This window comes from Bombyx mandarina, chromosome 28 (genome assembly GCF_030267445.1).
Source record: "Bombyx mandarina strain Sakado chromosome 28, ASM3026744v2".
Taxonomy (NCBI): domain Eukaryota; kingdom Metazoa; phylum Arthropoda; class Insecta; order Lepidoptera; family Bombycidae; genus Bombyx; species Bombyx mandarina.
The window spans coordinates 6,566,619-6,627,566 of NC_143233.1; the positions used below are offsets into that span (position 1 = coordinate 6,566,619).

At 43.1% G+C, this 60,948-nt stretch overlaps 2 protein-coding genes across 2 annotated transcripts; one reads left to right on the forward strand and one right to left on the reverse strand.

Moving 5' to 3' along the window:
• Positions 1–11,572: 11,572 nt before the first annotated feature.
• LOC114243815 (uncharacterized) lies at positions 11,573–60,216 on the reverse strand. Its single transcript, XM_028175433.2, has 6 exons — positions 60,146–60,216; positions 46,299–46,473; positions 33,603–33,762; positions 19,096–19,269; positions 12,682–12,848; positions 11,573–11,753 (listed from the first exon to the last, which is right to left on the reverse strand). Exons 2-6 carry the CDS (start codon positions 46,467–46,469, stop codon positions 11,598–11,600), a joined length of 828 nt encoding a protein of 275 aa, XP_028031234.2. The 5' UTR covers positions 46,470–46,473; positions 60,146–60,216; the 3' UTR covers positions 11,573–11,597.
• Positions 27,943–30,853, forward strand: LOC149499714 (uncharacterized). The gene has a single exon (XM_089739090.1). It carries the CDS (start codon positions 27,943–27,945, stop codon positions 30,781–30,783), a length of 2,841 nt encoding a protein of 946 aa, XP_089595216.1. The 3' UTR covers positions 30,784–30,853.
• Positions 60,217–60,948: the final 732 nt, after the last annotated feature.

Genomic DNA, 60,948 nt, shown 5'->3' on the forward strand with positions numbered 1-60,948 from the left:
GTTACATAGCCCATTTATCGAGGAAGGCTATAGGCTATATAACAAGAATGGTTCTAAATCAGTGCTATTTTTACCTTTTGAAGGCTTCCGCTGCGTGCGCTGCAGAAACGATTAAAGTTTCGCTAAAATAAGGGACGACAGAATTGTTCCCCTTTAAATATATAAATAAAAGTCCGCGACAGCATATGTCGATATGTTAAGGTTGGCTCACTATAACGTTTTTTATGCTAACCAAATTTGTTCTAAAATAAAGCATTATTTTTGAACTACTCCACGCGGACGAAGACGCGGACCAAAACTAGTATGCAATATGTGGGGCTCTCAAACTCATTTTGTCTACTGCCCACTTTGAGAATAAATTATTCTTTAGCGGCCCCATTTTTTCACCTAGATAAAACCACTATAGCGAAAGCTGAGTCGGTGTCTAAGAGTCCTCCTAGATAGAATTACAAATCGCCTTACAAGCCTCTACACAACGCCCCCATCTTTTTTCTGTGTCTCTTGCCGTGTCCCTTTTAACCTATGACATGTCCTTCTTCAAACGAGGCTTGCGGAGAGTACTTTATGGTAGGCAGCGGCTTGGCTCTGCCCCTGGCATTGCTGACGTCCATGAGCGACGGTGACCACTTACCATCAGGTGGGCCGAATGCTCGTCTGCCTACAAAGGCAATAAAAAAAAAAAAAGACCTGCAGCGCCCTTCAAAATTACTAAATTATCAATCTTCAATGCAAATAAACAAAACCATGAAAAATGGCCTAGACGTAAACTAGGCCTGATTATCTTGTAACGGCCCAAGAGAAACTTCTTGAATTATAATGTCACTTTATATCGTAGCTAGCTTCCGGATTCCGTAGATATTAATGCAATTACTCTCATCCACATAAACTGGCTAGTTAAATACAACTCAGCCCACTGGTTCCATTGTGTGCCATGCCGCGCACATGCAAAACTAAACTTGGCTTTGATTGTCACTTTAGTTTGCATAGAGGTTCGTCTTCATTCAAACAATGCATAACCGATATTTCTATGCTATGAATTGTTTTAAAATTCACGTATTTTTCAATTCTTTTTTTTTTTTTTTTTTAATTGCTTAGATGGATGGACGAGCTCACAGCCCACCTGGTGTTAAGTAGTTACTGGAGCCCATAGACATCTGCAATGTAAATGCGCCACCCACCCCGAGATATAAGTTCTAAGATCTCAGTATAGTTACAACGGCTACCCCACCCTTCGAACCGAAACGCATTACTGCTTCACGGCAGAAATAGGCGGGGTGGTGGTACCTACCCGTGCGGACTCCCAAGAGGTCCTACCACCAGTGAAATTCAGGGTTAAGGCGCTATCGCAGCATTTAAGCTGTGCTGTGGCATTCTGTCGTTGACCTTGGTTACGTCTGCTTTTCGTACGACCATCCTACCCACCTAATACCATACACGTTATAAAACACATAGTTTTCAATAAACTCAGAGTATAAGCTCAGAAGCAGCAACTTCAAAAAGACTCTTCCGAACTGCGATACGTGATTGAAACATTTTCCGGCAGAGAGAAAGAGTTAGCTCTCCATTCCAGTGTTATCGTTATCCGTTGCATTCAACTTTATCAAACCCATCGTCTTGCTAAAAATAAATATTATCCTTTCATTGAAGAACAATAAAGACGTCGGTCTGCAACGACCCCGTCGATATTGGCGTGCACAATTCCGTGACGAGTTCCTTCTCTTTGTATCATTAAACGTTTTCTTCTCTTGTTCTGTTTTCATATATGTTTATTTAAGGACTCATTACACTTTAGCGGTACAAATAAATCTATCCTGGATCAACTTGGCATCCGAGTCGGGCTCTCAACAATCTGTCACCAGAGGATCCTCAGCTACTTCGGTCACATTGCCCGCCGACAGTCAGGTAACTTGGATAAAGTGATTGTGACGGGCAAAGTAGAAGAAAAGAGACCCCGCGGCCGATTACCTAGCCGTTGGTGTGATCAAATAACCGCCCTAACTGGGCTGCCGGTTGCAACCGCCATTCGAGAAGCTGAGGGCCGGATGAGATGGAAACAGCTCACGAGACAGGCCACGGTCAAGTTTCAGGGACACGACCTTCAGCAGTAAAGAAAGCGACGAAAAGAAGAACACTTAAGCGGTAGGCAGTGGCTTGACTCTGCCCCTAGCATTGCTGCCTACCATGAGCGACGGTAACCACTTACCATCAGGTGGTATTGCCTGCTAGGGCAATAAAAAAAAGGGTCACTGAACTCGCAGGACTCATTTTCTTCTTCGTCAGTAGTTTCATTGCTGAAGGTCGTGTCTAGCTTGAAGTGTTGACCGCGCGATGCACTATGCTTCTCCACGACCGTCTCCTTATTTACTTTAATCAGGACCACCACCACTATTTCCTATTTCTGCCGTGAAGCAGTAATGCGTTTCGGTTTGAAGGGTGGGGCAGCCGTTGTAACTATACTGCGAACTTAGAACTTATATCTCAAGGTGTGTGGCGCATTTAAGTCATAGGTGTCAATGGTCTCCAGTAACCACTTAACACCAGGTGGGCTGTGAGCTCGTCCAACCATCTAAGCAATAAAAAATAAATTATCTAAATACATCATAGTAATATTCTATTGTATTAATGATGGACATTTTGAGCTGTGTGTGTTAAGTGACAAGAATACTTGTTTTTTTTTAAATAATTTAAATTGCTTAAACTATAATACATTTTATTACTGGTGGTAGGACCTCTTGTGAGTCCGCGCGGGTGGGTACCACCACCCTGCCTATTTCTGCCGTGAAGCAGTAATGCGTTTCGGTTTGAAGGGTGGGGCAGCCGTTGTAACTATACGTGAGACCTTAGAACTTATATCTCAAGGTGGGTGGCGCATTACGTTGTGGATGTCTATGGGCTCCAGTAACCACTTTACACCAGGTGGGCTGTGAGCTCGTCCACCCATATAAGCAATAAAAAAAAATTAAAAAACATTTACCGTTTACGTTACTAAATCTTATTTTGGTGACCACGAAAATTGTACAGTATTCGAAAAGTTGAAAATAATTGAACGGTACCAAAAAAAAACCAAAAATGTAAGCTTCAATTTAAGTCCACGTCTCGTGAAAACCGAAGGAAATATTAATTTAAATTTCTTGTAGACGAGAAGTCAAAAGATCATAAGTCAACTTGTCTCTAACAGCGTTATAAAAATTTGAAATTAATTTTAATTTAACTCTTCTGTTCTGATTTATTTTATTGCTATTTAATTATTTCTTTATTACACTTCATGTAAAATTTACATTGGGGGACTTAATGCCTAAGGCATTATCTACCGGTCAACCAAAGGTAGTGCAGAGTAAATAGTGATGGGTGCAATGAAATTTATATTAAGTTACAAATACATGCATACATACATACATACATACATACATACATACATATGATAGTTTATATAGTATCTATATATTAATACGTGAAGCAAAAACTTTATATCTCTTTTTACGAAAATTGCGCGGACAGAGGAGTATGAAATTTTCCACACTTATAGAGAATATAGAGAAGAAGTGCACCATGCTAATATTTTTTTAAAATAATGTATAAAAGATACATTAAATAAATAAAGAAAACATTACACACTCTACATTACATACCATGTATTTGACGCACACACGCATGCATACTATTTATTGTCAAACTTTTGTTCTTGACGTCTGTTGTCAAATTGAGATTAAATATTGATTGTCTTTGTTAATATTTTTATAGTGTAGTCTTGGCGGAATTTGTGATTATAGAAGTATAAAGTACAATCATAATAGTGTACAAACTTACAATTCCAATTAATTATAGTCGAATTTCGACTACTGCGGGACCTCTAGTATTAATAAATTTCCTGATTTAAACGGGCAGAGCGGATTTTCTTTCATGGATTGAAGGTAATGATAAAGATTTGCGCATGCCACAGTAACAATGTCATTGCCTAAATAAGTCAAAATTAAACACTCTAGAATACACTGCATACTCATTAGTAGATGTCATCAGAAAATAAAAACACACACACACCCACACAACATTAAAATTTTCTACTGTGTGAATTACTAAAAATGAAGTTACTTAAAACTAGAGAGAGAGAGGGAGAGAGGGAGAGGGGAGGAGAGGCAGAGAGGGAGAGAAGGAGAGAGGGAGGGAGAGAGAGAGAGAGAGAGAGAGAGAGAGAGAGAGAGTATGCTTTATTGTATACAAAATAAAATTTATGCGAAAACAAATAAATACAAAAATATACAATTATTATCTCTAAGAGCAATCTCGTCCAGACAAACATCAGGTGTACAAGAATCATTACAAAACAAATTACACGCGGTGTACCTATCAATTGAAATATACACATACACACACATATATAGTATATACACACATATATATATATACTTACATACATACATACATACATACATAATAGCTTAGTGTCATATTAAAGACATAGAACGGCTAATGGCTCGAAGCTCTAATATTAGTCGTAAACACAAATCGTCACCTAAATCCCATACTTATTAAAAAAAAAATCTAGCACTTTGCCCATGTTAAAAAACCTATTAAGTCTAGACAAAGAGCACTTCACTTTATGAGCGCACCAAGCATTACGAAAAGTTAATGCAACGTAAAATCGTTGTTTACTTTCAAAAGTAAATGCATATTTTACTAGCCTACGAAGATACTGTCTAATCCTGATCGATACATTCAGGACTTATTGCGCCGACATCGCTGGGCCCAAGATCGACGAACTATAAAACTCCAAAATACTTTAGGGATCCGTGAATCACTATATTGAGGTTCCATCTAAGTTTCACCATCGAACTACCCACTAAATTTCGCTCGCAAAATTAATCCCAGTTGCTTGGAACCACAGCGTTCATCTAAAACATGATTTCGGATATAATTTTCACGACATCTGGCTTCAGAGCCGGATTTCAAGATTTTCAAGTTTATCTTCCCTCCTTGGTGCTTCCCAAGCGGTATGAGAAGTTCTTCAAACGAGGATTAAAAATATTCCATCTTGGCAGGAATCGATCTGGCTATGTCGTCGACATGTAAAACATCCATGGCTAATGGCAACCATTTAGCGCTGGGTGGGGCATTAACCTGCCTTCGACGGCATTAAGAGTTAATCCATCATCATCATCGTCATTTTCCTGCCCTTCTCCCACTTGCCTGGGGTCGGCGCAACATGTTTTCTCCTTCCATACTCCTCTATCATATACAATTTCTTCGCCAACTCCCCTTTTACCCATATGGTCTTTCACGCAATCCATCCATTTCTTCTTAGGTCTACCTCTTCCTCTATATCCTTCCACATTCATAGTTAACACTCTCTTACCAACCTCATTTTCATTTCGTCTCATCACATGTCTATACCATCCCAAACGCGCACTTCTCAGCTTCTCTGTCACAGGTGCCACTTTCAGACTTCCTCTAACATATAGCATTAAGAGCTCATCTATGTAATAAAAACAATTAACCTCCTCGAAAATGGATCGACTCCAAAAACTGATACGTAAATCTTAAACTTATTAAACAGTACGAAAACAACAAGAAATATTTATAGACATTTACAAACTAAACTCTTATAATAATTTACGAAACTCTATTAATTTTAATAAAACGAACCGAAATCTATTGATTTGCGTCTTTGAGTATCGAAAAATGGACGTGGCATTTTTTTGTTGATTGCTCGATTTGTGGTCGAGCTTACAGCCTACCTGGTGTTAAATAGTTACCGAAACCCATAGACATCTACAACGTAAATGCCGCTACATACCTTTTTACAGTAGAACGGCTGTCCCACCCTTCAAACCGAAACGCGTTACTGCTTCACGGCAGAAATAGGCAGGGCGGTGGTACCTACCCGTTCGGACTCAAAAGACGTCCTACCACCAGTAATTACGCAGATTATAATTTTGCGTGTTTGATTTTTATTACAAAATATTATTCCTTCACCGTGGAAGTCAATCGTGAACATTTGTTGAGTACGTATTTCATTAGAAAAATTGGTATTTGCCTGCGGGATTCGAACACCGGTGTATCGCTACATACGAATGCACCGGACGTCTTATCCTTTAGGCCACGACGACTTTAGATCAATGTATGGTGAAGGAAAATAAAGGATTTTAATAATTTTTACAAGAAGAAGGTAGTCACATCAGATAAGATACTGCTACTAAAAACCAGGAGTGACAGTTAAATGTATAAATGTATAAATATTTACTAACAATCACGCCACGTTAACTGGTCCCGTGATGAGTTCGTAAAGAACTTGTGTTACAAGTACCAGATAACGGAAATAAATGTAATTTTTTTTTTATACACATACATATATTTAATATACACCCATAACCCTGGAAAAAACATTTATATTTGTCATACAAATATCTTCCCTTGGCGGGATTCGAACCCGCGACCCCCTTGTGTAGTGAACATGTCACTTACCACTACACCAGACGGCCGTTATTGTAGTTGCAGCGTCTATGTCGCTTAATTTCAATCATTCACTAAAACCACATTAACATCAAGATCATTTAATTTTATCCCTCAAAGCGAACGTTTCACGATTCGCAAATTAAGAACATCGCGGATACAGCTGCTACCTTCGTCTCTTTCACACGTACACAAAACTCTATTCGTATCTCTCACGCAACAAAACATTTTGATTGTCCCTTCTGAGAACACGACACGAGTGCTTAGTTTACGTCACATTAATTCGCGTTTCGGTCACCTTCTCCGGTTCCGCTACGTTCAAGTCAGCGTCACTCAAATATTAACTTTCCTAAAACACATTCATTCGGGCAGCGGCTTTCAAACTTTCGTAGCGCAATTTCGTTGTCGTATTTCTTTGTTTTTCTTGAATAATGGAATGACACGTTTTTCGTTTATAATATTTTGACCTTTGATTCGCCCAACCATTAATGTTTTTTTACAATATCTATACTAATGTATAAATCTACAGTGGTTTTTACGGATGTTCCGTTATAACTACTGAACCATGTATCCGATTGACTTGAAACTTGGTATCCATCTAGAAAATACATGTACTTAATGAATAGGTTAATATATATATGAGTGTTGGACTCCCTAATAATAATGACAATAAATAATAATCTTAATTTTAAATGCCCAGCAAAGCGGGCGGGTACGGCTATAATTAATAATACGGCTATAATTAATATCGAAAACAGCTTAACACTGATTTCTCCTTATGTAAGTTTTTTTTTTGTTTGTATTAACAACAGCTTTTTATTTTATAGTTTATTTATTTATTTATTTCATATGTGTTGATTAACCGATTCCACAAACATCACTTCATCAAAGCCCACCTTGAAACATTTCTCAAATTCATTATTTAATTCTTATTTTTTTTTCGTTTTCAAGAAACCACTTGAGTAATGATTCAGAAAAGCTAAATCGTATCCATATACAAGAAATAGTGAACAATCGACTTACAAAAAAACAACAAGAACAACTTCAACAACTTTAAAGCAAAATGCTTAACTTCGATATTAAAAGTTTCATCTAAATTTCATAAAACAAAATATCAATTTCAATTAGGCATTGTACAGCGTTCGGAAACTTTCGACGATTAATAACGAATTTCTAAACTAAAACAATAATGTTAACTTGAATAAATATGTACTGAGTCGAACAGTTTATCTTTGTAGCGATAATGAAATAAGCGGAGCGTAAATTCGGATCTATCATATAAATTGTCGTGGCGTGCAACCTCTTTGACAGGACATAAGACCTACGACTAGACATAGACTAAGACAGATACTTGATAAGAATTGGAAAAAAACAAAAGATAGAAATGGAACGAAGGCAGACGTGACTATCAGCAGGCAGTACCTTTAATGCCTTCCTAAAAGACTGACACGAACCAGACGACAAAGAATGAATTGACGTTCTCATAATTGTACATAAGATAGACGACAAATAAACGAACCGACCCCTCATAAATAATAGTAATGTTTGTCATCTATGAATTCGTAAACTGTACATAATACATCTGATTGCGATAAAGCTTGTTACAACTATAGCTGATACTCCAGAAAATCTTTCTGTTATAATATAGTACCACTATTTTCTTGTCGCTTTCGTAACAAAAGGTTTTTTTACATGAAAAGGTTGTCAGCCCCTTGCATAGCCCCCGAGATGCAGGAGAATCACACCCTACTTTGGTCAGCGTGCCCATTGAACTTAGCTGGCAGCTAGTTAGGCTGTACCACGACAATCACCGCATCCGCCACACGGGGGGCCGCTTCCTATACGCCGCGAGGGCCAAGATGCGAAGTATGGACGCTTACACCAAAAGAAGAGACAAAACTTCTCGTAATTTTTATTTAATTTTTTATTGTCCTTGTAGGCAAACGAGCATACGGCCCACCTGATGGTGAGTGGTTACCGTCGCCCATGGACTTCAGCAATGCCAGGGGCAGAGACAAGCCGCTACCTACCGTAAACGTAACTGAGCGTAAGGTACTGCGAAAAATACTAGAACCAGTTCAGAGAGATAACGTTGCTTGGCGCCTCAAGAAAAACTAAGATGTAGAGAGGCTTTTCGGTGAGCTAAATCTTCTGATGAAGGTGCGAAGGCTCAAATGGGCATTTTGTGGAGATGGAGCAGAATCGGACTGCCAAACGGGTGTACGCGGGTGTACCGGAGGGACGCTGCCCCGTAGGAAGACCCAAGTGTCGCTGGTCTGACGCTGTAAAAGCTGTGTGACGCTGTGTGGGTTGTGTCTATGGGAATGAAACACGGTGCCATTTCGCCATCAAATTATCTTCGAAGTGAACAAAATCAGAATTATAACCACTTCTATCTGGATATAGCTTATCAAAATTATGTAGGTACTCCATTGCCTAATAAATGAAAAACTATGCTAAAAAATAAACCTGCTGAGCGGTTATACAATTATAATCGGGTATTAAAAGACTGCAACTGTTTAATTTGTTAATACGTTTAAAAAAACAAACGATAAGACTCCTCAATCACGGGCAGTTCTTTGTTTAAAAACTTCCCTTAATATTGTTTCGAGGGAGATTCGTTAAAAGAAAAATAACTTATTTAATCTAACTTTCGAGAATTTTCGAGATAAGTATCTCTATCTCATTAAAATTATTAGATCAGAGAGGGAGGACGATACTTCAGTTGAGGTACTCAATTAAAGTTTCATTGCCTTTCAGATACACTTGTTTCCAGGAAATATTTGCAAACAATAATAGAAACATTCAGAGGATGATATCGTTTATGGCGGAGCGAAAATTTTATGGAACCATTTTCCTCGTTTAAATAATGATCTTTATTCGTCTAGTGGTTTCAGACGCGTCTTATCGAAAACTATACAAAATGTGGCATCAAAAACGGCCTAAGCGTGAAGCTGCTGGTTCTGACCCAGTGGGGTATTCCGTAGGCTAACCCACTCTAACCGGCGCCATCTAGGCGGGCTTCGGATAGCCTGTCGACCGAGATGACTGGTGGTCCAGCGTCCCGATTCGAATGCCGACGCATCGCTAGATACGAATGCGACGGACGTCTTATCCTTTAGGCCACGACTACTTTAAATTTGACGATTCCCATTGTTATGGGTACCTCCTCCTCCTACTCGCGTCATTTTCCTCATTACTGAGGATCGTGACTCCCCCGCTGCATCAGTTTCTCCCGTACGATTTCTCTCCATCTGCTGCGATCCTTAGCTTCATGAAGAGCATTGTGGGCCACTCGTGGGACTGCGTCCTCTGGGACGTTTCCTATCTACCTTGCTTGTCACCATCAGCTGTTCAAAATTGTGACCCTCTTTACGAGCAATATGTCCGAAGAATTCCAGCACACTCCATGACACGAAGTCATATAGTGGAAATAGGTATGGGTACCAGAGACTGATAAACATACTTAAATATGTTTACCTATATACATATTATATAGATAATCAGACGAAGAACAAACAGACCCGTTCATCACACTATCGAACCCGCGACCCTCGGCGCAACAGTCAGGGCCGCTAACTACTGCACAACCAAGTCAATCGGTGTTTTTTTAGCAATGCCTCCAAAGTTTATCATGTCATCCTCATGTCCTTTTGGCTCTGCCCCTGGCATTGCTGAAGTCCATGGGCGACGATAACCACTCACCATCAGGTGGGCCGTGTGCTCGTCTGCCTACAAGGGCAATAAAAAAAAAGTTTAATGAAAAGTCCAAAACATTAAAACTCATTTATAGATTATAAATTAAAATTAACAAACATAAATAAAAAAATATGAAAACAATAATTAAAATAAAATAAAAAATTCGACAATATTCGATAACGCTAAAATATTGTTTCGAAAAACTTCCAATAATAGTCAATAATAGTCCTATAGACTAATCGGATAAGCCTCAGTTCAATAGTGGTCATTGAAAGATTGTTACCTATTAGCCTCATCGTCTTCACCTCATCTTCCGAAGTTCTATACTATTTTTTATCATAAAAAGTGCACGAAATTGAAATATAACCTCAACACAACAACGGAAACAATGAATGTATATTGTAAAACAAACAACACGAGCGTTTTATAGTATGCAGTGACGTCATTAAATATTACTTCCATCACAAATACAAAACTGTGAACACACAATTTTATAACACAATTAAAATATAATTTTTTCACTAAATCACCATTTAGGTCCTTGATGCGCGTGTAAATTTTCTACCTAATCAGACGTCATGAAATCAGCGAAAATTACGTTCAAAGATTTACATATATCCATGTGACCAAAAATACCTTGGATATGAAAGTAGATGATAATATGAGATGGGTCTTCCCAAAAAGGCCTGGATGAACTGTGCGAAACAGGGTTCTTTTTATTGCTTAGATGGGATGGGATTGGATTATCGTTACTGGAGCCCATTAACATCTATAACGTAAATGCGCTACCCACCTTTAGAAATAAGCTCTAAGGTCTCAGTACAGTTACAACGGCTCTCCTATCCTTTAAACCGAAACGCTTACTGCTTCACGGCAGAAATAGGCAGGACGGTGGTACCTACCCGTGCGGACCCAAGAGGTCCTACCACCAATAAAGAGGTCCTACCACCAGTATGCGAGCGAATGGATATGTGAGTGCTGAGATGGTCCGAATTGACAAATACGACATGCTGCGTCAATTCCACACAGTAAGATAAGGTAAGGACCAGACAACAAACATACATTTATACCAAATCGCAATATTCAAACACAAAGTAGTTTTAATATTATTTTTTTTTTTTATTGCCTTTGTAGGCATTCGGGCATACGGCCCACCTGATGGTGAGTGGTTACCGTCGCCCATGGACTTCAGCAATGCCAGGGGCAGAGCCAAGCCGCTGCCTACCGCAATTTAGAACATTTCTGCCTACTTTTACGTTTGTACGCGTCTTCGTAATAGCTGTTAGATCTGTAACTTTCTGCCAGCAACCTTTATGACCTTAGGCAAGTAGGAAGTGATTCTCCCAATCAACATGTACAATAAATTAAAAATAAATCATCATGAACACATCCTAATTCTCATCATATTACGTAAAGCATTTTATCGAAACATCATCACCCTGAAACACCATTTAATCATCTTGCTCGTCATCATCATCGCCAATAGGCTGGATATTAAATCGGGATGAATGCTGAGTGTGTAACTCTTGGGGTTCTTCAACGTCCGGTATCCTGTATACCATTAGGGCAGCACCATAATTCCCTTCGCCGGTATCGCAGAAAACCATCTATGGCAAAAAATAGTATTTGTTTAATTTTAAAATTAAGTTTCGTGAAAACATTATTTCTATGAACAAATTTTGTTTACTCTTTGTCGAAGCATTTAACGTATATTTAAACGTAAGCAAATAGTATTATACTTACTGGTGGTAGAACCTCTTGTGAGTCCGCACGGTTAGGTACCACCACCCTGCCTATTTCTGCCGTGAAGCAGTAATGCGTTTCGGTTTGAAGGTTGGGGCAGTCGTAACTATACTGAGACTTTTAAACTCATATCTCAAGGTGGGTGGCGGCATTTACGTCGTAGATGTCTGTGGGCTTCGGTGACCACTTAACGCCCATTGGGCTGTGAGCTCGTCCACCCATCTATCCAATAAAAAAATGTATATCAGTTTCCCATAGTACAGCGAATCGAAGCTTAGGGCCAGATATGACTTATCCCCTGTTAATACATTATTATACTAGAGGTCCTGCAGTAGTCGAATTTCGATAATTAATTGGAATTGTAAGTTTGTACACTATTATGATTGTATTTTATACTTCTATAATCAAAAATTTCGCCAAGGCGCTACACTAATAAAGTTTTAAATTTTTTTTAATAAAGACAAACAATATTTAATCTATTCTCAATTTGACCACAGACGTCAAGAACAAAAGATTGACAATAAATAGATTGCACTATGCATGCGTGTGTGCGTCAAATACATGGTATGTAGTGTGTGTGATGTTTTCTTTATTGATTTAATATATCTTTAATGCATTATTTTAAAAAAATATTAGCATTGTGCACTTCTTCTCTATATTCTCTATAAGTGAGGAAGATTTCATACTCTTCCGTCCGTCCAATTTTCGTAAAAAGGGATACAAAGTTTTTGCTTCATGTATTAATATTATATAGATTCCAATTTTACCTCTCAATTCCCAATCACAGCTCACCTGATTGTCAACCAAATATCTAACATAATAAATTTCATTTAGTTTCTTGAAGCCTAATTCATCGGCTATCTGTTGCAGCCTTCCCGTTGTGAATATTCCCGATACAGCAGGTACATTAGCACTCGCGCTCAATGCTATCGCGGCTTTTATCATTTCTTTTGCTATACCTGGAATTAAATAATTAGATATACCAATGATACGAAAATGTTCACTAACAAAAAAAACAAAATGTGTGCAATTCACACGTGGTAGAAGTGAAACCTTCCAAAATTAAAATACAATTATCCTAAACATCTTAAGTATATGTAAAATTTTGTCATTAGTAAATAATTGTAAGGTAGCGCCCTCTGTGAATTGATATTTTAATTTCACGTATAATCTTAAATTAAAATTCACTACAAGAGCTTTCATACACACGTTAGTATTAAAAAATCTCACAGATGACGCTGTATTAAATAGTATGTATATTTCTGTCTCATTCTTTGCTGGCTTCATCCTACACATTTTTGTATTTGTGTCTCTTACCTGTCGTTTTTTCCGTTGCATCCGGTTTAAAATCACGATTCTAAAGAAGTTTTCACTTCAAAAATCCAAATACTCTTATTATGTGTAATCATCATTATTTTATTACTTTGTATACTAGAGCCACGAATCTATAGACTGATTTTAAAATTACCAGATAAATGTTTAAAATTAAAAACTTTTCTTTGAAATTACTTAAATGAATTAATTTTTTATCTGGCGATAGAAAAAAAAAACAGGCCTTAAACATTTTTATTTTGATACAGGGAGCGAACGGTTTGGCCACACAGCGAATTACACGGATTGTCTATTTGAGATAGTTTATATCAATCGCTTTATAAGCGAACTAGCGACCCGCCCTCGCTTCGCTTCGGAAACATTAAAACACACATGAAACAAAAAATATAAAATAAAAAAAAAATAAAAAAAAGTAGCCTATGTTCATCAGGGACAATGTCGGCTTCTAATGGAAAAATATTTTTTCAAATCGGTCCAGTAGTTTCGGAGCCTATTCGAAACAAACAAACAAACAAATCTTTCCTCTTTATAATATTAGTATAGATGAATGTGCCTTAGTTTTTTACTAGCTGCAGAACCTAAATCAAATTTTGCTACCAAAATGCTTGACGCAATTAAGAATGTTCGCTCGCACGGCTGAGAAATTCAAAAGTGTCACTAACACATTATTTAATTATTATTTTTTATTGATTAGATGGGTGGACGAGCCCACTTGGAGTTAAATGGTTACTGTAGCCCATAGACATCTATAATGTAAATGCGCCACCCACCGTGAGATATAAGTTCTCAGTATAGTTACAACGGCTACCCCAGCCTTCAGACCGAAACGCATGGCTGCTTCACGGCAGAAATATAGAAATAGTTTAAGAGTAGTAGATCCAAGTCTGCAGTTCGCTGTAGCACGTAGGTGGGCAGGATCGACCGGTGAAACACTACCCTCTCACAGAAAATCAGCGTGAAGTGGGGGCCTCCTAGAGGCCACCGCGTTTCGACTGGTGAGTGAGAGTCCCGGTGCCCTTATCCCTCTACCTCGGGGCCCAAATAGCAACTGGCACTTTCATTATACTACACGTATCGCAACAGATTTTCTAGGGACTGTTGCGTTGCGTGTGGGAATGAGTATCAGTTGGCCCCTTCCTGTCTTTTTATTCCCTGTCCCACAATTCCTCACCCTCTGTGACCTTTCTCCTTCCCTTTCCTTCCCCACCCCTTATGCTATTTTTGATTTTTGTGATGGCGACGAGTGATACAAATAAAATACCCCAGGAGGGTACCAGTCTCTTAGAGACTGGAGAATCCCTCTCTGAGCGAGAGCGAGAGATGCTATCCTCTCGCTCTGGCTCAGGCTGCCCATCGTATTCTGGGGGGGCACATCAAGCGTCGTTTATCACAGCTGCTGGGTGCAAACTGAGCCCAATAACGAGAAAGTCCCCCTCCACTTTAGCAGTGGATTTTTCTAACATCAGGGGACTTCACTCGAACTTAAATGCCGTCCACCACCATCTCGAGACGGAAAGGCCAGATTTGCTTTTCCTGACGGAGACGCAGATTTCCTCCCCAACTGACACTTCATATCTAAAGTACCCGGCCTATAGCCTGGAGCACATTTTTGTGCCACGCGCCGGCGTGTGTGTGTACATCAGGGAGGGAATTTGTTACCGTAGGCTCAGCAGTCTTGAAGGCAGAGACCTGTCGACCCTTTGGGTGCGCGTCGATTGTGAGGATCACATTCGCGTCTACGCGTGCCTTTACAGGTCTCATAGCGGAAATTCGGAAATTGACCGGCTCTTCGAGCACCTGCAGGTGTCCACTGACAGAATACTTGAGCAGATTCCTACCGCAGAAATTGTGGTTTTGGGCGACTTTAATGCCCACCACTCTGACTGGCTTGGGTCAACACGTACTGACCATGCGGGAAGGTCTGCTCACGATTTTGCCATTGCCAATGGTCTGACGCAGATGGTACCTTCTCCCACACGTGTGCCGGATGTGGAAGACCATTCGCCTTCCTTATTGGACCTTCTGCTGACCTCTCGCCCCGAACCCATTCGGGTATGGGTCGATGCTCCTCTCGGGTCATCGGACCATTGCCTAGTTCGGAGCGTGGTGCCTCTCACCGTCTCGTCACAACCACTTCCATCTGGTAGACGACGTGTTTGGCACTACAGGTCAGCAGACTGGAACGGGATGCGCTCTTTCTTTGCATCCTACCCATGGGGGCAGATTTGCTTCAAGTCAGAGGATCCTAGCACCTGCGCTGACTCGGTTGCCGGCGTCGTGCTGCAGGGCATGGAATTGTTTGTTCCTAGCTCAGCAGTGCCTGTCGGTGGCAGGTCTCGGCCCTGGTTTGGTGGGTCCTGCCGTGACGCACATCGTCGCAAGCGGGAATGCTACCAGGCTTGGGCTATGGCAAAGGCCGCTAAGGATGTAAACTCTGACTCACTCAAGAAGAAGTACAACTCTGCTTCCAGGTTCTTTAAGAAGCAAATTGCATTGGCAAAGTCAAATTACGTTGGGAGAATTGGCGAGAGACTGGCGCGCCTGCCATCTGGCTCTCGTGCGTTCTGGTCTCTCGCCAAGGCTGTCCAGGGTAATTTCTGTCGGTCGACGCTTCCACCTTTGCGTGGGGAGGATGGTTCATTGGCCTATTCCGCAAGGGAGAAAGCCGATCTTCTTGGCTCTATCTTTGCGGAAAACTCGACTCTTGACGACAGGGGGAACACTCCTCCTACCATCCCGAAGTGTGAAACCACAATGGCGGACGTCCGCTTCACACAGTGTGCTGTGCGGAAAGCACTATTCTCCCTGGATGTCAACAAGTCGAGTGGGCCCGATGGAATATCTCCTATTGTGCTGAAGGTGTGTGCTCCAGAGCTGGCACCGGTTTTAACGCGCTTATTCAGACACTCTTATGTCCTCGGCGTTGTCCCACATTCATGGAAGACGGCTCTAGTACACCCGATCCCTAAAAAAGGCGACCGCTCAGATCCGTCCAACTACAGGCCTATCGCTATCACCTCCTTGCTCTCCAAAATTATGGAATCCATAATCAACCGCCAGCTCATGGGCTACCTGGAAGAGCACCAGCTGATCAGCGACCGCCAATATGGCTTCCGCAAAGGCCGATCAGCTGGTGATCTTTTGGCTTTACTAACTCACCGTTGGGCGCAGGCGGTTGAGAGTAGGGGTGAGGCACTAGGCGTTAGTTTGGACATTGCGAAAGCCTTCGATCGGGTTTGGCATAAAGCCTTACTATCGAAGCTTCCTTCCTATGGGCCTCCTGAGAGACTTTGTAGGTGGATCGGCAGTTTCCTTGCGGAACGGAGAGTTAAAGTCGTCGTAGACGGCTCATGCTCGGACCCCCGGACCGTAAATGCTGGTGTTCCCCAAGGCTGCGTGTTATCCCCGACATTGTTCATTCTGCATATCAATGATTTGTTGCATACCAGTGGCATTCATTGCTATGCGGATGACAGTACCGTGGATGCACTGTATTTCGGCCGCAGCAATATCTCTCGGGATCACGTCGATGAGTGTCGGAACAAACTTGTGTCTGAAATCGAATCATCCCTTGTGAAGATTTCCGATTGGGGGGGACTAAATCTAGTCCAGTTTAACCCTTCTAAGACTCAAGTTTGCGCGTTTACCGCTAAAAAAGCCCCCTTTGTCGCATCGCCACTCTTCGGAAACACTCACCTTTGTGCCAAGCCGAACATGGGCATTCTGGGCGTAGACATTTCGAGTGTTGTCCAGTTTGGCGGTCATTTGGAGAGCAAGGCTAAAATGGCCTCCAAAAAACTCGGAGTACTCAACAGGGCCAAACAGTACTTCAAGCCGGCTCACCGCCTTAAGCTGTATAAGGCGCAGGTGCGGCCTCACATGGAGTATTGTTGCCACCTTTGGGCCGGGGCTCCGGGTTATCAGCTATCTCCCTTTGACCGAATTCAACGTAGGGCATCTCGGATTGTCGACGATCCTGTACTTACCGATCGGCTAGATCCTTTGGCACTGCGTAGGGATTTATCTTCCCTATGCATACTTTACAGAATTTACAATGGGGAGTGTTCCGAGGAGTTGTTCAATTTAATAGAAGCCGCTGATTTTCGCAACCGATCGTCTCGCCGGAACTATCATCCGCACCATCTGGATGGTTGGCGTTCCACTACAATGCGTTTTAAAAACAGTTTTCTGCCACGCACAGTAAATCTCTGGAATTCGTTGCCATCAGCGGTCTTCCCCAACAACTGCGACATTGGGTTATTCAAGAAAAGAGCATATTCTTATCTGAAGGGTAGGCAACGCACTGGCGTAAACGCTGGTGACCGTGGGCGGCGGTGAATCACTTACCATCAGGTGACCCGTCTTGCTCGTTTGCCTCTTACTTGTTATAAAAAAAAAAAAAAAAAAAAAAATAGACTCACAAAAGTTCCTACCACCAGTAAAAAACATTTAGAATATTTTCTTCGGTTTTCAGTGAGTACAAGGAAAATAGAAAAAAATACAAATAAATTACAACGTAATAAAACATGAAACACAATACCTAATTTTCGGTGCAATGAACTAAGGCCCATTTAAAATAAAACAAATTAACCTCACGACCGGGTGATCTCGTGACTCGAGCTTATAAGTGCGGCCCATATTTTTCCCCTGTTTAGATCAAATCATAAATCTTTTTATTAATTTACCATAACATTTACATTAACCTCAATAAAAAAAAATATTAGGGGTTAAACTATGGAATTGCCGATTTGTACTGAAAAATTGAAATTCGTTTTTTTTTTCATTTAACATATTTATTTAACCAAACTATTTATACATTACTGCCATCTAATAGGAAATCTGGTGATCTAGAATCTACAAACTATGTGAAAGCATTTTGTACTGCCTCCTGGGAAGAAAACTTTTTATCACGTAGAAAATTGGTCAAATCACGAAAAAAATGGTAGTCCGTTGGAGCAAGGTCTGGCGAATACGGAGGGTGACGAATGGTTTCTAATTGCAGTTCCTGTAGAGTTAAAACGGCTTCTCGTGCTGTATGAGATCTCGCGTTATCATGGAGCAATAATTGTGAAGATCGATTCATGAGTCGGGGCTGTTTAACTGCAAATTTTGCTATCATTGTTCGGAGTTCGGTACAGTGAACATCTGCCGTTATTGCTTGACCAGATCGCAGAAAGCTATAGTGAATGACGCCATGTTGAGACCACCAAACAGCTTACGAGGTGTTTCTGCAGCGTTAGTTCCGCGTCAGAACACGTATTCAAAAATCATTCGGATTTTCGAAGTATCCATATTTCTTGTCTAAGCTGAATAAAAAAACAACTGAAAGTCGATAATCGAATGTTGCACAATTTTTAAAAGAAGAACCTCATAGGTACTATTTGAAAAAAGTTTCACTCAAAAATCTCAAACCATGAAGGTTCTATGTCAATTCGAATACAATAAAACGGCAATTTCATACTTTAACCGAATCAAGAAATTCCGTAACGAAAATAAAAGCTAACACCCCCACTCCGCCTACCATGTAGCTCGCGTTCAACACATTCACACGTTGCGCTTGTGTAGTGTTTGTGAATATTGTTATAATATTGAATTATTATTGTCTAATCATAATTGCATAAGTTAATAAAAAATGCTATGCAACAGCTTTACCGCGGCAGTCCCCGAGTGCCACACATGTTCTTTTTATGCTGATATGGGTGGACGAACTCACGGCCAACCTGGTGTTAAATGGTTACCGGAGCCCATAGACATCTATAACCCAAATCATGCCACTAACTTGTACCATGAGTTCTAATGTCTCAATTTTAACAGTACATCGGCTGTCCCATGTATGTTTTTAAGTATGATTGTTGACAATCTGCTCTCACTCACCTCTGTGCCTATAACGATTCTTCAAAGCGACTATATAAATCTTGAAGTATCTCCGGACGCCGAGCGCTTCGTAAATACACACCGGCTTCTCAACTTCGTTGTAAAATTTCATTACTGATGTGTAGAGCTCGTTGTGAGTTATCTTTATGCGGCTGAATGTACGCGAAAATGCACCTTCGGGAAGAAAGAAAACGGATTACAGTAGCTTGCGCTGGCTGTTTTGCGCGCAACGAAAGCCGGTCTTACGTGATGATAGTTTTAAGTCTCCTCTTCAAACAAACGTACGGAGGCGGTGATTCGAATCAAATTTAAATTTTAATAATTCAACTGTCTTCGTTTTCAGAAATGTTTCAAATGTTTATTACATTATTTTAGTTTAGTAATTTTTTTAATGGCTTTGATCACAGCCCTCCTGGTTGAAGTGGTTACTGGAACCCATAGACATCTACGACGTAAATGTGCCACCCACCTTGAGATAGAAGTTCTGAGGTCTCAAGTATAGTAACAACGGCTGCCCCACCCTTCAAACCGAAACGCATTACTGCTTCACGGCAGAAATAGGCAGGTCGGTGGTACCTACCCGTGCGGACTCAAGAGGTCTTACCACCAATAAAGAGGTCCTACCACCAGTATGCGAGCGAATGGATATGTGAAGGGAGCTGAGATGGCCCAAATGGAAAAAGACGACATGCTGCGTCAATTAAGTAAAAAGTAAGATAAGGTAAGGACCAGACAACAAACATACCTACATTTGAGTCGTCTATTATCAAAGGTGGCAATCTGTGCATTTGGACAAAAAAATGTTATTGATATGTCAATACAGATTGATTTGAATATAATCTTCTCCTTCAAAGAATACGGTTCAAAACCTGCATTAAATAAAGGTTAATACTTAACCTGTTATTTATCTCAGATGTCGTTCAGAAGAGCGGGGCGGTGGTACCTACCCGCGCGGACTCACAAGAGATCCTACCACCAGTAATTTCCTAGCCTTACATACTTGTGCTAGTTTTATTATTTACAGTTACAGTTTTCGTGGTCACGTTAACAGACCAAGGTGTTAATTGTAGAAGTTTGAATATTGTGCTAACTACCGTCTGTTTTTGTATAAAAATATTTATAAACTTTTCCTTTTTTGTGTTTTTGAGTGCTTCACAGAAGCTACCACCGGATCGGAAACACGACCCACTGAGAAGATCCGGTGAGAAACTCAGTGGGTTGTGGTGTCAGTCATTGATATGAGAATGCTTACCGATACTATCATTAATTTAAGTAGGTAGTATAGAAACTAAAAAAATCAGCTTACATAGAAAACCAAAGAAAAATCAATTTTTTATTTTTTATTTAGGATGTTATATTAGGACATTACGAAAGTATAAAATGTAACAAAATTATTAAACTTTCATTAATCTTTGATGAGTACCGATCTAAATTTTCAAGTTAATCGGACTTCTTGAAGTCGTTGAAAAATACCACTCAAAGATGCAAACAAACATACAAAGCTAATAGCTGCGCTTTAAAAATCGATGAGTATGTTTGTTTTATCGAGTATACATTCACCTACGCGGTTATTTTCTTTTAAAAAGATCTCAAAAGTAAACCTCATGTAACATAACGAGCAGTCAGTATGTACCGTTTTATATCGATACCATCAGCATCCCCCTAATATAGACCTACCCCTATCGACTACTTCGAATCCAATTTACGTACAAGAAACAGCGCGTAAGCTATGAAAGAAAAGCGATTAAATGTTTTTAAATTTCTTTTTTTTTTAATGCTTCGTCTACTTGAATCTTTAAAAATTAAAACATTATTACACTGATTTTAAGCAGAAAACTAGATGAGATATCCATTAGCTACATATTAACATTGTTAGTAGCCACTTTGATTGCAGTAATGGAACAGATTAAACTACCACCACCATCAATTTTTTTTTAAGGGATTTTATGACCTGGTAACTGAGACCTTTCAGTCATGTCTTATTTTAATTTATATTCATATTTTTATGAAAAATGATATTATGGAGTGAAATGAAATGAACACGACTAATTTGAGACATTAATCAACTGGGATGAAATTAAATGAAATGAAATGGGATGATATATAATCTCAGTAAAATGGTGGTCATTTACTAAGATTTTTTCAGTGAACTTTTTGGAGGATCCCGAGAAGTTACGTCTAGCGACTTTGTTTCATTTTTCCACATTTGTGCACTTTCACAGATATCAAACAGTTAATAAACCACCATTATTACACATTCAAACCCGAAGAAACACTAAATAGACAAAATAAAACAAATCACACAACTTCACTCCTCGCGTTCCCGCCAAAAAGTCCCCACCATCAATAAAAATGAAAATTTAAATCTAACCCACATCACAAGAACAAATAAGTTTATAAATAAAATGAACTTCGAATATATCAAATGGTACTCTTATTCACCAAATAACTAATACTATCACTATACTATGATGATGGGCCTTTTCACGATCTTTGTAAGCGAAAACTTGTATTACCTCAAATCACAATTAGCTTAAGCTATGTGACTAGTTTCCTAAATGTTATAAAAATCATATTAAAATTCAATTAATAAAGCGGACGCGGCTTAAGTGATAACACAAATTATTTTCATTCCGATAGAGGCACCCGTCACGTGCGGACGTGCTCATCGTCCACTCGATCGCCCGGTCTTTGTTCGCCCGGCTTTTGTTAGCCCGGCCATTGTTCGCGCGGTCTGTGTTTGTGATACATCTGCCGACCAAGTGTGTTTCCTGGAAGCTTTTATTTGTTTTGTTTTAGTTATTTTTGTGTTCGTGGAACATTTGCCGACAAAGTGTTTTCCTGCAAGTATTTATTTGTTTTGCTTCTTTTTGTAATTTCTGTTTTGTTGTGCTTTTTCTTTGTCCTGTAGTAATCGCGCCGCATTGCCACCTGTGTTCAATAGAACCGCTCAGGTCCGAGAAGTTGGGGCCTCGCCGCAAGGCGAGTGTTTTCAAGACCCGGGGCCGCCCCACCTGGGTACTCAGCGATCATGGACGCTGTATTCGTGGAATTCCTCCGACTTCGTCACCCACAGCTCGCCTCAGAGTTTCTGGCTTTCAAGGCCAATCACACTGCGAGCTCTCTCGAAGACTCCGCCGTGCTCGCTGCTCCTGCGTCGCCTGTACCTGCGTGCAAAGCGTCTACATCGAGCACCGCAGCCTCCGTCGTGCCTGCCGTTCCCGCGTCGCCTATACTGGCGAGTAAAACTACTGCGTCGTCCGCCGTGGCCACCGTTCCAGCAGCGCGATCATCCGCGGCCTCCGTCGCGCCCTCCAAAACTCCTGCTTGTAGGTCACCTGCGCCCGCCTCCTCGTCCTCCGACTCTGACTCGGAGATGGAGGTCGACCTCGCCCCCGCCTCATCGACGGATGGATTCACCCTGGTACAAAAGGGTAAGAAGCGTGCCGCGGAGTCTCGAGCTCTCGCGGCCGCTAAAATTAGCAAAGCCGCGAACGCGTCGCGCCCCCGCCCTCAGACTCCCGTTGCGCCTCCAGCCCGTGCCACTCCGTCGCCGCGACCGGTGGCGCAATCTAAAACTCAGACCCCTCCCCCGGTTATCCTTCAAGAGAAGGCAGCTTGGGACCGAGTTTCCCTGGCCCTTAAGGCCAAAAATATTAATTTTGCCAGCGCCCGTAATCTCGCCAACGGGATTCAAATAAAAGTAACGACACCCGACGACCATAGGGCCCTCTCAAGTTACCTCCGAAAGGAGCGTATAAGTTTCCACACTTATACGCTCCAGGAGGAGCGCGAACTCCGCGTTGTCATACGTGGAATTCCGAAGGAGCTAGATGCCGATCTCGTCAAGGCAGATCTGATAGAACAAGGCCTACCAGTAAATTCCGTGCACCGCATGCACACCGGCCGCGGTAGGGAGCCATACAATATGGTTTTAGTCGCCCTCCAGCCTACCCCCGAGGGTAAGCAAATTTTTAACATTCGAACCGTCTGTAGGCTCTCCGGTATTGCCGTCGAAGTCCCCCATAAAAAAGGCACTCCTAGTCAGTGCCATAACTGCCAACTGTACGGGCACTCTTCCCGTAACTGTCACGCGCGCCCCCGATGTGTTAAGTGTTTGGGCGATCACGCCACGGCCCTCTGCGCTCGCGACCAAAAAACCGCGACGGAACCGCCTAGCTGTGTCCTGTGCCGAACACAAGGTCACCCCGCGAACTATCGTGGATGCCCCCGAGCTCCAAAAATAAATCGCCGCGTCGCCCGTCAAAACCGCCTCCGAGCTTCCGGCCCAGACATCAAAGCCACGGTACCCTCTGTGCCGAAGGCTAAGCCTGCTTTCGTGCCGGCGTCGGTGCCCAGCGTCTCGGCTTGGGCTAAACCGTTGCTGTACACGAACACGGCTACAACTCTCTCCCCCGCGACTCGTCCCACCCCCGCGATACGTCCCTCCCCCGCGACCTGCCCTCCGACCGCGTCCGAAAATCTCGCTCTAGCGATCGACTTTTTTCAGTCGATCAACTTTGAGCGTGTTAACGCTTTGGGTGACGCCATTCGCGCCGCCTCCACTGCACAACATTTTATCGCCGTTGTGCAAGAATACGCTGACGTATACGCGTCGTTAAATACGTACGTCCTCCCCTCACTCCGCCGGTAATCAATGGCGTACATTAGTAGAATAAAACCCTTATCCGTAACAATAGGATTTTTTAACGCTTACGGTCTCGCAAATCAACGTGATCAGGTTTGTGATTTTTTGCGTGACCATCAAATTGACATTTTCTTAGTGCAGGAGACCCTACTTAAGCCCGCGCGCCGTGACCCTAAAATCGCGAACTATAACATGGTCAGGAACGACAGGCTCTCTGCCCGTGGTGGTGGTACCGTTATTTACTATAGAAGAGCCCTGCATTGCGTCCCGCTCGATCCTCCCGCGCTCGCTAATATCGAAGCATCAGTGTGCCGAATCTCACTGACGGGACACGCGCCGATCGTTATCGCGTCCGTTTATCTTCCACCGGATAAGATCGTTCTAAGCAGTGATATTGAGGCGCTGCTCGGTATGGGGAGCTCTGTCATTCTGGCGGGCGACCTAAATTGTAAACACATCAGGTGGAACTCACACACCACAACCCCGAATGGCAGGCGGCTTGACGCGTTAGTCGATGATCTCGCCTTCGATATCGTCGCTCCGTTAACCCCGACTCACTACCCGCTAAATATCGCGCATCGCCCGGATATACTCGACATAGCGTTATTAAAAAACGTAACTCTGCGCTTACACTCGATCGAAGTAGTTTCAGAGTTAGATTCAGACCACCGTCCCGTCGTCATGAAGCTCGGTCGCGCTCCCGATTCCGTTCCCGTCACGAGGACTGTGGTGGATTGGCACACGCTGGGCATCAGCCTGGCTGAATCTAATCCACCATCGCTCCCGTTTAACCCGGACTCTACCCCGTCTCCTCAGGATACCGCTGAAGCCATAGACATCTTAACATCACACATCACCTCGACATTAGATAGGTCATCGAAACAAGTTGTAGCGGAGGACTTCCTTCACCGCTTCAAATTGTCCGACGATATTAGGGAACTCCTTAGAGCTAAGAACGCCTCGATACGCGCCTACGACAGGTATCCTACCGCGGAAAATCGTATTCGAATGCGTGCCCTACAACGCGACGTAAAGTCTCGCATCGCCGAAGTCCGAGATGCCAGATGGTCTGATTTCTTAGAAGGACTCGCGCCCTCCCAAAGGTCTTACTACCGCTTAGCTCGTACTCTCAAATCCGATACGGTAGTAACTATGCCCCCCCTCGTAGGCCCCTCAGGCCGACTCGCGGCCTTTGATGATGACGAAAAAGCAGAGCTGCTGGCCGATACATTGCAAACCCAGTGCACGCCCAGCACTCAATCCGTGGACCCTGTTCATGTAGAATTAGTAGACAGTGAGGTAGAACGCAGAGCCTCCTTGCCACCCTCGGATGCGTTACCACCCGTCACCCCGATGGAAGTTAAAGACTTGATCAAAGACCGACGTCCTCGCAAGGCTCCCGGTTCCGACGGTATATCTAACCGCGTTATTAAACTTCTACCCGTCCAACTCATCGTGATGTTGGCATCTATTTTCAATGCCGCTATGGCGAACTGTATCTTTCCCGCGGTGTGGAAAGAAGCGGACGTTATCGGCATACATAAACCCGGTAAACCAAAAAATCATCCGACGAGCTACCGCCCGATTAGCCTCCTCATGTCTCTAGGCAAACTGTATGAGCGTCTGCTCTACAAGCGCCTCAGAGATTTCGTCTCATCCAAGGGCATTCTCATCGATGAACAATTCGGATTCCGTACAAATCACTCATGCGTTCAACAGGTGCACCGCCTCACGGAGCACATTCTTGTGGGGCTTAATCGACCAAAACCGTTATACACGGGAGCTCTCTTCTTCGACGTCGCAAAAGCGTTCGACAAAGTCTGGCACAATGGTTTGATTTTCAAACTATTCAACATGGGCGTGCCGGATAGTCTCGTGCTCATCATACGGGACTTCTTGTCGAACCGCTCTTTTCGATATCGAGTCGAGGGAACCCGCTCCTCCCCACGACCTCTCACAGCTGGAGTCCCGCAAGGCTCTGTCCTCTCACCCCTCCTATTTAGCTTATTCGTCAACGATATTCCCCGGTCGCCGCCGACCCATTTAGCTTTATTCGCCGACGACACGACTGTTTACTATTCTAGTAGAAATAAGTCCCTAATCGCGAAGAAGCTTCAGAGCGCAGCCCTAGCCCTAGGACAGTGGTTCCGAAAATGGCGCATAGACATCAACCCAGCGAAAAGTACTGCGGTGCTATTTCAGAGGGGAAGCTCCACACGGATTTCCTCCCGGATTAGGAGGAGGAATCTCACACCCCCGATTACTCTCTTTAGACAACCCATACCCTGGGCCAGGAAGATCAAGTACCTGGGCGTTACCCTGGATGCATCGATGACATTCCGCCCGCATATAAAATCAGTCCGTGACCGTGCCGCGTTTATTCTCGGTAGACTCTACCCCATGATCTGTAAGCGGAGTAAAATGTCCCTTCGGAACAAGGTGACACTTTACAAAACTTGCATAAGGCCCGTCATGACTTACGCGAGTGTGGTGTTCGCTCACGCGGCCCGCACACACATAGACACCCTCCAATCCCTACAATCTCGCTTTTGCAGGTTAGCTGTCGGCGCTCCGTGGTTCGTGAGGAACGTTGACCTACACGACGACCTGGGCCTCGAATCAATTCGGAAATACATGAAGTCAGCGTCGGAACGATACTTCGATAAGGCTATGCGTCATGATAATCGCCTTATCGTTGCCGCCGCTGACTACTCTCCGAATCCTGATCATGCAGGAGCCAGTCACCGTCGACGCCCTAGACACGTCCTTACGGATCCATCAGATCCAATAACCTTTGCATTAGATGCCTTCAGCTCTAATACTAGGGGCAGGCTTAGGGACCCCGGTAACCGTACTCGTCGAACTCGACAAAGAGGTCGACGTGCAACCTAACCCATGCATCAGCCCGCTGAGTTTCTCGCCGGATCTTCTCAGCGGGTCGCGATTCCGATCCGGTAGTAGATTCATTCGCGAAACAATTGCTCTTGAGTTGTTAGGTCTCCTTCGGAGGCGCTCGGGCAGTTGTTAGCAAATCCCACCCCTCTTGGCTGAGCCTTTGCTCGCCCACCTGTCCTGGTGAAACTGGAAAGGCCTTCGGGCCACCAGTAAACTTTCAATCATAAAAAAAAAAAAAAAAAAAAAAAAAAAAAAAAAAAAAAAAAAAAAAAATTATTTTAAAATTAAATATCAGCAGTTTGAATATAAAAACAGTGAAGCCTTATTGTTTGTGGGACAAGTGTCTAGTGACATTGTTTGTGACAATTATTATTGTTGATTTTGGTTGGTTTTTCGACTCCTATAATGTAAGAAACTTTTATCAAACTGAATTTGACTTGCCCCGGCTGCTTTTGTTCTGTGAATGGTACAATAGTGAGTGAGATCCATCAAGAAGACGACAAACCGGACATATTTTGGAAGATTTTGCAATTTGAGACTTTGAAACAAAAGGTTTTTATTTTATTTAAAAAAAATAAAAAAAAAATCTGATTGGGTACAAATTTGCTAACTCTCATACCCACATTACTGTTAATTTACGGAATGGCTCGAGTATACAGAAGCAATATTTCGTCAACTAGTCGTGTACACTTCATGGCTTAGCGGTTGACGTCGCGGCGTTGATGACAGAAGGTTGAGAGTTCGATCCTACCTATGGCAGAAGTTAAAAGGGCGCTGTCTTAAACTTTTATTTTATTTTTTTATTTTATTTTTTAAGATTTTAGTGTGGACGTCATTTTATTGTAACGTTATTGATATAAAAAAAAAAAAAATTGAATAATTGATTCTATTTAATTATTATTTGTGGAATTAGTTTTATTTTATTTTAGCCTGTATGACATTTTATGTAATCTTGATGTTAATATTCTTTGTGATATCGCACCTTTGTGGATTTGTTAGATAGGTACTCAAATAATTTTTTTGTATGTTGTTTTTATAATTTAATTTTGTTTTATTAAGAATGAATGTACTTTTTTTTTTAAATACTTTTTAATTATTTTTTATTTATTTTTATTTACTTTTTACTTTTGCAAATGCCAAAATTATTTACCTACTTTTGTCTTATTTTTTGTGCAATTGACGAAACTGCTGGTGGATAATATTAAAAGATAAAGTGAATTTTGTTGTTATTAATGTTATATAACATATTTTATAATTTTTTATAACGATTTTATATTTAAAATCGTTATAAAAAATTCATTATTATGAATAGTCCCACAAGGGCAACATGCCCTCATTGTCCGGGTTCCACACGCCTTTTTGTGGTGCCCCGGGGTCTAAATGTGCATATTTCTCATATGCATAAAGACAGCCAGATAAAGCCGTCGATACTGCCTCGGGTGCCGTGTGCTGTAACTGCTGATGCTCATCCACAAGCCCAGAGTGTTATCCATACTCTGGATGATTTGGCATCTTACAAAAATAAAATTCCTGTGCTTAAGCACATCCCTAAGGGGGCCAGGAATTTAGTCGCAGGAAAGCTCAGAGTGATTGTGGACGGCTGCATAAACAATAACGGTGTGGAGGACTGGGTTTCCTTGTTGTCATTTTCTTACACGACTCTGAGAATTCCAGATCGAGGTGACCCCCGTTCGCTTACTGCAAAGGTTAAGGAGAATGCAAACAATAATAGCCCGTATTTTTTGGAGGACTTCAAACACAAGCCACGATCCGCAGTCAAAAGAATCGAAGCCAAGGTTCATGAGGGTGATTTGCGTGGAGCTGTCCGTCTTTTAGTGTCGGAGGATTCTTTAGCACCTTTTAACGATGAGACTTTAAGTGCATTACGTGATAAACATCCTACTCCTTTTCGTCCTTTATCATTGCCGCCAGCGCCTGATTCTAGTTGCCCTTTTTTGACTGTCAACTCGGAGGATGTTGCTGACGCAATTAGTTCCTTTTATAGCGGCTCTGCACCTGGCCTTGATGGTCTACGTCCAAACCATTTAAAGGAGCTCATTTCCCCTTCCGCCGGTGAAAATGGTGTTCGTCTATTGCACTCAATTACAGACTTATGCAATTTCATACTAAGAGGTACGGTTAATGTACAGGTGTGTCCTTATTTGTACGGAGGTAGCTTATGCGCTCTAACTAAGAAGGACGGCGGTGTGAGACCAATTGCGGTGGGGTCTGTGCTGCGTCGTCTCGCTGCCAAGCTTGGGTGTCGGTCTGTAAGGAATGAAATGGCCTCGTACTTGCAGCCCCACCAGCCGGGCTTCGGGACTGCTCTTGGGTGTGAGGCCGCCATTCATGCTACCCGTGCATTTGCTATGAGCAGGGAGAACTGTAACAGTGCAATTGTAAAGCTTGATATAAGGAATGCTTTTAATAGCTTAGAGAGAGATATAATTTTAAATGAAATCAAGGAGAAGATTCCGGCTTTATACCCATTCTTGTATCAGTGTTACAGCTCTTCCAGCAAGTTGTTCTTTATGGAATCTTCCATTGACTCGGAGGTAGGTGCACAGCAGGGCGATCCTCTTGGCCCATTAATTTTTAGTCTTGCTATCCACAGCATTATAAAGACCGTCAAGTCACCTTTAAACCTATGGTATTTGGATGACGGCACAATAGGTGGTCCCCCAGATTCCGTGCTAGACGACATCAGACTTTTGTTTCCGAAGTTGCGAGATGTCGGCTTGGAGGTTAATACTGGGAAATGTGAGGTATACTTTTCTACTGAAGTATCAGCAAGCGTAGTTAAAGATTTTCAGGAGTTGGTTCCAGGTATCAAAGTTTTGACTAAAAGTAATTTCATTTTGCTTGGTTCTCCAATATTTCAGGATGGAGTACCAAGTTCTCTGGAAATAAAAAGGCAGTTATTGTCGTCATTGCGCGGCAACCTATTGAGCTTATCATCTCACGTGGCTCTCGTCTTGCTTCGTTGTTGCTTTTCGATGCCTCGTTTGACGTATTTGGTGAGAACTTGTCCAACGTGGCTCTTCACTCAAGATGTAGCCCAGCTTGATGCTTTGTTGAGGGATACACTGGAGACTATTTTAAACGTAAGCTTGGATGACAGACAATGGTGCCAGGCTGTTTTGCCTATACGTCATGGCGGCCTGGGGGTGCGACAAATGGAGCGTACTGGGCTCGCTGCTTTCCTGGCTTCGTGTTATGGGGTTGTAGACTTTGTTGCTAAGTTACTGGGTACGAATGGTGATGGATCTACGATTCCGTTTGCGAGCGAGGCTTTGGCGGCTTGGGGCCTTTTATGTCCGAATGAGGCGCTCCCGGTGAACAGGAGCTCGCAGAGGTGTTGGGATGATGTGCTGTGCAAGCTGACTTTGTCAACTTTGCTGGGAGACGCCACTGGAGTTGAATTAGCGCGCCTGAAAGCGGTCTCCGGTCCGGAATCTGGTGCTTGGTTGCAAGCATTGCCTTCACCACAGCTGGGGACACTTCTTGATAATAATTCATTGAGAGTTGCCACAGCTTTGAGACTTGGTTGCAGCATTTGCGAGCCCCATCGATGTGTCTGTGGTAGTATGGTGGATGCCGCCGGACTGCATGGACTGAGTTGTGTTAGATCGGCTGGCCGCTTCCCGAGACACCATGCACTTAATGATATTATTCGACGTGCTTTGGTCACCGCAAATATCCCGTGTGTGTTGGAACCACCAGGCCTCAGCAGGTTGGATGGTAAGAGGCCGGATGGTTTGACTCTGATTCCTTGGGAGAAGGGACGCTGCTTGTTATGGGACGCAACCTGTAGCTGTACGTACGCGGCGTGTCATTTATCTGGGACCCGACAATGTGCGGGCTTTGCTGCTGAGGCGTCGGCTAAAACGAAGCATGCCAAGTACGATGCTCTGAAATCTACATACCTGTTTGTTCCAGTGGCAGTGGAAACGACGGGTGTGTGGAGTTCGGAGGCCAAAAAGTTTATTGCCGCAATTGGCCACCGCCTCAGAGGGCAAGGCCACGATCCTCGGTCTGGGTCGTACCTGGTTCAGAGATTATCCATTGCCATACAGCGTGGCAATGCTGCTAGCGTAATGGGTACTTTCGGGCCGGGTGCGATCCAGAGTGGCTTGTTTGACTAGCCGATGCCTACGCGCGCATTGCTGTTAGCGTGGACCTTTATGTTACTTATGACGACGCTTGCAGCTGAAAGTAAGTATTGTACTTTTTGACGAAGCATGTTGCTGATAACTTTATTTCTGTAATCTGACGAAGCATGTTGCGGATAATAACATGTACTTTTAGGTTAGGAATTGTGTTCTTTTTTTTTATAATAAATTTTTAGAATTAAAAAGTATAAAAAATTAATAAAGGTCATTTTTGCTCTTACTCGTCTGGCTCTTGTAACTTATTAAGCTTAACGAAACCGCAACAAGTTAGTAAGCAGATAAAATTTTCAGTCTTCTAACTTTTCGACAGGATAATAGAGGTAGCGTCAAAAGCTTAAACCCTAAAAAACTTTATTCAGCGTCTAGTCTGTCCCGCAAAGATACCACTATTCTAGCTTTTTCTACCGCGTAGCAGTTAATGCGTTTCGGTTTGGCGAGTTGACTAGCTGCTGTACTATAAAACTGATACTTAAAACTTGTGTCTCAAAGTGGGTAGCCGCATTTACGTTGTTGTCTATGCAGTTAGGTGGCAACTTAACAGTAGCTTGTCCGTGAACTCCTTCATTGCAATCAACAAATAAACTTTTTATTGCTTAGATGGGTGGATGAGCTCACAGCCCACCTGGTTTTTAAGTGGTTACAGGAACCCATAGACGTGTACAACGTAAATGCGCCACCCACCTTGAGATATCAGTTCTAAGGTCTCAGTATAGTTACAACAGCTGCCCCGCCCGTCAAACCGAAACGCATTACTGCTTCACGGCAGAAATAAGCAGGGGGGTGGTACCTACCTGCGCAAACTCACAAGAGGTCCTACAACCAGTAAAACTTCCAAAACAAAACAAAACAAAAACTTACTTTATTATAAACTAGCTGACCCGGCATACTTCGTAGTGCCTCAATCGATAAATAAAAGACCTAAACTTTCGTATAAAATAAACTTGAAACAAACAAAAAAAAATCCGTCCGACTGAGGGCACATCAAAGGAAAAACAAAATTGTTATTTTTATTTAATTCCGAGCATTTTCATATTTATCTACGTTTTAAACCTTCTCTGAACTTCCAGAAATAAAAATTAGCCAAATCGGTCTAGCCGTTGTCGAGTTTTAGCGAGACTAACGAACAACAATTCATATAGATTCACTATATAGATAGATAGATTATTAAATATTGCAATCGCTTAAATCTTACAAATCGGGCCACACAAAAAAATCGTACGAGCTGAATCTGAATTCTCTTTACGGATGCAGTAAAAATTTAGGCTCAAAGGCATTCAAGGAATCCACCTCCTAATGTTACGGCCAACGTACGGATGGAAATCGAGTTTTATACGGATAGATAGTCAAATAGATTCTGTTTGGAAACATAATGGACTGGGGCGTGTCTTGGATAATGCTTTAGTGAAATTTTTAAATCTATTTAACAGATTGTATTTGGGTTATTTGTGTTGAATAAATAAATTTATATTGTAGATCATTATAGAAATATTTGTAAACGTTTTGGTACAGATTATTCAAATTGATGTGTGTTATCTGTGCAACTGTGCGATGTGACTTAAGAGCAAATATAATTCATTGTGTCCTTTATAAGAAATCTGATTAGAGTTTTATTGAAACTAGAGGTCCCGCAGTAGTCGAAATTCGACTATAATTAATTGGAATTGTAAGCTTGTACACTATTATGATTGTATTTTATACTTCTATAATCAAAAATTTCGCCAAGACTACACTATAAAAAATATTAACAAAGACAAACAATATTTAATCTATTCTCCATATGACAACAGATATCAAGAACAAAAGCTTGACAATAAATAGTATGCATGCGTGTGTGCGTCAAATACACGGTATGTAGTGTGTGTAAAGTTTTCTTTATTGATTTAATGTATCTTTTATGCATTATTTAAAAAAAAAATTAGCATTGTGCACTTCTTCTCTATATTTTCTATAAGTGTGGAAGATTTCATACTCCTCCGTCCGCGCAATTTTCGTAAAAAGGGATACAAAGTTTTCGCTTCACGTATTAATATATAGATACTGCCAAATTCCAATAATTTGGCGTTTTACAAATCACACAAACCACAGTCAAGTCTCAACACATTTAAGCATTTCTCGCAATTACTAAGAGATATCAATGCACGCTCTCTTTCTTCTAAAAAAAGGGTTTTAACTACAATTTTGTGTTGTGTATCTATTACACTAATGTCTATGGGTTTCGGCTATTAACTTAACACCAGATGAACGGGCAGTTCTTAATTGACTTATCTATGAAACAAAATAAATAATAGTTTAAAAAAAAACAAACAAAATACGGTTTTATAGAAAATCCAACTAAAAAATAGAAAATAAATTTCAATAAATTTGAATTAAAAATAGTGTAAGAAAATGTGATTTTATTGTATAATAAAAAAGCGTGGGGTGTTTTGCAGGATATTATCAAAAATACCCTTCTACTCATATCTGTTCATAAAATATTTATAGCTACTAACAGCAAGCACCCCACGCTTTTTTTACAATAAAATTACTATTTCTTACGCTACTTTTAATTGATTATTTATTTTTCATTTTTTAGTTGAATTTCAATTTTTCTTTTAATATTGACTTGTCATCGCTCCTTAATAAGTATACCAAATTTTGACTTAATCCGACGTTTTGAAGGGGGCCAAAATCATGTTCAAAGATTCCGTTACATACTAACATACATACGTCTGAAGCTAATAAAAGCGTATTAAAAAGTCCTTTTCCCAGTCGAAAATAGCGCTAATAATGTTAAATACAAGATTTAAACTAACATTTCTCTTGTATCCTCATGATGAGTATTCCGACGAGCTGGTCCGTTCCCTCTTTGACGGCGGCTATAGACATCTTATCCTTCATCCAGATCCTCAAATTGTGTGTGAACTCATCGGTGCCCTCCCTGTCTTCGGATAATTTAACTGATCTGTACGTTACCTACGATGATTGAAAGCATTTCATTAAAAAGGCCCAAAATCAAAAAGATTCAAAACGAGAAACACTTAATTTAAAAAAAAAAATGTATTGTGTCGTGAGACACTAGATAGGAACGAAGTTCATTATTATAAAAATATTAATTTTATGTTCTATTCGAGGTATAAAGAAAATAAAACTGGAGTTTTCGCAACAACCCACGGTCATTCGGTAACGTGCGAACTTATTGTGGTACACTTCATTCGTGGTTGCTTGCGTAAAGCCGGCTCCACATTCGCGGCGCGAACATCCACGAAGGGCGCGAACCGCGAGTGTGGATGGTTTCGCGACTTCGCGGCGTTCCCCGTCCGGTGGCGGTTTTCTGGCCCGCGACAAAGGGTCTGCGAAGCGCGAACGCGAAGGCATCCACACTCGGATATGTTCGCAGTTGTGTGCGAGACGCAGTGACAAGCGGACGTCATGAGTATCGAATGGAGTAACGATCGGCAACTAACGTTCCTTGAATGTTATCATGCTGAGCCCGTGCTTTGGCAAGCTCAACATGGAGATCATAAAAACAAAAATAAAGTACATGATGCATGGCAGAGAATTAGTGCAATTATGGAAATTCCTGTGCCATATGTTAAAGAAGAAAAAGGATTCCTTAATGTCTAGCTACAGAACGTATAGAAAAAAGTTAAGGATTGTTGCCATGGATTTGTGTTATCCACCACCTTCTTCTCCTCCATTTATTTTTTATTTGTTTTTTTGATTTTATAAACGTATAATTGTAACACGCTAAGGCCCACAATGTCAGAGCAGCAGCAACTTCAACGTCCATTTCGGTCAAATGCGCGAACGTAAATGCGAAAGGTTGCGTGTAGATGGCTATGTTTTTCACGTCGTGTTCATGCGCGAACCGCGGCCGTGATTCGCGGCCGCAGTTCGCGGGCGAATGTAGAGCCCGTATAAGAGTTAGTGTATAGCGCAAACGAACGCTCTGAGATCGTGGTCAATGAATGATAAAAAAATATGTTATTTTTTGTACGTTATTACAAAGTGAAGTCGTACACTTTGTGTATTACTAATTTGTACGTTATTACAAAGTTAAGTCATACACTGTGTGCATTACTAATAAAAATCTTACCGAGCCGTGAGCTCGTTCACCCATCAAAGCAATAAACAATAAATAAAAACACGGACGAGCGAGTTGTTAATTCGTTAAAATTTGAAAATTTTCCCACTACCGCCTATATGTCTATAAAAAAATTATTATTAAAGTCTAAACTTTTACGTTTCATTTCACACAGAACGAACTAATAGTATCTTGGGTTCTAGCAGTTACTTTGACTGTGATTTTCATCTTCGCGATAGCAGGATCAGATCTGTTAGATAAATCCTTGAACTTTCTCGTTGCCTTAACGAGCAATAAAGGCATAGCTGACCGAAGGATTCACTCTGACTTACTGTTCCATAATTTAGTTGTAAATCAACAAAAATCATCTATATATTAATATGTGAAGGAAAAACTTTGTATCCCTTTTTACGGAAATTACGCGGATGGAGGAGTATGAAATTTCCCACACTTATACTAGGCTGCACTAAAAGTATCTGGAATGGAATATTTCCACTGTACCTTTTTTTTTTTTTTCGGGTAGAGGGCCGAACCTCCTACGAGGTCCCCGCGCAAAAGGGGCGCGCGGGGTATGTGAGACTCAACGATCTGCATGGTGTTGTGAGCAGACCGCGGGCCCAAGGATTTTAGGACCCACCCACTAAACGACTCCCCTGCACTCTTACACCCGACGTCCAATCCCCTCCGAGGTCAGAACCCGGATGAGGTAGGGGGGCTACCGCGGTCAACACTAAAACCAGACGGCGCGGCTCACCCCAAGGACGCCCAGCCGACGGAGCCTTCGAGGCGAATCGAAGGCTCTGAAACGTCGGCCGTCTCGGTACGGCAGCCCGTCGGGCCGCCCAGACGGTGCCGCTGGTGTCCCGGAATACCCCGCTGGACCAGAACCAGCCTGCCGGGTCGGGACGCGATACACCGTCGACCGGTCGCTCTATTCGCTCCACGGCAGCGCGCTAGAGTGCTGGTAGCGCGCCGCGCGGCCTCACCCCCTCAGATCGCCCCTTGACCTTCACCGGAACTGTACCTGTCATATTAAAAATTTTTTAATTGAAAACTCCTTGGTTTTAAAAATCGAATACCATTTATTTATTTAAAAAAAGATTCTCGGTCTTGTCACGAGGTTTTGTCAAACTTGTTTAGTCGTTGAGAAAATGGAATTGACTCGAGAAAATTCAAGAGCGATGATTTATTATGACTTTCGAAGTGGTTTAACACAAAAACAGTGTGTTGACCGGATGATTTGATGAATGATGATGAAACCACAATTTATCGCTGGCTTGCTGAGTTTCAACGTGGACGTGTCAACCTTAGTGATGATCCCCGTCAAGGTCGTCCAAAAACTGCAGTCACCCAAGAAAACGTTGATGCTGTGCGTAAGCTGATTGAGGAAGATCGACATGTGACATACCGCGAAATTCAGGCAACCTTATACATTGGCATGAGTCAAATACAAATAATCTTGCATGAACAATTAGGTGTAAAAAAGTTGTTTTCCCGATGGATACCGCATTCGCTCTGTGAAGAGCAAAAAGCGGCTCGCGTTACTTGGTGCGTCAGAACTCTCGAAAGATTCCACGCAGGATCCTCAAATGCTGTATACAACATTGTATCAGGTGACGAATCCTGGATATACGCGTACGAACCCGAAACAAAAAACCAGTCACGAGTTTGGGTGTTCGAAAATGAGTTAAAGCCAACAAAAATTGTTCGTTCACGAAGTGTTGCAAAAAAACATGGTGGCCACGTTTGTCTCCAAAACCGGCCATGTTACGACTATTCCTCTTGAGGGACAAAGAACGGTTAATGCAGAATGGTATGCTTGCATTTGTTTGCCACAGGTCGTTTCTGAACTCCGTAAAGAGAACTGCAACCGCCGCATCATCCTGCATCACGACAATGCGAGTTCTCACACCGCACACAGAACAAAAGAGTTTTTAGAGCAAGAAAACATAGAATTATTAGACCATCCGCCGTACAACCCCGACCTAGGCCCTAATGATTTCTATACTTTCCCTAAAATAAAGAATAAATTGCGTGGACAGAGATTTTCATCACCTGAAGAAGCTGTGGACGCCTACAAAACGGCCATTTTGGAGACCCCAACTTCCGAATGGAATGGTTGTTTCAATGATTGGTTCCATCATATGGAAAAATGTGTCAAATTTCGCGGAGAATACTTCGAAAAGCAATAAATACATTTTTAAATAGTAATGTTGTGTCACTTCGTTAATTCCCGAAATTTTCAGTGCCGCCCTCGTAGAGAATATAGAGAAGGAGTGCACAATGCTAATATTTCTTTAAATTATGCCTAAAAATACATTACACAAACTACCATGTATTTGACGCAACACGCATTCATACTATTTATTTATTGTCAAACTTTTGTTCGTGACGTCTGTGGTCAAATTGAGAATAGATTAAAAATTGCTTGTCTTTATTAATATTTCCCTAAATTGTAGTCTTGGCAAAATCTGTGATTATAGAAGTACAATAATTCTTTGACAATAGAATCATAAGGGTCAATTCCCACTGAAAGAGCAGCGGCGCGCAGCGGCCGTAAGAGCAAGTGACTGAGCGCGGCGCCGCAAGGGTCAGTGTGGCGCCGCGCGGGGCAGTGCGGCGCCGCGAGAGGCAGCGCGGCATCCCGAGGCGCCGCAATGAGCCTCCTCGTGGTAGCTTTGAAAACTAGTGTGCGATCTACTTCACTCAAGGAAAGTTGTGTGGCAATAAATATGGTGGATTTGTATTTATGTATCATAGCACTGGCTGTAGAAGAAGAACAAGATACCCTCTAATAAAATGACGCGAAATGCGCAAGCGGCAGGGCGGGCGGGTATGAAATGGTGGCTCGCGCGCAGCCGCGAGTCTGTCAGCTGCACCGCGGTCGGCCGCACGTCAGCTAGCTGCGCCGCGATCAGCCGCGCGGCGCCTCTTTTGACTAGTCGGTAGAAGGCTCGTGCAGCCTCGCGACGCCACGCTACGCCTCCTTTGCCTTCAAATGACTATGAACTTTTTAATCACGTAGATAAGATTCAAAATAGTTTGTAATATTTTGCCTCAAAAAGACGCTGCCGGCCGCTGCTCTTTCAGTGGGAATTGACCCTAAGAGTGTACAAACTTATAATTTCAATTAATTACAGTTGAATTTCGACTACCGTGAGACCACTAGTACAAAAAAATTGTTCAAAAGAGGAAAGAGAAAACCACGAAAAACGAAGTTTCTTAACAGCCTTGACTTATATAAAAAACACATTCATAGAAATAAAAAAAATTGTAATATAATATTCTCGCTGGATTTGTAACAAACGCAGAATGAAATACCCATTGCTTTCGCCCTGGCTGCTTAATTAAGAAACTGCCTAAGAAAAAAGATGAATTGCCCGTTCGAAAAATCTTAATTTACTTAATTAAGGTATTTTGTGCTTGGAAAGAAGTGACCGAAAAGCAATCAGTAAGATATAGGCTGGGGTTACTTTTATCGCGATTATGCTAAAAATAATCAATTGAAAATAAAACTTTTTTTTAATTGCTTAGATGGGTGGACGAACTCACAGCCCATCTCATGTTAAGTGGTTACTGGAGCCCATAGACATAGTAAATGCGGCACCCACCTTGAGATATAAGTTCTAAGGTTTCAGTATAGTTACAACGGCTGCCCCACCCTTCAAACCGAAACGCATTACTGCTTCACGGCAGAAATAGGCAGGGTGGTGGTACCCACACGCGCGGATTCACTAGAGGTCCTACCACCAGTTATCTATACAATACTATTATTCTGTAAGTACAAGAATGTACTTGAGTTTCCGTAGTTATTTTTTTTATGAAGGAATTACGAAGGATTACTGTTTAACCGAAGGCCTTTCCAGTTTCACCAAGACAGGTGGGCGAGCACGGGCTCAGCCAGGAGGTGTGGGATTTTTCAACAGCTGCCTGAGTAGCTCCGAAGGAGACCTAACAGCTCAAAGGCAGCTTCGCGAATACGTCTACTATCAGATCGGAATCGCAACCCGCTGAGAAGTGTGTCCGTAAGCCCGCTCCTAGTGTTGGAGCTGAAGGCATCTATTGCAAGTGTTATTGGATTCCAGAAAGTATCATTTGCCAATACGAAGGAATCCTGGATATTGCCGGCATCTTCGTTTCCACAGTAGGCGACTCGGTTGGTGGGCCCTTGGTATTTCTGCTATCCATAAATTGTCAATTACAGTGACTACCTACCATCAGGTAGGTGGTATGGTCTTACGCCAATAAAAAAACCTTTTATTTTATCTAAACCATTCGTTGTGTTTTTATTGGTCGCAAGTCGTAAATTTAATGAAGTTTAATCTTACGTTTATCAATTTCTATTACATATTATATACAAACATTTCTATTATTGCGAATATCAAACTAGTACATATTTCTTTGAACTTACACACTACAATCTAAGTTAGTCACAGCTTGCGATAGTCAAGCGAGAGCTTAACTTTGAAAATACTATGATCGTGATTGTGTAAGTCTTTGGTTATCTTTTTTTTTTTTTTTTGTGATTGAAAGTTTACTGGTGGCCCGGAGGCCTTTCCAGCTTCACCAGGACAGGTGGGCGAGCAAAGGCTCAGCCAGGAGGGGTGGGATTTGCTAACAACTGCCTGAGCGCCTCCGAAGGAGACCTAACAACTCAAGAGTAATTGCTTCGCGAATGAATCTACTACCGGATCGGAATCGCGACCCACTGAGAAGATCCGGCGAGAAACTCAGCGGGCTGATGCATGGGTTAGGTTGCACGTCGACCTCTTTGTCGAGTTCGACGAGTACGGTTACCGGGGTTCCTCAGCCTGCTTCTAGTGTTAGAGCTGAAGGTATCTAATGCAAGAGTTATTGGATCTGATGGATCCGTAAGGACGTGTCTAGGGTGACGACGGTGACTTGCTCCTGCGTGATCAGGATTCGGGGAGTAATCAGCGGCGGCAACGATAAGGCGATTATCATGACGCATAGCCTTATCGAAGTAACGTTCCGGCATTGACTTCATGTGTTTGCGGATCGATTCGAGGCCCAGGTCATCGTGTAAGTCGATGTTCCTCACGAACCACGGAGCCCCGACGGCTAACCTGCAAAAGCGGGATTGTAGGGATTGGAGGGTGTCTATGTGTGTGCGGGCCGCGTGAGCAAACACCACACTCGCCTAAGTCATGACGGGCCTTATGCAAGTTTTGTAAAGTGTCACCTTGTTCCGAAGGGACATTTTACTCCGCTTACAGATCATGGGATAGAGTCTGCCGAGAATAAATGCGGCACGGTCGCGGACTGTTTTTATATGCGGGCGGAATGTCGTGGATGCATCCAGGGTGACTCCCAGGTACTTGACCTTCCTGGCCCAGGGTATAGGTTGGCCGAAGAGGGTGATCGGGGGTGTGATATTTCTCCTCCTAATGCGGGAGGAAATAAGCGGTGAGTTTCCCCTTTGAAATAACACTGCTGTGCTTTTCGCTGGGTTGATGTCTATGCGCCATTTTCGGAACCACTGTCCGAGGGTTAACGCTGCACTCTGGAGTTTACTCGCGATTAGGGACTTGTTTCTACTTGAGTAGTAAACGGTTGTGTCGTCAGCGAATAAGGCTAGCTGGGTCGGCGGCGACCGGGGAATATCATTGACAAATAAACTAAATAGGAGCGGAGAAAGAACGGAGCCTTGCGGGACTCCAGCCGTGAGTGGTCGCGGGGAGGAGCGGGTTCCCTCTACTCGATATCGAAAAGAGCGGTTAGACAAGAAGTCCCGTATGATGAGCACGAGCCTGTCCGGTACGCCCATGTTGAAAAGTTTGAAAATCAAACCGTTGTGCCAGACTTTGTCGAACGCTTTTGCGACGTCGAAGAAGAGAGCTCCCGTGTAGATCGGTTTTGGTCGGTTAAGTCCTACGAGAATGTGCTCCGTGAGGCGGTGCACCTGTTGTACGCATGAGTGATTTGCACGGAATCCGAATTGATCGTCGATGAGAATGCCCTTGGATGAGACGAAGTCTCTGAGGCGTTTGTAGAGCAGACGCTCATACAGTTTGCCTAGAGACATGAGGAGGCTAATCGGGCGGTAGCTCGTCGGATGATTTTTTGGTTTACCGGGTTTATGTATGCCAATAACGTCCGCTTCTTTCCACACCGCGGGAAAGATACAGTTCGCCATAGCGGCATTGAAAATAGATGCCAACATCACGATGAGTTGGACGGGTAGAAGCTTAATAACGCAGTTAGATATACCGTCGGAACCGGGAGCCTTGCGAGGACGTAGGTCTTTGATCAAGTCTTTAACTTCCATCGGGGTGACGGGTGGTAACGCATCCGAGGGAGGCAAGGAGGCTCTGCGTTCTACCTCACTGTCTACTAATTCTACATGAACAGGGTCCACAGATTGAGTGCTGGGCGTGCACTGGGTTTGCAATGTATCGGCCAGCAGCTCTGCTTTTTCGTCATCATCGAACGCTGCGAGTCGGCCTGAGGGGCCTACGAGGGGGGGCATAGTTACTACCGTATCCGATTTGAGAGCACGAGCTAAGCGGTAGTAAGACCTTTGGGAGGGCGCGAGTCCTTCTAAGAAATCAGACCATCTGGCATCTCGGACTTCGGTGATGCGAGACTTTACGTCGCGTTGTAGGGCACGCATTTGAATACGATTTTCCGCGGTAGGATACCTATCGTAGGCACGGATCGAGGCGTTCTTAGCTCGAAGGAGCTCCCTAATATCGTCGGGCAATTCGAAGCGGTGAAGGAAGTCCTCCGCTACAACTTGCTTCGATGACCTATCTAATGTCGAGGTGATGTGTGACGTTACGATGTCTATGGCTTCAGCGGTATCCTGAGGAGACGGGGTAGAGTCCGGGCTAAACGGGAGCGATGGCGGATCAGATTCAGCCAGGCTGATGCCCAGCGTGTGCCAATCCACCACAGTCCTCGTGACGGGAACGGAATCGGGAGCGCGACCCAGCTTCATAACGACAGGACGGTGGTCTGAATCTAACTCTGAAACTACTTCAATCGAGTGTAAGCGCAGAGTTACGTTTTTTAATAACGCTATGTCGAGTATATCCGGGCGATGCGCGATATTTAGCGGGTAGTGAGTCGGGGTTAGCGGAGCGACGATATCGAAGGCGAGATCGTCGACTAACGCGTCAAGCCGCCTGCCATTCGGAGTTGTGGTGTGTGAGTTCCACCTGATGTGTTTACAATTTAGGTCGCCCGCCAGAATGACAGAGCTCCCCATGCCGAGCAGCGCCTCGATATCACTGCTTAGAACGATCTTATCCGGTGGAAGATAAACGGACGCGATAACGATCGGCGCGTGTCCCGTCAGTGAGATTCGGCACACTGATGCTTCGATGTTAGCGAGCGCGGGAGGATCGAGCGGGACGCAATGCAGGGCTCTTCTATAGTAAATGACGGTACCACCACCACGAGCAGTGAGCCTGTCGTTCCTAACCATGTTATAGTTCGCGATTTTAGGGTCGCGACGCGCGGGCTTGAGTAGGGTCTCCTGCACTAAGAAAATGTCAATTTGATGGTCACGCAAAAAATCACAAACCTGATCACGTTGATTTGCGAGACCGTAAGCGTTAAAAAATCCTATTGTTACGGATAAGGGTTTTATTCTACTAATGTACGCCATTGATTACCGGCGGAGTGAGGGGAGGACGTACGTATTTAACGACGCGTATACGTCAGCGTATTCTTGCACAACGGCGATGAAATGTTGTGCAGTGGAGGCGGCGCGAATGACGTCACCCAAAGCGTTAACGCGCTCAAAGTTGATCGACTGAAAAAAGTCGATCGCTAGAGCCAGATTTTCGGACGCGGTCGGAGGGCAGGTCGCGGGGGAGGGACGTATCGCGGGGGTGGGACGAGTCGCGGGGGAGAGAGTTGTAGCCGTGTTCGTGTACGGCAACGGTTTAGCCCAAGCCGAGACGCTGGGCACCGACGCCGGCACGAAAGCAGGCTTAGCCTTCGGCACAGAGGGTACCGTGGCTTTGATGTCTGGGCGGGAAGCTCGGAGGCGGTTTTGACGGGCGACGCGGCGATTTATTTTTGGAGCTCGGGGGCATCCACGGTAGTTCGCGGGGTGACCTTGTGTTCGGCACAAGACACAGCTAGGCGGTTCAGTGGCGGTTTTCTGGTCGCGAGTACAAAGGGCCGTGGCGTGATCGCCCAAACACTTAACACATCGGGGGCGCGCGTGACAGTTACGGAAAGAGTGCCCGTACAGTTGGCAGTTATGGCACTGACTAGGAGTGCTTTTTTATGGGGGACTTCGACGGCAATACCGGAGAGCCTACAGACGGTCCGAATGTTAAAAATTTGCTTACCCTCGGGGTAGGCTGGAGGGCGACTAGAACCATATTGTATGGCTCCCTACCGCGGCCGGTGTGCATGCGGTGCACGGAATTTACTGGTAGGCCTTGTTCTATCAGGTCGGCCTTGACGAGATCGGCATCTTATTTTTTTTTTTTTTTTTATTGCGTAGATGGGTGGACGAGCTCACAGCCCACCTGATGTTAAGTGGTTACTGGAGCCCATAGACATCTACAACGTAGACGCGCCACCCTCCTTGAGATACAAGTTCTAAAATCTCAGTATAGTTACAACGGCTACCCCACCCTTCAAACCGAAACGCATTACTGCTTCACGGCAGAAATAAGCAGGGCGGTGGTACCTATCCGCGCGGACTCACAAGAGGTCCTACCACCAGTAATTACGCAAATTATAATTTTGCGGGTTTGATTTTTATTACACGATGTTATTCCTTCACCGTGGAAGTCAATCGTGAGCATTTGTTGAGTACATATTTCATTAGAAAAATTGGTACCCGCCTGCGGGATTCGAACACCGGTGCATCGCTTCAACACGAATGCACCGGACGTCTTATCCTTTAGGCGACGACGACGACATCTAGCTCCTTCGGGATTCCACGTATGACAACGCGGAGTTCGCGCTCCTCCTGGAGCGTATAAGTGTGGAAACTTATACGCTCCTTTCGGAGGTAACTTGAGAGGGCCCTATGGTCGTCGGGTGTCGTTACTTTTATTTGAATCCCGTTGGCGAGATTACGGGCGCTGGCAAAATTAATATTTTTGGCCTTAAGGGCCAGGGAAACTCGGTCCCAAGCTGCCTTCTCTTGAAGGATAACCGGGGGAGGGGTCTGAGTTTTAGATTGCGCCACCGGATGCGGTGACGGTGTGGCACGGACAGCGGGAGCGACGGGGGTTGGAGGGCGGGGACGCGACGCGTTCGCGGCTTTGCTTACTTTAGCAGCCGCGGGAGCTCGGGCCTCCGCAGCGCGCTTTTTACCTTTTTGGACTACTGTGAATCCATCAGTCGGGGCGGCGGAGCAAGGGTCGACCTCCATGTCCGACTCTGAGTCGGATGAGGAGGGCGTGGGCGACTTGCAGGCGGGGGCGGCAGGCGCGACGTAGGCCACGGAAGATCGGGTGGACGCACTGGACGACGCGGCCGCGACGTTTGTTACGGATGAACGCAGGACTGGAACCTTTGGTTATCTATGATCGGCAGATTCCTATCATGTAAGATAGGTCTGAGGCAGCATTCACTTATAACAAATAATAAGTTATTTCCAAAAACTTTAATCGCTCCCATTCGAGCCCCACCCAAGCCCACTCGAAAAATACTTGAAATATCTTTTAGACTTTTTTTAATAAACTGCGCTATAAGCTTCACCAAGAGAATAAAATTTGTATTTAAAAAATCTTCGCTTTTCTCGATTAGTTTCAGTAATTTGTTTGAAACCCCTAACTAAAGCTCTCAACTGGTTTGGTTCGATGGGCATTTGTTTATCCGAATGGAATGTGAGCATGTGTCTAGAAGTTCTTGTTCGTCGATTATAATTTCTTTTGTTAGAAAGCGTTTTGGGCGTTCAAATTGGAATGCTTTGAAGTATTTTAATGAAAAACGTTTTAATGAAACTTGATACTCAAACTGAAGATAGTAACCTTCGGAACATTAATGCTGTTCAATTGTGGGAAAGAGTAGCTAATACTATCGGACATAGCCTTTTTTTTTGTCAAGAGGAAATGGCCAGACTTCCGCCTTCTACTGGGGATGGAGGGCGGGGCATGTCGGAGTCGAACTGACTAAAACCTCCAGTCACTCTCCACTTCGATAAAGCGGCACGATACGAGAACCCTCTCATCGTGGCCGCCAGTAACTACATTCCCGATCCTGCGGAAAGAATGGAAAGCAGTCGACGTCGCCCTAAGCATGTCGTTTCGGATCCTCCTGATCCACTAACGGTGCTTATAGGTACCTCAAGCACCGGTCATCGTTCTCGTCGAACCGTAAATTAACCCTCAGACACAGCCCACTGAGTTTCTCGCCGGATCTTCTCAGGGGGTCGCGTTTCCGATCCGGTGGTGAATTCTGCGAAGCACGGCTCTTGCTAGGGTTCGTGTTAGCAACGTCATCAGGTTTGAGCCCCCTGAGCTCACCTACTAGTTAAGGCGACGCTGATATAGCCTCTCAAGGCTATCAGCGTAGGTAGGGAAAAAAAAAAATATGTCGCTCAACAACCCACGTCCGAACCTCGCATGAGACAGAACTAATGAAAAGGCAAAGGGGGGAGAGTAAAGCGTTTAGTGCGACGCACATCTCTCCCATCACTCTCCCCCTCGGGACGCCGGGCCAGCGATCGTCGGCGCCACGACCACCAGCCCATCGGACATAGCCTAGCATGTTTGCCATTTTACTTAAAACAGTAGTAGTTTAATTTTAACTTTTACATGCCACTTTTATTTGAAATTACAAATTATAAAAGAATACATAAATCGATTTTACAAACAAAAGTTTCATGTAAATTATTTACCGCAAAAAATACCTCAAATTATAATTCCTAAGTCTCTTTATCATGTTTTGTTGTTATTATTGCGTTGTATAACTTAGAGATTATTGTAGCTGGCTCTATATTAAATTCATAGTACGACATTCATTATTATTTTTATACATTTGGTTCGGGAAAAATATAGTTGGTATATTGTTTTTTCCAAATTATCTATCGTTATTTTTTTGGAAGGTAGTTTCTATTTATCTTATCTTATACCTTTAAACGAGCAATTCTTGTATATATATATATATATAATCTGAATCTCGGAAACGGCTCCAACGATTTTCATAAAATTTAGTATACAGGGGATTTCGGGGGCGATTAATCGATCTAGCTACCATTTATTTTCAGAAAATGTTGTTTTATTCGTGTTTTCAATAATCAACTTTATGACTCTTCCCGACATCTATTGGCGAATAACATGACCATTTTTCTATTTAAAAAAAAAAACGAACAAAGCTCGGTCATCATCTAGTTTTAATTAATATTCCATTGATAATCTAATGCAAACCGCGTTATATTTATGCATCAGTTATACAGTTATACACCAATTTATCATAACAAGAATACCTCTTCGGGCAGATAATGTTTCTTCAGCAGTTTCACGGCGTCTTCATATCTCCTGTCCTGTAAATCTTCGAACCTAATCCCGCAAGGAACCCGGCCCCAAATTGATGGCGCTTTGATCCTTTCCTCCAATATCTTCATTTTTTCAACATCAGCTTCGGCTGTCTTCGCCATTTTTCTAAAAATAAAGTTTTAAGAACTATCTATCAGGTAAATCACTACATAGTATAAAACAAAGTCGCTTTCTCTGTCCCTATATCTGTCTGTCCCTATGTATGCTTAAATCTTTACTGATTTTGATGCAGTTTTTTTAATAGATAAAGTGATTGAAGAGGAAAGTTTATATGTATAATAACATTCATGAAATAGTGGAGAAATTAATAATAAATTACAGTTTCCGAAGCGAAGCGAGGGCGGGTCGTTAGTTTAAATATAGTCAACAACTAATTACATATTTCCTTCAAAAAAGCGTTAAAAGTTTTTTTTTTTATTGCTTATATGGGTGGACGAGCTCACAGCCCTCCTGGTGTTAAGTGGTTACTGGAGCCCATAGACATCTACAACGTAAATGCGCCAGCCACCTTGAGATATAAGTTCTAAGGTCTCAAGTATAATTACAACGACTGCCCCACCCTTCAAACCGAAACGCATTACTGCTTCACGTCAGAAACAAGCAGGGCGATGGTACCTACCCGCGCGGACTCACGAGAGGTCCTACCACCAGTGATTACGCAAATTATAATTTTTGCGGGTTTGATTTTTATTACACGATGCTATTCCTTCACCGTGGAAGTCAATCGTGAACATTTGTTAAATACATATTTCATTACAAAAATTGGTAACCCGCCTGCGAGATTCGAACACCGGAACATCGCTCAACACGAATGCACCGGACGTCTTATCCTTTAGGCCACGACGACTTCCATAGATAGCGGTCCGGCTGTGCCATGATCATGATCATCCATGGCATGACTAATCTCTATTCTTGCTTCTTTCTGGTCGTTCCCTCAATGCTGAGGATCGTGACTGTATGTCAATATTCTCCACTCGGTCCGGTTCTGCGCCATATGTACCGTTCCCCATAGCTGGCCTCCAGTCACCTCCTTGAGTTGGTCAACCCATCTGGCGCTCTTCCTCTAGCGCGCTTCCCCTCCATCTGTCCGAGAATTGTGAGTTTCTCCAGGCTGTGCAATGAGGATCGCATTATGTGCCCAAAGAAACTCCGGATCCTTTCCTGGCACATAGTCAGCAGGCGCTTGGTGACCTTCAACTCTTCGAGGATGGAGACATTGGTTCTCATAGCTGTCCAAGGAATGCGTATTCTTGCTAAGAGACTACCAATCAGGATCAGAAAAGCAGTAAGCCGAGATCGTAAGTAAATTTGTAACTTTTGGTTCAATATTTCAGACAACCAGCACTTTGCTCCTTGGATCTGATTAGGTACGTCTAAAAGAGTTTATTTACTAATTATTCTTGAATATCTAGACCGAATTTTAAATAAGAATCGTGTGATCTCTACAATAGAGCAGAGTTTGTGCGCAAGAGGAATATTATAATTATACTTAAGACTATTCTAGAATTTTTTGAAAAAGCCTCATCTTAGAAACATATACCTAATTTTCTATTATTATTTTTCACCTTTTACTGCAACTGTAGGAAGACGACTAAGGAAAACGGTCCACCTGATAAAAATAGTCACTGTCGTCCATGGACACAAGCAATGCTAGGGATAAGTCGCTGTCTACCATTGAATACTTTCCGCAAGCCTCGTTTGAAGAACATGTCATAGGGTTTAGGAAACAGCGCAAAGGGGAATTTACTCCAAACTCGCATGGAACGTGGCAGAAAAAAAATAGTTTAAAAAAACTAACAAAATACACTTTTATAGAAAATGTTTAAAAATGGGTGCTTTTCAGGATATTATCAAAATAGCCCTTCTGCTCATACAATTTCATAAAATATTTATAACTACTGATACCATGCACCCCACGCTTTTTTACAATAAAATCATTTTTTCTTACACCATTTTTAATTGAAATTTATTAATATTTATTTTAAATTTTAGTTGGATTTTCTATAAAAGCATATTTTATTAGTTTTTTTAAACTATTATTTATTTTTCATTTTTTTGTTGAATTTCTATTTTTTATATATTTCTTTAATATTGGATTGTCATTAGTCCTTAATAAGTATACCAAATTTCGAGTTAATCCGACGTTTTGAAGGGGGTCAAAATCATGTTCAAAGATTTCGTTACATACTAACATACATACGTCTGAAGCTAATAAAAGCGTATTAAAAACCAAAGGACTCCCAACCAAAAATAGAATCAAAAGATTAAAAAAACAAGTATTATTTTATAAATCTCTTGCACTAGACGCTAAAGAGGTGACCGAATTAGATATCTACAAAATACCAAATAATAAAGATAGAAAATAAAAATGAAAAACACATTACGTCACATTGTATTGGCAGGGAGCCAAATTCAGCTCATAAATTTAGAACATGGATAATATTTGATTAAGTTGCAGACAATGGATGATAATTATAATATACGGTAAAGTTAGATGGTCTGATTATGGAGGCCAGCGAACGGTCATAAATAAGAAATAAGGCAGCTAATCGTTTAAAACTACAGGAGAGGTCAAGATCCGGTGAGGATCGGATTGGGGATGATGACGATAAAATACTAAAATAAAAATTACTATATACTATTCGTTTGGAATTCGAACTCACATTTAATTTTCATTATTAATTAAATTGCCTTTTACGTAAACATAATATCAAAACAAATAATGACATTTCGCATATTAAATTCAATGTCAAATGTTTGACAATATTTTTTTTAAATCAATTGACAAATACAAAGTGCAAAAAACCTTGTTTTTACATAGTGTTACGCCGATAAGAGTAACGCCATCTATTATCAAATAGCGGAAACACATATCGAAACGATTTGCGTTGCAGAGATGACACGAAGTTAGTAATTGTAGTGGACTGTATTATTAGGTTTAGCAAGGAACTTGATAAATAAACTCGCGAGGATTGCACGTATAAAATTTTTATATTTTAGAAATTTTATAAATCGCGTACAATAGCACGGATGAAAGAGAAATTGACAAAAACTAAGACATTCCAAAATGCAAAATTCAAATGTAATGTCAAAAACCACAACGACAACAATAAAAAAGGTTTTATACCATTTTGTTAGGTTTCCAACATGCTGCGGCCTCAGAAATGATATATTTTCAAGAAAGTTATACAATACTAAATTAATGTAATAACTTACACTCACCATTTCTTTATGGGATAAAGACAATCTTTATAATCATCTATGATAAAATTTAACATTTAAGAATTAACTTTAGACACAAAATGAGAAATGCAAAGATAGATTCTAATCAGTACATCATATTAAGAATACAAGTGTGAGCTCAAAAAATACATAAGGAATCTTTATACCTAGACCTATATATATATAGCTATATTCGCATGTTCTGTGACTTTTGTGAAACAATGTATTAAATTAAATTAATTAACAGAATTTAGACATATTTTTATCTAGCCATTAAAATAATAACACATTAAATATTATCAAAAGGTTAATACTCTATATAAATTTACTTTCAACATTTAAATTGTAAAGCTTTTGTGTGAAACAATGTATTAAATGGAATTAATCAAGAGAACTTAGACATTTTTATCTAGAAATTAAAATAATAACACACTAATTATTGTCAAAAGGTAACAAACTTACACCTGACAGTGACCTTCTATAAACTTTACCATTAGGGGCAGTAACGTCAAAGGCTCGTACTTTACCATCATTCCGATAGAGGCACCCGTCACATGCGGACGTGCTCATCGTCCACTCGATCGCCCGGTCTTTGTTCGCCCGGCTTTTGTTAGCCCGGCCATTGTTCGCGCGGCCTGTGTTCGTGATACATCTGCCGACCAAGTGTGTTTCCTGGAAGCTTTTATTTGTTTTGTTTTAGTTATTTTTGTGTTCGTGGAACATTTGCCGACAAAGTGTTTTCCTGCAAGTATTTATTTGTTTTGCTTCTTTTTGTAATTTCTGTTTTGTTGTGCTTTTTCTTTGTCCTGTAGTAATCGCGCCGCTTTGCCACCTGTGTTCAATAGAACCGCTCAGGTCCGAGAAGTTGGGGCCTCGCCGCAAGGCGAGTGTTTTCAAGACCCAGGGCCGCCCCACCTGGGTACTCAGCGATCATGGACGCTGTATTCGTGGAATTCCTCCGACTTCGTCACCCACAGCTCGCCTCAGAGTTTCTGGCTTTCAAGGCCAATCACACTGCGAGCTCTCTCGAAGACTCCGCCGTGCTCGCTGCTCCTGCGTCGCCTGTACCTGCGTGCAAAGCGTCTACATCGAGCACCGCAGCCTCCGTCGTGCCTGCCGTTCCCGCGTCGCCTATACTGGCGAGTAAAACTACTGCGTCGTCCGCCGTGGCCACCGTTCCAGCAGCGCGATCATCCGCGGCCTCCGTCGCGCCCTCCAAAACTCCTGCTTGTAGGTCATCTGCGCCCGCCTCCTCGTCCTCCGACTCTGACTCGGAGATGGAGGTCGACCTCGCCCCCGCCTCATCGACGGATGGATTCACCCTGGTACAAAAGGGTAAGAAGCGTGCCGCGGAGTCTCGAGCTCTCGCGGCCGCTAAAATTAGCAAAGCCGCGAACGCGTCGCGCCCCCGCCCTCAGACTCCCGTTGCGCCTCCAGCCCGTGCCACTCCGTCGCCGCGACCGGTGGCGCAATCTAAAACTCAGACCCCTCCCCCGGTTATCCTTCAAGAGAAGGCAGCTTGGGACCGAGTTTCCCTGGCCCTTAAGGCCAAAAATATTAATTTTGCCAGCGCCCGTAATCTCGCCAACGGGATTCAAATAAAAGTAACGACACCCGACGACCATAGGGCCCTCTCAAGTTACCTCCGAAAGGAGCGTATAAGTTTCCACACTTATACGCTCCAGGAGGAGCGCGAACTCCGCGTTGTCATACGTGGAATCCCGAAGGAGCTAGATGCCGATCTCGTCAAGGCAGATCTGATAGAACAAGGCCTACCAGTAAATTCCGTGCACCGCATGCACACCGGCCGCGGTAGGGAGCCATACAATATGGTTTTAGTCGCCCTCCAGCCTACCCCCGAGGGTAAGCAAATTTTTAACATTCGGACCGTCTGTAGGCTCTCCGGTATTGCCGTCGAAGTCCCCCATAAAAAAGGCACTCCTAGTCAGTGCCATAACTGCCAACTGTACGGGCACTCTTCCCGTAACTGTCACGCGCGCCCCCGATGTGTTAAGTGTTTGGGCGATCACGCCACGGCCCTCTGCGCTCGCGACCAAAAAACCGCGACGGAACCGCCTAGCTGTGTCCTGTGCCGAACACAAGGTCACCCCGCGAACTACCGTGGATGCCCCCGAGCTCCAAAAATAAATCGCCGCGTCGCCCGTCAAAACCGCCTCCGAGCTTCCGGCCCAGACATCAAAGCCACGGTACCCTCTGTGCCGAAGGCTAAGCCTGCTTTCGTGCCGGCGTCGGTGCCCAGCGTCTCGGCTTGGGCTAAACCGTTGCCGTACACGAACACGGCTACAACTCTCTCCCCCGCGACTCGTCCCACCCCCGCGATACGTCCCTCCCCCGCGACCTGCCCTCCGACCGCGTCCGAAAATCTCGCTCTAGCGATCGACTTTTTTCAGTCGATCAACTTTGAGCGTGTTAACGCTTTGGGTGACGCCATTCGCGCCGCCTCCACTGCACAACATTTCATCGCCGTTGTGCAAGAATACGCTGACGTATACGCGTCGTTAAATACGTACGTCCTCCCCTCACTCCGCCGGTAATCAATGGCGTACATTAGTAGAATAAAACCCTTATCCGTAACAATAGGATTTTTTAACGCTTACGGTCTCGCAAATCAACGTGATCAGGTTTGTGATTTTTTGCGTGACCATCAAATTGACATTTTCTTAGTGCAGGAGACCCTACTTAAGCCCGCGCGCCGTGACCCTAAAATCGCGAACTATAACATGGTCAGGAACGACAGGCTCTCTGCCCGTGGTGGTGGTACCGTTATTTACTATAGAAGAGCCCTGCATTGCGTCCCGCTCGATCCTCCCGCGCTCGCTAATATCGAAGCATCAGTGTGCCGAATCTCACTGACGGGACACGCGCCGATCGTTATCGCGTCCGTTTATCTTCCACCGGATAAGATCGTTCTAAGCAGTGATATTGAGGCGCTGCTCGGTATGGGGAGCTCTGTCATTCTGGCGGGCGACCTAAATTGTAAACACATCAGGTGGAACTCACACACCACAACCCCGAATGGCAGGCGGCTTGACGCGTTAGTCGATGATCTCGCCTTCGATATCGTCGCTCCGTTAACCCCGACTCACTACCCGCTAAATATCGCGCATCGCCCGGATATACTCGACATAGCGTTATTAAAAAACGTAACTCTGCGCCTACACTCGATCGAAGTAGTTTCAGAGTTAGATTCAGACCACCGTCCCGTCGTCATGAAGCTCGGTCGCGCTCCCGATTCCGTTCCCGTCACGAGGACTGTGGTGGATTGGCACACGCTGGGCATCAGCCTGGCTGAATCTGATCCACCATCGCTCCCGTTTAACCCGGACTCTACCCCGTCTCCTCAGGATACCGCTGAAGCCATAGACATCTTAACATCACACATCACCTCGACATTAGATAGGTCATCGAAACAAGTTGTAGCGGAGGACTTCCTTCACCGCTTCAAATTGTCCGACGATATTAGGGAACTCTTTAGAGCTAAGAACGCCTCGATACGCGCCTACGACAGGTATCCTACCGCGGAAAATCGTATTCGAATGCGTGCCCTACAACGCGACGTAAAGTCTCGCATCGCCGAAGTCCGAGATGCCAGATGGTCTGATTTCTTAGAAGGACTCGCGCCCTCCCAAAGGTCTTACTACCGCTTAGCTCGTACTCTCAAATCGGATACGGTAGTAACTATGCCCCCCCTCGTAGGCCCCTCAGGCCGACTCGCGGCCTTTGATGATGACGAAAAAGCAGAGCTGCTGGCCGATACATTGCAAACCCAGTGCACGCCCAGCACTCAATCCGTGGACCCTGTTCATGTAGAATTAGTAGACAGTGAGGTAGAACGCAGAGCCTCCTTGCCACCCTCGGATGCGCTACCACCCGTCACCCCGATGGAAGTTAAAGACTTGATCAAAGACCTACGTCCTCGCAAGGCTCCCGGTTCCGACGGTATATCTAACCGCGTTATTAAACTTCTACCCGTCCAACTCATCGTGATGTTGGCATCTATTTTCAATGCCGCTATGGCGAACTGTATCTTTCCCGCGGTGTGGAAAGAAGCGGACGTTATCGGCATACATAAACCCGGTAAACCAAAAAATCATCCGACGAGCTACCGCCCGATTAGCCTCCTCATGTCTCTAGGCAAACTGTATGAGCGTCTGCTCTACAAGCGCCTCAGAGATTTCGTCTCATCCAAGGGCATTCTCATCGATGAACAATTCGGATTCCGTACAAATCACTCATGCGTTCAACAGGTGCACCGCCTCACGGAGCACATTCTTGTGGGGCTTAATCGACCAAAACCGTTATACACGGGAGCTCTCTTCTTCGACGTCGCAAAAGCGTTCGACAAAGTCTGGCACAATGGTTTGATTTTCAAACTATTCAACATGGGCGTGCCGGATAGTCTCGTGCTCATCATACGGGACTTCTTGTCGAACCGCTCTTTTCGATATCGAGTCGAGGGAACCCGCTCCTCCCCACGACCTCTCACAGCTGGAGTCCCGCAAGGCTCTGTCCTCTCACCCCTCTTATTTAGCTTATTCGTCAACGATATTCCCCGGTCGCCGCCGACCCATTTAGCTTTATTCGCCGACGACACGACTGTTTACTATTCTAGTAGAAATAAGGCCCTAATCGCGAAGAAGCTTCAGAGCGCAGCCCTAGCCCTAGGACAGTGGTTCCGAAAATGGCGCATAGACATCAACCCAGCGAAAAGTACTGCGGTGCTATTTCAGAGGGGAAGCTCCACACGGATTTCCTCCCGGATTAGGAGGAGGAATCTCACACCCCCGATTACTCTCTTTAGACAACCCATACCCTGGGCCAGGAAGGTCAAGTACCTGAGCGTTACCCTGGATGCATCGATGACATTCCGCCCGCATATAAAATCAGTCCGTGACCGTGCCGCGTTTATTCTCGGTAGACTCTACCCCATGATCTGTAAGCGGAGTAAAATGTCCCTTCGGAACAAGGTGACACTTTACAAAACTTGCATAAGGCCCGTCATGACTTACGCGAGTGTGGTGTTCGCTCACGCGGCCCGCACACACATAGACACCCTCCAATCCCTACAATCCCGCTTTTGCAGGTTAGCTGTCGGCGCTCCGTGGTTCGTGAGGAACGTTGACCTACACGACGACCTGGGCCTCGAATCAATTCGGAAATACATGAAGTCAGCGTCGGAACGATACTTCGATAAGGCTATGCGTCATGATAATCGCCTTATCGTTGCCGCCGCTGACTACTCCCCGAATCCTGATCATGCAGGAGCCAGTCACCGTCGACGCCCTAGACACGTCCTTACGGATCCATCAGATCCAATAACCTTTGCATTAAATGCCTTCAGCTCTAATACTAGGGGCAGGCTTAGGGACCCCGGTAACCGTACTCGTCGAACTCGACAAAGAGGTCGACGTGCAACCTAACCCATGCATCAGCCCGCTGAGTTTCTCGCCGGATCTTCTCAGCGGGTCGCGATTCCGATCCGGTAGTAGATTCATTCGCGAAACAATTGCTCTTGAGTTGTTAGGTCTCCTTCGGAGGCGCTCGGGCAGTTGTTAGCAAATCCCACCCCTCTTGGCTGAGCCTTTGCTCGCCCACCTGTCCTGGTGAAACTGGAAAGGCCTTCGGGCCACCAGTAAACTTTCAATCATAAAAAAAAAAAAAAAAAAAAAAAAAAAACTTTACCATCCCCACCTGGGAAAACCTTAGAAATTCTAGCTAACGGCCAATAAAGAGGAGGTGAATTTGGTTCCTTCAATAATACCATCTTACCTATGGTAAGATTATTAATGACATTTAATGACAAAACAATCTTTCTTTGCGTCAATAGTCATTCCTAGCGCCTTGATACTGCTGTTTTCTTTTTAAACTTCAATTTCATCTAACTGTCTCTCATTGAAAGGAATATCAGCTAAGATCTCATCGCAGTTAGATGACCATTTATGCATTTGGAAGCCACCCAAGCTTAACAAACGTTTTAGCTGCTGTTTCGCCTCATGTAAAGCCGTTAAATCGTTATTCGGATATAAAACATCATCAACATAAACACAATTCTTTATAATGAAGGAAGCTAACGGTAAGTCAGCTTGATGCATGTTTGCAAGCTCGAGCAGAAATCTGGCTGCAAGGTAACTTGAGCATTTTAAGCCGTACGTGACAGTATCTAAGCGAATGCACCGAATTGGCTCATCAAGCCTATCGCGCCACAAAATATTTTGCAGCGTAGTGTATTCTGGATTGACCATAACATTCCTAAACATTTTTTTATATCGCTATTGAACGTGTAGTCGCCAACCCTATATAAAGTAATAATTTCGAAAAGATCTCTTTGCACTATGGGACCATTGAGTAAAATGTCATTGAGTGAAACTATTTTTTGTCTTCAAAATATCTATATATAATCTATCTATTCGTTACCTTATGTTGAGGTGGCGGACCACCCGCAATAATGTGACCAAATTTAGTGTTGACAAGCTGTGGCGTTCCTTGACTCTGGCTGACCTTGACTCGGGTTGACTAGTCGTCGCCGGTAACAGTGCAGAAGTCACATCCTCGCTTCTCCTTAGCGGTCACTGCGTTGACTACTTTGGTGGTAAATAGCTTCGCTGCGGATTGTCCAGCATTCTCCATAGTAAAAAATAAAGTCACTAGGTTACTCGCGACTCGCCGGTAGGTAGCGACACTGCAGCGCGTCGTCCAAAAAATGTCTTCGTTGGAATGGAACGTTGGAATGGTAAATGTGAACCACACGCGGGATAAAGAAAAGACGATCGACTTCGGATGCGAATGGTATCGCCCTCTTGTCTTCTCTTTATAATCCTTGATTTAGCTTGCTCCTCTTCGCTGCAGTTTACATTGCTTCCTGGCTTGTCGATATAATTTTTTATTTATTAGGTTTTCGCTCTTTCAATATTGATCGCCGGCTTCGCCTCTGCGTGTTTATTATCTTTACAGAATTCCTTTTCTTCGGCCGTAAAGGACCAATTTATGTAGTGGACTGTATTATTAGGTTTAGCAAGGAACTTGATAAATAAACTCGCGAGGATTGCACGTATAAAATTTTTATATTTTAGAAATTTTATAAATCGCGTACAATAGCACGGATGAAAGAGAAATTGACAAAAACTAAGACATTCCAAAATGCAAAATTCAAATGTAATGTCAAAAACCACAACGACAACAATAAAAAAGGTTTTATACCATTTTGTTAGGTTTCCAACAGTAATTGGATCTACTCGAAGCGAAACAGCGAACGGATCACCTGAAGCGAAGCCGAAGAAGTGAATGACGAATTGTAAAATGCTCTGTAAGTGTTCTAAGTGTTAAATAGAATTTTTATTTGTAATTCGGTGAAAGTTTTATCTATCCCGAGCCCCAGGGCGTAACAATAGTATAGTGCTAATAAATTTGTAGACAAGAATATCACTTAATCTGGCAATAATAAATGTCGGCTCGGATGCAAGAGTTCACAATTCACTATCTGCTTACCGGGTTATAAAAATGATCCTTGAGATACGAAACCGAAGGTTTAATTTACTTAAGACAATGCCCATTTCTCAACCAAACGTACCCTTAAAACTGGAACTCATTATAACCACATGAACAGGTAAGATTGTGGTACCAACCAATAAACCAAACTCTGTGGGCTGATAAACGAGGAATTTATCAGTAATTGAAATTTTCTGTAGATTGCATTTTCCCCCAACCTAATCGTTGGTAGCATACGAGGCTATTTTAACGCGTGCATCGGTAGGTGAGCTCAACCTGTGAAAATTGCAAACAAATTCCCTAGAAAGAGCACCGCCTCGCCAAATCTTTCACTGGATCGGAATCGCGACCCACTGAGAAGATACGACGAGAAACTCAGTTCGGAGGCGCTCGGGCAGCTGTTAGCAAATCCCACCCCTTCTAGCTGAGCCCGTGCTCGCCCACCTGTCCTGGTGAAACCGGAAAGGCCTCCGGGTCACCAGTAATCCTTCACAGTCAGTCTGTTTGGACTGACTGGATTATATTACTTATAAATTAAACGATTTAAACCTAAATAGATTAGAATACTTCGATTTCAATTCAGTAGATGACTTAATTTCCTGAGACGGTTAACAAAGTCAAACAAGCACTTACAAATGCAATCAAAAGGTGAAATGTCTTACGGCGAGTTTGCGGAGCAATCAACGCATTTCATCTCACTAATTGTACGGTGACAATGATTCATGTACATTGTCGTTGCCTAATGTGACTATACCGGTCTGAGTACAGAGATGACGTATGATAGGTCTGAATGGAAAAAGAGGCTATAATAAAGACAAGAAGAATATGTTTGTGTTTTTTTTTTTATTGCTTACATGGATGGACGAGCTCACAGCCCACCTGATGTTAAGTGGTTACTGGAGCCCATAGACATCTACAACGTAAATGTGCCACCCACCTCGAGATATAAGTTCTAAGGTCTCAGTATAGTTACAACGGCTACCCCACCCTTCGAACCGAAACGCATTACTGCTTCACGGCGGAAATAGGCGAGGTGGTGGTACCTACCCGTGCGGACTCCCAAGAGGTCCTACCACCAATGATTACGCAAATTATAATTTTGCGGGTTTGATTTTTACTACACGATGCTATTCCTTCACCGTGGAAGTCATTCGTGAACCTTTGTTGAGTACGTATTTCATTAGAAAAATTGGTACCCGCCTGCGGGATTCGAACACCGTTGCATCGCTTCATACGAATGCACCGGACGTCTTATCCTTTAAGCCACGACGACTTCACAAAGGCAATGTGTAATTTAATCATACGGCTGTCTTATTATGTGTATTAATAATAAACTAAGTTAGTTATAGTATTAATATAATAATATATTTGTCGCGGAATGGGACGATATCTTCATTATTTTTTGAGATAGTGACCCTATGGTGGGTAATCGTGGAAAAAATTTGCCCACTTGGTGTTAAGTGGTTACTGGAGCCCATAGCCACAACGTAAAAGCGCCACCCACCTTGAGATATAAGTTCTAAGGTCTCAGTATAGTTACAACGGCTGCCCCACCCTTCAAACCGAAACGCATTACTGCTTCACGGCAGAAATAGGCAGGGCGGTGGTATCTACCCGTGCGGACTCACAAGACGTCCCGCCACAAGGCTTCAGATTCGTTTCTGTATTAATTTTAATTGATTGTTTTTTTTTTGTATATTAATAAATATCTGTTATTCTAATAATCATGGTCACCGTATTTTGCGGAGTTAGAGCGAAGCAGGTGCGTTCGTTCTGGTTAAATAAGGGCTTAACTGTTCGGGCCGGTTCTTGTAAATAAATTTGTTTACTTGTTCCACGACTCGAGTGTACTATAACGATATGATGTTTTGTCTGTGTGTTTTGCGTATACCGTAATATGTTTTGTTTTTTGTTACGACTAGCCGTACTCGCCCGCTTCGCTGGGCATTTAAAATTAACATTATTATTTATAGTCATTATTATTAGGGAGTCCAACACTCTTGCTTTTATTATCATATATATTTTTGAAGTATTGCTTTTTTTTCCCCTACCTATTCACTGGTAGCCAAAGGGGCTATTTCCGCTACGCTGATAGCTGAGAGAATTTGCTAACACTAGCCCTAGCTAGAACAGTGCTTCGTAGAGTCTACCACCGGATTGGAATCGCGACCCACTGAGAAGATCCGGCGAGAAACTCAGTAGGCTGTGTCTATGGGTTAATTCGCTCGTCAAACTCTTCGTCGTAACTGATAAGTTCGACGAGGACGGTGACCGGTGCTTGAGGGACCTAAACGCACCGAGAGTGAATCCGGGGTATCCGACAAGACATATTTCGGGCGAGGACGGCTTTGGGTTACCCCGTCGCGGTCGCATAAGTGGTATATCCAATTTGAAGTATTCCATCTGAAGATGTCACATTATCCTCTGCCAATTTCATTTCGCATGATAAACAGTCCAATGAGTAATTCTGCATGGTGGAAAATTATGCATCACATACATTTGAGTATAATGACATAGCAAAGAGAAAAATTAAGAAGCTATTGGAGTATTAATGTGGACTGCGGCTGAAAGTTCGAAGTAAAGAACAGGATAATGACATTTGACGCAGCCCCTTATAACTAAGACTAGATGATGACCGAGCTTTGCTCTTGATAACGCCATCTTCTTGTGTCTTCAAAGCGGTTAGTTGCCCTAAATTAAGAGAAATAGTATTATTATTCGCCAATAGATGTCGGGAAGAGTTGATTATTGAAAACACGAATAAAACAACATTTTCTGAAAATAAATCGTAGCTAGATCGATTTATCGCCCCCGAAATCCCCTGTATACTAAATTTTATGAAAATCGTTGGAGCCGTTTCCGAGATTCAGATTATATATTATATATTAATATACAAGAATTGCTCGTTTAAAGGTATAAAATAAGATCCCCTGACGTAATACATACTCAAACTCATAAAGATTCATTTGAAAAAAATAGGGCACATTCGCGACGCGAACAAATTTTTTTAATGAAATCAACCCGTCATTGAATAAGAAGACATACTTACCGAATTTCTAACGAAAAAACACCGTCGTGTAGAAGACGGCGAGCTAAACTGATTTCGGCTACGACTGGGGCAAAGCAGTAGAAAGCACAAAGAAAAAAAACGTATAAATCGATACAGGTTGAGGTGAATTCATAAAAGTTTGCACGATTCCGAACCCGGACTGCGTGGAAGGAAAAAATAATAATTGTTCGATGCTTTATTTTGATACATTAAACGGTTCTGTATGTTTCTTTTTTCATCTTTTTTTTATTGCCCCTGTAGGCAGACGAGCATACGGCCCACCTGATGATGAGTGGTTACCGTCGCCCATGGACTTCAGCAATGCCAGGGGCAGAGCCAAGCCGCTGCCTACCGCTTAATACTCTCCACAAGCCTCTTTTGAAGAAGGACATGTCATAGCGCTCGGGAAACACCGTGGAGGGGAGCTCATTCCATAGCCAGATGGTACGCAAAAATTGTAAAAACTGTTTTTTATTATTTTTCTAACTTATCCATTTTCCAATATACATATAGTTTCCAGCCGCCAGTTTTGAATTTAATAGTAGTTAAGATAAGAGTGTGATAAATGTTCACGTATGAGTAGTTAGATAAGTTATTAGAATAGTAGACGCAAAAGCTATAAGTGCGATCAGGTGATGCTTCGCCTATACACAGGGCTGATACGTTAGATAGCTATATACGGAGTTCCTGATAGGGACTGACCCCGATAACAGCCTGCATATTCTTTGACCGGGCATACGTTTTAGGAAGACGCTACCCTCAATTTTGGAAGCAGATGCGCTCAACTCCCCCATATCCTGTTT

Coding starts and splice junctions, on each gene's coding strand:
- LOC114243815 (XM_028175433.2), bottom strand. CDS start 46,469: ATGGCGAAGACAGCCGAAGCTGATGTTGAAAAAATGAAGATATTGGAG. Junction 33,763..46,298: donor AACATTATCTGCCCGAAGAG/GTATTCTTGTTA, acceptor CAATCATCGTAG/GTAACGTACAGATCAGTTAA. Junction 11,754..12,681: donor GATATTTGGTTGACAATCAG/GTGAGCTGTGAT, acceptor TTTTTGCCATAG/ATGGTTTTCTGCGATACCGG.
- LOC149499714 (XM_089739090.1), top strand. CDS start 27,943: ATGAATAGTCCCACAAGGGCAACATGCCCTCATTGTCCGGGTTCCACA.